Genomic DNA, 72,089 nt, shown 5'->3' on the forward strand with positions numbered 1-72,089 from the left:
ACCTTTGGATAATAAGTGGCAAGTGCAAGATGGAAGGCTGGGACCAGCATGCTCATGCAAGCAGGTTAATGCGTCATGTACTTCTGGCTACGAGTGCTATGGGACAGCATCTTACAATCCATATACAGGGATTCAAAAATGGATTCAAATGATAAAGATATCTCAAAAACTACAGTTACCCGTTGCATTAATATTATATATACCTGTGTCTTACTGTTTCTATTACCATTGGATTAAATTATTACATTTTCCTATTGCCTTGAGCTGAACATGTCTTTGTGTTTCATTGCCATTATGTTATGTATTATTAATCTGACTTATCTGCATTCTGAAATAAAATAAAAATGATAGTCTTATTCAATATAACTGGAACAAGTAGGCTAGCCTAAATTATAATATTTTCAGTACTGTATAAAATTTGTAGTGATAGTATTTGTGACATTTTAGTAGTAGAGTACTGTTTACTAGGTTTTTTTAATTACATTGAGTTGATACATATATGCCAACTTGGAATCCAATATTGTAACCATGACAGAAATGTTACAGCTGATCTCCTTGGTTCAAAAATGTTAGTTTTGTGATTGGAATTTAATTTTCTAACACTGGTAGGGGCTGAAATATTGACCAAAACATGAATACGTGGCCATCATTTTGGATCCCAATATGGTGATTACATGCAGTACTTGCCAGATTGGCAACATGGCTTCTCTGACATGGGTAGACAAACTACCTGAAACACACTGGGAGCTTTTACATGTGATGGGAGTTTAGTCTCCTAAATTGAAATGGTGGGTTTTTAAGCATCACAATTAAAAGCTCACCATTTCAATTTAGGGGCTTCCATCACTGTTACGGTGAGAGGCCTGATCCTTTTTTTCCCAGAGAACCTGCCCCTGTTTCCTGCGGCCTGGGAGTGAGCTACCAGCAGGCCAAGTGGCACCTGAACTGCAGCCCCAGTCCTTCCTTCCATGGTGGCGGTGCCCCTGGGGTTGCCCAGGTGGACTGCTAGCAGGTGGGTGATGCCCCAGCTAGGACTTGGGGAACAGTTGGATCAGGTTGGGTGCTGCCTCCAAGCTGGGGCATCACCCTCCCACTAGCTGCCCACCCTGACAGCCCCAGGGGCCACCACCGCTGTGGAGGGAAGAAGCAGGACCCCTTGCAGCTCAGGGCCCACTGGCAGCTTGCACCCCAGCCATGGGAGAGGTGGGCAGGCCCTAAGGAAAAAAAAAAAAAGGGATCAGGCCCCTTGCTACTTTTTTTTTGTTTTGTTGTTGGTTTTGGTTTTTTTGGTGGAGCCTGCTTGCAAGAGCTGCTGCCAGCCCATGTGGCCCCTGAGCTGTGTGTGGGGCGGGGGGGCAGTCCTTCCTTCCTTCTGAGCTGTCAGCATCCCCTCCAGGGATGCCTGGGCAGGGTGATAGCCACACAGCTGCTGCCCCTGCTTGCAGGCAGCACCTGCTGGATCCAACTCTTCCCTGAGTCCTCCTGGGTCCCTGAGCCCAGTGGGCTTCCAGCATGTGGGCTCGGGGAAGAGTTGGATCTGGTGGGTGCTGCCTGTGACCTGGGCATCCACGCAGTTAGCACCCCACCCTTGTGGCTGCAGAGGGTGCTGCCACTATGGACAGAAAGACCAGGCCCCTCCACAGCTCAGGGGCTGTGTGGCCCAGTGGCAGCTCGTGCAGGCAGACCCTGCTAAAAAACAAAACAAAACAAAACAACCCAAAAACAGTAAGAGGTAAGAGGTCTGAACCTTTTTCTTTTCTCTTTCTGAGGAGACTGCCTGCCTCTCCTATGGCCAGAGAGAGAGCTGCCAGCGGGTGCTGGGCTACGGGGGGCTCTGGTCATTCCCTCTGCAGTGGTGGTGCCCACTGGGGCCACCAGGGTGGGCAACTAGCAGGTGGGTGCTGCCCCAGCTCAGAGGCACCACCTAGCCCAATCCAGCTCTTCCCCAAGCCTGCACACTAGCAACTCACCCGGGTGGCCCCGTCGGGTGCCACTGCTGTGGAAGGGAGGACCATGGTCCCCCACAGCTCAGGGGCCACTTGTCTTGCCTGCAGCTCACCCCTGGCCGCGGGAGAAGCGGCCAGGCTCTGTGGGGACAGAGAAAAAAAGGATCGGGCCCCTCGCCACTTCTGCCTTCAGCCTCTCTCTCCTGTGGCAGGGCAGGGGGGAGCTCTGTCAATGTTACAAATAGCTACGTTGCAAACTAAACTACATGCAGATGTGGTTTAGTTTGCAATGTAACAAACTGATTTAAATCATAGCTGTGTTCCCCCCCATATTGTATACAGCATGATGCAATTAAACTGCAAAAACATCCAATTTTCTTCACCTGTACAAGCGCCCACTGCTGTTGCCACTTGTGGCAATGGGTTGCCTAGGACAGCAAAATCTAGGGACCTTTTTGGTTAATTTATATACCCTACTAAGGTAGTTGGTTGTTATTTAAAAAATACCTAACTACAATGACTGTTACATCTGAAGTTTATACAAACATGGCAGCCTAAGACAAGGAACACTTATAGCAGGGAAGACAGAGAAGAGAGCACCTCTTGAAATTCCCAGTGGATCACTGCAAAGCATCAGGGTAAGCTGCTTGAGCTTCATCACTGCAATAAATCTTAGAGAAGCAATCAGAAGTACAAACCATACTGCAGGAATCATTGTGTCACTCCATTATGTTCCTTCAACCTCAGCTGTTTCTGTGACCCTGGGTTTCTTAGTGGGCCCTCCTTTCACCTTGGCTTCTGGTTCACAAGAATAATTAATGTTTTCTTTGAGGTAGGTTGAATGTTACTCTGTATGTGTGCAGAGGAGGTGGTAGGTGAGACTGAAGCCAAGGTTTCCTGTGGTAACACTGGCCATATTTCAGCCTTTACCCTTATTGCTGGATTTTTTTTCTTGCATTTGCAGAGTTGAAGGAGGAAGAGATGCAAAGAAGAGGTCCCCTTTCCCTCCTGTAGCTTTCCACATGGGCAGTCACAGCTCTGGTTGAGTGCAGGCAATACACTAAACTAGTGCCCCTTATTGTACGATACAGAGAAGGGAATGTCAGAGGGAGAACTGCCTGCTTAGCACCCGCTTTGAAGCAGTGAGCGGAGTTAGCCAGCTGCCAAGGGGAACATGATGGTTTCCTCTATGACACAGGGGTCTTAAAGCTCCTTGCCATTCAAGACCCATTGTACCACTGTAGTCACACAAAAGAGCCTTAGTGTTGGTGAACACTGTCCATAACCTACCCACAAGCTCTCTCTCATAGGAGTTTTGCAAGGCACTGTGGGATTCCAGGAGCCTCACAACACAGGGGAGTTGTACTGAATGCAGATGCATTAACACACTTCCATCAGAGGCAGTGAAGAGTTGAATCACTGTAAAGGCTTTCAGGGAATCAGTGTTCATTCTTGGGGGTCTTCACAATGCTTTCCTGGCTTAGGTCTTCTCTACATGACGCTGCTGCTGCCATGATTGCTATGCCACAAAAGCTGTGGAGGCAGAGCCCTCTTGTGGGAACACACAGTACAGTGACAGGAATTTTTCTGCTACTTCTTGCTCTATTTTTCCTGAATGACAGAAGTTCTAAGACAGCTGTGGGGGTAGAAGAGGGTTTCTATGTCCATGGGGGGTCGGGGGGCGGTGGGGGGCAAGTTCTGCTGGAAGAGCTACCATGGCCCAGGTAGCAGAAGGAGGGTCCTGTCTAATTTATTTTTTTTTCACATTCCCTAGTCTTTCCTGCCCAGAGCAGGGTGGCTGGACCTGATGATCTCACGAGGTTCCTTTCAGCACCAAAACTAAATAGTATAGACCTGACCTCATCAGCAAAGTTAACCCCACTTTATCATGCATCAGCGGATGCATGACAAGTAGAACCAAGGAGATGATACTTCCCATCTATACGGCATTGATCAGACTGCAGTTGGAGTACTGTGTCCAGTTTTGGGCACTGTACTTCATAAAGGATGTTGATAGACTCAAGAGGGTCCAGAGGAGGGCCACTCATATAGTTAGGGGCTTACAGAACAAGCCCTATGAGGAGAGACTGAGGGACCTAGACCTCTTCAGCCTCCACAAGAGATCTCGTGGCTGCCTACAAACTCATTAGGGAAATGCAGCAAGGGATCAGAGATGCTCTGTTCACCAGAGCATCTCTTGGGGTAATGAGGAACAACAGTCACAAACTGACAGAGCCAAAATCTGGAATGGGTTTCCAGTGGAGGTGGTGCTCTCTCCTATCTTGGGGGTCTTTAAGAGAAGGCTGGATAGGCACCTGGCTGGGGTCATCTGACCCCAGCACTCTTTCCTGCCCAGGGCAGGGGGTCAGACTCTGATCTGTTGAGGTCCCTTCTGACCCTAACAACTATGAAACTATGATCTGAAACATCACCTGGCCTGACTAGACATACGTTCTTAACCGCTGTCTGCTTATTTGCAAGTATATAGCTCCTGTGATAAAAAAGACAAGTCTGCACTTTCTCAAAAGAACACCCTGAATTTGCATTGAATGTACATACTGCCTATAGAGAGAAAATAGCACCGAAAGCACTGCTGAGAAAAAAGAGAAGCAGCAAGGCAAAAAGCAAATCATGTTTGCTAAATAGCAAGATTGGAAAGGTTATTAAGGCCAAGCAGAAGTCCTGCAGAATTTGACCCTAGGGAAGCCATGAAACAAAAGTGAAAATTACATTAGACAATGTGCAAGAAGGAAATGAGAAGGGCCATAGCAGATTTTGAAGAGTAAATAGCTAACAGTGAAAAAGCAACCAACTAAAGCAGGCATAGTATCATAGTTTCATAGTAGTTTGGGGTCAGAAGGGACTTGAACAGATCATCTAGTCTGACCCCCCACCACTGGCAGGAGCACACGCTGGGATCACATGACTCCAGACAGGTGTTCGTCCAACCTCTTTTTGAATTTACCCAAGATAGGAGCAAGGACCACTTCCCTAGGAAGTTGGTTCCAGATCCTAGCCACCCTAACAATGAAATAGTGCCTCCTAATTTCTAATCTGAACCTATTCTCCAGCAGCTTCTGGCCCTTGTTCCTTGCCACCTCAGGTGCTGCTGGGGGGAATAGGGCCCTTCCTATTTGCTGTCAATCTCCCCTAACGAGTTTGTAGGCAGCCACCAAATCCCCCCTCAGCCTCCGCTTGCTGTGGCTGAACAGGTTCAGGTCCCTCAGCCTCTCCTCATAGGGCCTTCCCTGTTGCCCTCCAACCAAGAGGGTGGCCCTCCTCTGAACCCTCTCAAGGCAGGCCACGTTCTTTTTAAAGTGTGGCACCAGTACTGGATGCAGTACTCCAATTGGGGCCTGACCAATGTCACGTAGAGGGGAAGTATCACCTCTCTGGACCGGCTTGAGATGCATCTTCGGATGCACGACAAGGTGCAATTGGCTTTGCTGGCTGTGGTCTGGGATTGGCAGCTCATGTTCATCTTGGAGTCAGTAATTACTCCAAGCTCCCTTTCCACCTCTGTGCTCACAAGGGGGGAGCTCCCCAGCCTGTATGTATGCTGTGGACTCCTTCTCCCCAGGTGCAGCACCCTGCATTTATCAACATTGAACCCCATCCTCTTACCATCCGCCCACTTCATAGGCAAGCTTTTCTCACTGTGGGCTGGATTAACCCAACCCGGGTCAGATGTGGGTGGGTGGGCAGGGGCTAGGATCTTATTTGTCTCCATTACAGCATGGGGAAAGCTCCTCCCACCTCCAAAGCTGCCAAATCCCCACACCTGTGGGCAGATCTACTAGTTCTGCAGACCAGGTCTTGTCCATAGGTTGCCAGCCCCTGAACTCAAGAGATTCCTTAAGTGTGTTGGAATCAAGAAGCTGGCTAAAGGATCAGAAAGTCTGCTGGATATTCAGGGGTTAAATGGAGCAATTAAGGAAGAGAAAGACAATACCAAGATCATAAATCATTTCTTTGCACCTGTCTTCATGGTAGAGGATGGTAGGGAGATGAGTTTCCTGGACTTGCTGGTGTCCAGTAATACAGAGTACCATTGTGTATGGTGATGTAAGCATGCCCCAACAGTCCTGAAGGAGGTGAAACATGAAATGACTGAACTGCAAGCAAACTCATGCAATCTCTCATTAAGACCTGTCAGTGTGGAAGAAGGCTGGCAAGTAGCAAAGTGTTGGTCCTATATTTAAAAAAGGGCCTGGGGGCAATCCAGGGAATGACATGCCAGTAAGTCTTTTATCTCTACCTGGTCACTTAGTGGAAATGATAATTAAAAATATCATAGAAGAGATCATAACAGGGCAGCATGTAACCAGCCTAGATTCTGCAAACAAAAAGCATGCCCTGTACAGAAGTCTTTGAACCTGTCACTGAAACAGTGGATAAAAGAAAACGGGTTGACACAATTTATACAGATTTGCAAAGCCTTTGACTAAATCCTCATCAGGAACTACAAAAACTGTTCAGTCAAAATATTGTTATGGATCAAAAACTGGCTAGAAGCCAGAAAATAAAGAGTAGCATTAGGCGATCACTTTTTAGGATGGTAAAAATTGACAGAAAGTGCTTCAAACTTCCATACGTGATTCCATATTGTTTAAAACCTTCATTAATGATCCAGAAAGGGAACATGGACAAAAACAGCAGCTAAACCAGCAGATGTCTTATGGAGGTTAGTCAGGACCAGACAGTACTTTGAAGACCTTCTGAGGGGACTTGACCAAGTTGAGTGAATGGGCAACATTGTGGCAAGTGAAGTTCAATGTAGAAAAGGCAAAGTAACAGATACTGGAAGGGATAACATTAAACTCTCCGTGCCCCTTCCAGGAAGATGTGATGGCTGTGTTTAAGGTAGCTTGCAATGGCTTTGGAAGTGTGCGCTTAAGCCTTCCTCTGTTAAAGGCTGCCTCACATTTGAGCTAGTCCCAGACTCTGATCACACATTATGAACCCTGAATTAAAAGCATTAGTAAGGCCATCTGATATGAATTGGCCTGTACATGCCTTGGGTGTAGGGACTGTGCCTTTGTACTTGTCTGAATGGCGTCTCTCACAAACATGCCTGACTGGGATTTTGAGCATTACTGCAATAAAAATGATAAATAATAATTAGGCAAGGCTGTCTCACATAATATAAGCCAAGAAAAGAATTCTGTCTTTTGGATCAGTTATTGGCTCTTCATGGTTGATTAAAGAGTCTTATTGTGACTTCTGATGAAATCTGGAGGATTGAAATACTTTAAATTGGGGAAATAAAATGCAAGGTGAAATTTTATCTAACATATTTTTCTCTTTCCATTATATTACCCCTTGACAAATCCTGAAATATTACATTGCTCCAAAAAGAACAGTGAGAATTATGAGACACAGCACAGGGCATTATCTTTCTTTCCAAATGCGATTGAATCACATGAGCCGCTTTTATGCATCCTTTCACCTCGCTGCAAGGAAGTAAAAGTGGAAAACAGTGAGAGACCAGAAGGAGGGTTTTAAAAGGCTGTTGCTCTGTCTGCATTGCCAGTGCATTTCACTGCTCAGCCTCTTTGCCAATTCATTCTGCTCGCTTGCACCCTGCTGCCAAGTCAGTCTAACATGACACTTGCGCTTCCCGTTCTGTTTCCATGTCCTCTTCTTCCACCAAACCACTCTATTCTGCCCCACAAGGACTCTTCTTCTCCTTATACCTCTGCAGCTTCTTATACCCTACTGCCTCTTGCTCTGTGCAGGAAGGAAAAAAATCAAAACCAAACAAGGGAGAAGAAGAATGTGACCCCTCCCAGCAAATAAAATTAATCTTTTTATTTTAGAAAACATTTATTTAATAAATAATATTTATGAGAAGAGAGAATGGCTTGCAAGATGTGTTTATATACAGTTAACGAAGTCTGCTTGTGCTTTCCTGCCTCATATTCCTTGTTGCTAGTAGGTTGGGATGGGCACCAGAGTGTTTGGCTTTGAACAAGATGACCTGATGAAAAGTGCCTTGCATTTGGAAGCTTTTCTAACTTTATCCCAAATATGCAGTTGGTGCAATAAAAGGTATCATCCACAAAAATCTTGCCTTTCTTTGAACAGGAGGGTCATTCAAGCCCATCAACATCTGCATAGCTACTGCCTCAACTGAGCAGTGAAATGGCTGCCTTGTGAGGTAAAATAACCTTTTTCCTTTTAAGTACAGCACTGCAGAAACATTTTGCCCCTTCCCCCCTGTTTTTGTCTTGGAAAAAAATGTAATCTTATTGAAATTGAAAAACAAACTTGTGAAGTTCTGTTGGCTTTGAGGACTGGTTTGGGTAACATTTAAAAAACCAGAATCTTTCCATTTACTTTAAATAAAATTGGGTATTGTGTCTAATTTCATTGTGAGGTTTCCATTTCATTGTGAATTTCACATTCCTCATGTTTTGGTTGGCATTTGCCTACGGGCTGTTACACGTGTGTCTCCTTAGGTTGGCAAGGTGCCCATCATTTTGGATTGAGTTGGTTAGAGCGCAGCCTGCCCCTCACCAGCGCCACCTGGTCATCGGAGTGGCACCAGCTGCCTGGGTTAAGCTAATTGCCTACAGGAGGCTGGGCTTAGCATATAAATCAAGGCTCTTCATTTGGGCAGTGGTCTTCAGTGTCTCATATCTGCAGTAGCTCTGCTTGGTTCTGGCTTTGGACAGTCGTGTCTTGTTTGTGCTGTAGTAATGCACCCCCCTTCACCTGCTGGGTGTTCTGGACTTCTGGCCTGGCCTAGACTATAATATTGGTATGGACTAGGAACATGACTCAGACTCCCTGGTTTTGCTCCTTTATGCAGCCTTGACCCCTGATCTGGATTCTCTCCAGGCTCAGGTACTTGCTCAACCTTGCACTCTTCAAAGCTACTTATGCCACAGTCCTTATGGGTTCAGTTTAACCCCTTACCTGTCCTCCCTCTTGAGGGTGGAGTTGATTGTGTCAGCTCGATATCTGCCTGAAAGAAGAGGAATCAGGCTGCTTCTTGTAGCACCAGGAGATTGCCCCAGCAGAACAGCTGAGATGCACTTTGCTGCACATCTGTTTTGTGCTGCACTGCTTGCAGTTCTTCATAGCAAAGCCACTGGCCAAAGATGGTCAGCTCCATCCAAATCCTTGCTTTGCTATTTCACTTGTAGGAATGACATGACAGTAGGACACACAGCAGCCAGGTTTGGGGAAAAGCCGTTGTTTCCATCCCTGCTGGATCGGGTTTTGCTGAGGGCTTTACAGGCCTGATTTCCAATCCACCTTTCAGGAACGTGAGTAGACTTAAGATCCTTGGTGCAATTCTCTTTCGCCCTGCTTGAGTCCCTGACAACCTGTTAGCACAGGAGATGGGTGGGTCCTCCTAGCTTCTGCTTCCTACAACTTTGTCAGCCAAGTCATCAGTATCACTCACCTGTGAAGCATGTTTAAGAGAGGCAAGAAATATAAACGCACTTTTTTCCTCATGTGGAAGGTGAGGCCTTCAGAGGCTTTGTGGTGGCTGTGGGTCTGGCAGTTCATTTTACATCTACCACAGTAAGAGGGTGGACACTGTGGACCCCATCTGCTTTTACTTCATGAGAGCTTGTTTGTCCAAAAACACCCTTGGGGGATTTTAGTATATGAGATTTCCCCCATGGGCATGGGGTGAGAGTTGGGGAGGTATATGAAGAATTACCTTTTTATCCCCATTTATTTAACCTGGATTCCTCCCCACCCAACAAACTCTCTGAAAACAGCCAACTCTTTCATACCACATTTACTCACCAGGTATTGCTGCTGTATCTACTTCCCTGGGGCTGGCAAGGAGGTACCGTTTCCCTAATGATTCCCCAACTCCCCAAAAGCACTCAAAGGGAGTGAGGACACTAAGAGGAGGAGTAGATGTTCCTTGTTTGTCTCGCTCTGTACACCTTGTGCTGCGTGAAGTAAAGAGATGCTCTCAGGCTTAGGCACTGAGATCTTTGAGGCATGAACTGTCTTTTCCCCCCTATGTTTGTACAGTGTTCAGCATTGCTGCTTCCTAGTTTTTGAATAAGTCCCCAAGGTGGTACCACAATATAAATAAATAAATATGCTGCAATGAATAGTGCAAATAATCAAGCCTCTAACCCTGGATTCATCAAGGGCCAGGGTTTACAAAGCTGAGCAGCTGCACGGTCCTATGTTATCTCTATCCTCCCTTTGCTCAGTTCAGCTGGTTCTCTGTTGGTCTCATTTGGCATGTCCAAACTTAATCTGTCACCCTGCAAACCTACATGCGTCCAATTAGTTCCCCTTACTCCACTGGAACCGCTTATATGATCAGAGCCAATCCCATACAGGAGTGTTTGCAGGCTTGGGTCATAAATTGTAATGCCTTCTAGGCAGGGACCACAAGCAAGCAACAGCAATCCCATTTAGCAGGATACTGCCTGCGGGAGCCAAGAGGAGATCGTGTCTGCAGGAGCCCTAACATATGCCATTACTCAGGAAGGGGGTGACAAGGAGCCTGTTCTTCCCCTTCTGTAAAAGAACAGAGGGATTAGACAAGCACTTAGCAAAATCTACCCTTATAACTATTCTAAATGACAATTCCTGTGGTTTATTTGAAGTCTTCTTGCAATTAATTGTATCTTGATGCTGTCACATTTTACCACAGCTCACTTAACTGCAATTATATTAAAAGACAAGTTTCCCCTTTCATATTTTAATCCTTAGATTTCACACACTTTTTTTTCCTTGAATACTAACAAAGTGACTTGTACAAAATGAAAAGTGGGCTCACACCTCACTGGCATTTCCAATTACATAGCTGGGAAAGACGCATTCACACAGCTCTGGCTAACAAGACATTCCCAACCTCCCCTGAGAGATTACCCAAGTAATCACTAATCCGTAAGCATCTTATGTTGGACAAGAACGTGCACACACCCTGCACACATCAAATTGCCTGCCTGCTTAGATGACCGCCCTTTGACATAGCTTCTGTAACCAGGACATGGGGCAAAATATTCAAAAGCACCAATGTTCAGCTGGAAGTTGCTGTGACTTGGGCTTTTGAAGTCCTAAATCAGTAGAAGCTTTAGCTCCTTAATCACAGAGGTGTTTGTTAGTGCTGTGCGAGACTTTGGACAGAGCTTCGGATCCGGAGAAGCTTTGGACTCTTCAGGGTCTGAAGCAGCACATCCCGGGTGAAGTGCTGCCTCATTCAGCTTCCCAAAGTGATTCGGAGCCACCTTGGCAATCTGGCTGTAGGGTATAATGGGGAACAATAAAATATAAAATACATATAACTTCGTTGTTTTTTGTCCTAGTTGGATGAAATTTTCAGGGCTGGTAGACTCGCCAGAGAGCATGAAGCCTACCAAACTTCAAGAAGATTGGTGCAAGGGTTTGGGGCAACTGTACCCCAAATTCTTGAAAACCAAACTCATGTCACCACTGTGTTACAAGACAAGGGGGGTCAAAACTGCAGGAGTGGTAGCTCTTACTGAGGCCATAAAGCCTGCCAAGTTTCAAGAAGATAAGTGCAGGGGTTTGGGGGAAGCTGCCCCTCAAGCTAAGGACAAGCAAAACTCATGCCATGGGTGCTTGTGGGACTGAGTGTCTTTGGCTTGGGGCCTGGAGGGGAGACACTGCTGCAGGCCTGGCTGCTAAGCTGCTGTGTTACCAGTTACCAATCAATCAATCATGATTCACTCACGGACCAGGGACCAATCAATACTCAGGACCTAGCTACTATATAACGACTTAATGAGCATCAATTAACACCTACAGAACCAGGCTAAGGAGAAGAAAGAATCGAGACAGACAATCAACTGCCCCAAGACAGACACAGTCAGTCCCACAAGCAGCCAAGTCACAAGTTTTGTCTGTCAGCAGTGAGGGGTGTAGGGCCCCAGAACCCCCTGCATCAAACTCCTCGACAGCTGGCAGGCGTCACAGCAGGGGCCACCATCCCTGCAGCTGTCATCCTGCTGTGCCTTAACATACACTGTGTCACCCATGGCATGAGTTTTACTTGTCTGCAGCTCGAGGGGCAGTTCCCCCCAAGCCCCTGCATCAATCTCCTTGAAACTTGGCAGGCTTTGTCACCTCAATAAGAGCTACCACCCCTGCAGTTTTGACCCCCCTGTCTTGCAACACACAGCCATGACATGAGTTTGGCTTTCAAGAATTTGGGGTACAGTTGCCCCCAAACCCCTGCACCAATCTTTTTTAAACTTGGCAGGTTTCATGCTCTCACAGAAGCTACCACCCCTGCAAGTTTCATCCAAATCAGACAAAAACCAACAAAGTTATAGATATTTCATTGATTCCCCATTATACCCTATGGCCAGATCTCTGAGGTGGCTCCAAAGCTTCGGAAACGCTTTAGCCAGATGGAGGTGGAAACCGGTCTGGAGCTCTGGATTGGATCACGGCCATCTGAAGTGGCCAGATTGGATCGCTACCAATTTGCACAGGCCTAGTGTTTGTGACACCTTTACCCAAGTTCTGTCATCTATTGCCTTGTTCTGGTATCATGGAAGAAAGAAATGAGAATCTGGTCACAGTAAAGCCAGAATCCTTGTCTCTAATGGAGACTTCATCCAACAAATGCAAGGACAGAAATTAATAATTTAAGCTCTGGATGGGATTTTGGAAAGTACACGAGCATTGGCCTAACCCGGCCTCCACTGAAAGTTTCTGAACATCCCATGCTCTTTCTTCAAGTTCATTCAAAACACATAATAAACATTTTGACTGGGATCTGGCCCCTCTCTGATTTGCTGTAGTGGGTACGCTGTTTTCCTAGCCATGGAATTATGATTAGAATCAACTGACAACAAAAAGGTCAAATTTTTAAAGAACAAGTTTGAGAAAAAAGAAGCATCCCATTTTCATTGTACTAACAGAGGGGTCGAAAATACAAATGTAGAACATTTTTGATGAGAGAAGATATCTGCTCTATGGGAAAAAAATTGCATACTGTATGTCCCAGTTTCCAAGCAGCTCTAATTAGAGCTTCACCATAGGGTCAGATGGAGCACAGGATGGAGCACATGGTTGTAGCTTTTGGAGGCATGCAAGAAAACCTTCTTTTCCTGTCACTCTTTCTGTAGGCCATACACTGGCTAGCTCTGGAATGGAGGGTACATTGACATAGTACCTTTCTTCACCACTGTCACCTCCTTCCTTCCAACATTTGAACATCTCTGCCCCTGGTGGGACTGGACTCTTGATGGGGGAGGGAGGGGAAGGAAGTAGAGTTCTTCTTTCAGGGGAAAGAAGACTGAAGAAAGTCACCCTCCTGTAGAAGATTGTCATCTGTTTGCCCCTTGTTTACACTGATGTAAATTCAATTACACGGATGTAAATATGTCACATGCCTGAGACTTGAAACAAAAGCCAGATCCAGCACTCACATTAGGAGAATCCCACAGAGATGGCTGTTGCATGGTCTTCTAGCTGCAAAGGGGTTTTAAGAGGGGACTAAGAAAGACATCTCCTAAAGTCAGGTTCTTTCAACGTACATGATTTTGCAAGACAGGATTTTGTAGACTTGTAAATAAGCAAAATGCCTGACTTTATCCTCAATCTCCCCTCCAAAGGGGAACCAATGTATAAGCCCCTCAATTCTGACTGTCCACTCTGGCCAAAAAGATCATCTTATAAATGTGGCTGCCAGCACCAGTATTCTTAGGCCCAGTCCCTGCCATAAAAAATGTGCTGACAGTTCCTGACAGCTGTGCCCCAGGAGAGGGCTTTTGCCAATTTAGCTACTGTCACTCAAGGTGTGTAGCCTGAGGGATCATCTGAGAAGTCCTTCCTGCTGGCATACTCTGTGGCTCCACTAGGGGGCACTGAAGACATAGCCTTTAGGGCTGTGCAAAATTTCGCCACCAGTTTTGTTTCAATGCTGTTTCAACCTGTTTTGAGGTTGAAACAGCAAAATCAAAATGAAACAGCTATGGTCGAAACAGCCTCAAAACAAAATGAGGCACGTCAAAACGTTTCGCCGTTTAGACGCTGTTTCGATGTTTCGCCCATAGGCTATAATGGGGAAGGTCAAAACAGCCTATAACTTTGTCATTTATGGCCTGAAAATGGATAAAACTTGCAGAAATGGTAGCTCCTTCTGAGAGCATAATGCTTGCCATGTTTCAAGGAGATAGGTTCAGGGATTCAGAGAAACTGCACCCCAAACTCCTGAAAGCAAAACTCATGTCACGTGTATGTGTTAAGCCACAGTGGGGTCCAAACTGCAGGCATGGTGGCCCCTGCTGAGGCCACGAAGCCTGCCAAGTTTCAAGGAGATAAGTGCAGGGGTTTGGGAGGAACTGCCCCTCAAGCTGAGGACAAGCAAAACTCGTGCCATGGGTGATCCTGCGTATGTTAAGGCGCAGTGGGGTGACAGCTGCAGGGATGGTAGCCCCTGCTGCAGCCACGACACCTGCCAGCTGTCAAGGAAATCGGTGCGGGGGGGTCTGGGGCCCTACACCCCTAGCTGCTGACAGACAAAACTCGTGACATGGGTGCTTGTGCAACTGACTGTCTGTCTTCGGGCAGTTGATTGTATTATTTCCTCTCCTTAGTCCTGGTTTTGAAGGTGTTAATCCATGCTCATTAAGTCATTATGTAGTAGCTAGGTCCTGTGTATTGAGCTGGTCCCTGAGTGAATCATAATTAATTGGTAACTGGTAACACAGTAGCTTATGAGCAGAGGATGCCATGGATCTCACCCTGTGCTAAGTGGGGTCTGTGGCTTCCCACTGAATACAGAGAGCAAGCCCAAGCATGTGGTGACAAGCTGCCAGGTGATCACCACTGCCAGCCATGAGGCCAAAAGAGTTTTCCTGAAGTAGTGGTTTGTAGGACATCTGGAAAGAGCAGATGGGAATAGCAGGGCACCAGAAACAAAGGGCAATGGCTGCAGCAGCTAGGTACCTTGACTCAAGACAGTGGTACAAAGGCATATTAGCCTGAGGGCAGGTCTACCATGCCAGCTGCCAGTGGCTAATTCAAGTGGTGTGTTTTGGTTGCACTGTCGAGAGGTATGAATGCAGTGTAGACATGCTCAACAGATACCTGCAGAGAGGGAAAGAACCTAGCGCTCAGAGGTGTTCTGCTATTTGATGCCATTGTTATTGTGTCATCTTGTCCTTCAAAGATTAAGGACCCTGTTGCCCAGAACACCCCCTGGGAGTTCTGCATCACACAGTGTCCTTCCCATTCTTCCTGGAAACTGCACAGTAAAAATTTCCAACTTCATGGGGGGAACAGGACAGCATGGGAAAGTCCACTGAACTCTGTGGAAAAACAAGAGTTACTTCTCCCCGCCCCCCCATAATCTCATCCCCTTGTCTACTTTAAGGCAATTTGCACTATTGTCACTATCTCGAGGTACCTACTGCATGGGAGCAAAACCTTAGTGTAGACATGAAGCACCAGCGCTGAATGGGGATCCTACCAGTGCCTTTTGGCCTGCAATTAGATTACTGTGAACTGCCCTGGTGAAAGTCCCACTTACATTGATGCAACACATCTCCAGCATGTGTTTGCAAGAAAGAAACCACATTCTTGTATTGATAACAGTTTGGTTCTCTTTAGCATAGGCAGAATGCCAGTGCTGGAGCATGGAGATCACTGACTTCCATATGAAGGAGGAAGAAACCATAGGCATTAGTTCATGCTTCTTGGAGCAGCATCAACCTCAAGGTAGATTTTCTGTTGGAAATTCTCTAACCAGAGAACACAGAATACCGCACATATATGGTACTGTTCAATTGCAATCCCTTCCTTTCTCCACAATATGAACTCCACCATAAGCCAAACGAGGGTTTTTGCCACCTCTGAAGAAGGGAATACATATATTAAAACTGCTCCTTACTTTCCTTGTTCTCTCTCCCTGCCCTACCAGCTTCATCTATCAGTACAAGGGAAGGAAAAATGCTCTTTAATGTCCCTGCATGTAAAGTTTGCATGCATACTTCACTTTTAGACTCAGCTCTGCCTTTGATTAAGGGTGACATTTTAATTTTTCCCCCAAAATAACATCTATTGTACTATGAAAAAGCTGCTTTCATCTGTTTCAGTGATTTCATGCAGATGTACAAAAAACACAATAGTTTAACATAATGAAGGTAACTTCTTTTAAAGGAGGCAGAGGTTGCATAATTATTATCTACATGAACCAGTTCATTGGAGCTGAATATATAACGACAAACATAATTTTGATAATTCAAGTCGTTACCCCAGATACTTTTAATTGCAGAAGTGATTTCTCAGAACTGCATGACTCTAACATATATGCAGAAATTGTTTCTACTATTTTTATGTATAATTCACATTAATTCCCAAAGAAATGTGGGATTGCATTATACCACTCTCCCATTCTTCTTTTACTTGTGAGCACTGAATCCACAGTTTTAGTTGTGTTAAAAAATTTCCAATGGGGAGTCTTAGGTAAACAAGTCTACAAATCTTTTTAGTGCAAATGGCAGCTGAAGGAAAAGTCTTCTAAATCACATAGACACTTAATTAGATTTGGTTCAGTTACATTTCATTGATTTTTATAGAGAATACCCATGACATACTTCAAAGACTTCATTTAGCAAACCACGAATCATTTAAAACACAAAAATCATAGAGTTTAAAAAAATGGGAGCATAGTTGACAACAGAAGATAATGAGCATTAAAGTGGACTGGCAAGCTGAGTTGAAATGAAGTAGGACATTTTTTAGAGTACTGAGACATTCCTGAATTCTCCCTTGGTGAAATATACCTGCTATGAATATGTTCTTTCCTATATTAAAATGTACTTGACACCTCTGCTAATAGCATTTCAGGTACCTTTCTGGTTCCCTGGAATTCCTTCAATGACTTCTAGTAACATAAACTGAAGATATCACCATGAATAAATAAACAGATAGATCCCAGCTGCTGGCCATAATAGCACTAGTGCTTTTTCATCCTTCTGCTGCTATTATCGTGCTACATTTTTAAGTGAATTGCATCAAAAGATGAAGCAAGCAGAGTTAAAAAAACAACAAGCAGCCTCCCTAAATGATACCGTTTCTCATTTTGCATTGCTAACTGCGTCATCAGCCAGTTGCCCAAGGCTCCACGTGTGACGAAGCACCAGTGCTTTCCCAGAGCGTGACATCACTTGAGCACAGTGGGAAGAAAATTCAGGCTTGTAAAAAAAAGTGTGTGTAAACGTCAAGCTGCAAAGGTCTTTTAGAAAATTAGCTTACAACTCAGGGGATCAAGTTCAGAGGAGATCAACCTGGAGGCTTATCAATTTATCCATGGGTACAAGTGGAAATTGGTGTAAACTGGGGCAAACTGGTGTAATTGGAATGCCAAGGGGATCATGTAACACCCCTCTGGAGGTGCCCCGGTTGGTGCTCTCAAGCTGCCTGGGACAAGCATGAGAATGGCACTGGGGTTTCCCTCAGGGTAGCTTCAGTGCCTCATTTCTAGGATTGGTGCATGTGGAGTGGGAGACGATAGTGCTACACTAAGGAGTCTTAGCAGCATAGACAAGCCTTCGCGTTCCACCTTTTTGCCCTGAGAGCAGCTTGAAAACCAGTCCAGTTTGCAACATAAGCAGGCTTCCAAACATGTCCTTGAACCTCACAGGGCAGGAATACATTTAGTATCCCATCTATGCTGCAAAATGGAACCTGGGTCTGGCACTTTTATTTGTTATCAGAACCACTGGATTCAACGGAGAGCAGATATTTGCAGGCTTGGATTGGAAGATTGACAGACATGAGACAGACTGCTCTGGGAAATGCAGAGCGTGCACAGGCGAGATCTCTATCTTGAGTGCCAGCTCTTTCTATAATATTACATCTCTGTGGAGCCAGCTGAACAAAAAGAGATTCCTTTTTTATAATATATTCCAAGCTTTTATGGAATGAATACACACAAGGCTGTCTACTTGATGTGTACTGATAACCAAAGAGTTATTTGGCTACTGCTGGCCTTTGCATGTTTTACTGCTAGTGCAGCATTCTGAAATCAAACCTTTCACACAGGCACATCACATGGATTTGTACCAGGAAGGATTCAGGGTCCCACTCCAGCATATCCCTTTTTATGCAAGTAGCCCTGCTGTAGGTGCTGTAGCTTTGGGCTGATATAGACCTGGGGACTGAGTCAATACTTTAAGAACGTGCCCTGACTTTGAATGAGACAATATTTTAACATACCCTTTTTTCCTTATCCAAAGAAAGAAGCTCACCTCTTCTGCTTTTTGAAGGTATCTGAAGTAGCTTATAGGAGCAGTTTCCTGTCTGTCCGGAAGAAATTTTATATATTGCTTTTTATACTAATCTTCAGACAGCATGAACTTTAAAAAGCAGAACTGAAAATTGTAACTGCAGACATAGCTTATTTATGAAATTTTGCTTAGAGTCAGTAAAAACTAATGAATGTAATCACAAGGTATAATTAACATAGTGGACTGAACTTAGGTGGGGACATGTTAATCTCAGACTCCAAAGTGATGTGGTGTGATTTGCTTATTGGGTAAACCTAAGCTTGGGCAGTTTCATAGTTTCATAGTTTCATAGTAGCTAGAGTCAGAAGGGACCTAGGTAGATCATCTAGTCCGACCCCCTGCCTTGGCAGGAAAGAGCACCGGGGTCAGATGACCCCGGCAAGGTGCTCATCTAACTTCCTTTTAAAAATCCCCAGGCTAGGAGCCTGCACCACTTCCCCTGGAAGCCGGTTACAGGCCCTAGCCGCCCTGACTGTGAAGTAGCGCCTCCTAATATCTAATCTAAACTTACCCTCCGCCAGCTTGTGACCGTTATTCCTGGTCACTCCTGGCAGCGCACAGGGGAACAGGGACTCCCCCAATACCTACAGTAACTTACTGTAATGATTTCTAACACCTTTTAACCCCATAGGATAACAGCTATAAAGTAACACTATGAATGGCTATATAACTAAAAAATTAGCATAAATAGGATATAAAAGAACATGCATGTTAAGTAACCTTCAGGGAAGGACAGAACAGAAGGGTCCTTGCTGTCCCATACCCCCACGGATCTCTCTTACTCCCTGGGACAGCGAGGACCAGATCCTGACTGAGGGGCCTCCCCCAGTTTTCCCTCTGGCAGCCCAGTTCAGAGACGTTTGACTTCACTGAATCAACTTGACGTGTATCTTAAGTGAGGGACTATTGATAAGTTGCTAACCAAGTGGAAACTCCTGGTTAATTTCTTTATGTTTTATTATCACTGTCAATTTTAACTTGTATTGTTGTCTGTTTATTAGCTTAACCTTTTTACTGTCATATGTGCAAACTATATCTTTTGTTGTTATAAGTAAAATTTATTCTTTTTTATAAGTAAAACTTGTCATTGCTTTCCTTCCCAACATCACCTCCTTGATCCCGAACCAAAAAGCTCAGTGGCTAGTAAAGTTGCAGTGCTCAGTCAGTCTGCAACTAAATTGATATACTCACAGTGCCCAGCTGGCCTGTAACATTGGACTTCTCAGCAGAAGATCTTCTCTGTATACCTGGAGCTTTGCACCTGGGAACTTTCTGAACAGAAATGTCCTTTCTGGGCTGGAAAATGAGACATACTCTTAGAGCCCTTAAGCCAAGGAGGCATGTATATAGCTAGATTTACAGTGCTCAAGAATAGGATGGCTTCTCTGCATGAGTAACAAGCTATTCAACCTGAGGATTCTTCAGTTAGACATACAGGATTATGCTGGGAGACATCCCTACTCATCTTATGCAATCCTTGTCCAATGCTCACACCCTTGTGTATCATGAGACAGGGTGTCAATCTGAGCGAGAACCCCCTCTTACAGTTTTCATCTTCCTCAGAAGATGGTTTCTGCTGTAGGGAAAGCTAATGGAAAATATCATTCCTGAACAGGCTGATCTTCCTCCTTACCCCAGGTAGTTCATTGATTTGGAGCTCTTAGGGTGAAGTAGTGAGGATAAAGGTTTTGAATTCCCCACTGTGTTGAAGAATCCTTTTATCATATGGATGGCTGGGAGCTCAGACAGAAAGGAGGACAGCCAGTCCTATTTGTGGGCCAGCTTAGGACCTGTGGCTGACACATGCCTCCTTTTATAAAATTGGGTGGATAGCCTGCATCAATTCCAGTTGCATAGATTCAACATTTTAATACCGCTCTCTGTCAAGTGCTTTGGCTGTCTCCTTTGCCAAAATAGTGCAGGACAGATTAGTCATGTGTTTCCAGAAAAAAAAGAAAGAAAATTGATCTTTTAGCTCATTGTTTGTTATCAACCTCCTTCTCTGTAGTACTGCTGTGCAATGGACCATATCATAGGTCACCATCTCTCACAATGATTTCTCTGGCCAGGCCATGCCACAGCCTTTTCTTATCTTTTGACCATTTTTTCTCACACATGTACCATTTCCTCTTTTTTTTCTCCTTCTTGGTTCATTTCTAGTTTTTCCTTATAATATCTTCCCTAGCTTTTGCTGTCTAGTTTTGTTCTCGCTTTTTCTCCATAACATTCTTTTCCTGGTTTTTTCTACCTCCATCTTTCTCTACCATGTTCCTCTTCCTGTTTTCTCCTCCCTTTCTGTCATTTGCTGTCCTTGATAATAGTAGGAAAATTAGAACCTGTTCTTCATCAACAGTATGGACACATCACCACATCCTTACAAGTAGTTTAAATATTAATGCAGGTAGGACCAGATTCTGTTCCACCTACCAAGTGTCTTAAGTCAATGGTTCTCAACCTTTTTGAACTCAAGGCACCTCTCTGTAAGTTTTGCAAATTGAGTGGCACCCAATTTCAAAAACGATTTTATATATTACAGTGCTTATTCCTTGCAGAGTGGCCAGGCAGTAGGAATCTGGGATTGGCCAGACAGACAAGCTTGAGCTTCTGCTTACTCACTTAATCTCCTTGCATGTCATGGCACCCTTCAAATGAGCTTGCAACATCCTGCTTGAGAATCACTGGCCAAAATGAACTTAGGTACCCAAGTACAATTCTATTCCCCTCTGCTTAATTCTTTAAAATCCATGAATGTCTCTATTTTTATAATAACCCTCAGACTAAGTTACAAAAAAGCAGCAAGGAGGAAGAAAACTCACCTACTTTTTGCTTTAACTAGTTTTCAGGGACTCAAGCAGAATTGTACTTACATGCCCAAGTCCACTTATGTGCCTAAGAGGTGAAACAGAATCAGGCCCATAGTGCTTTGGCATGTTATTGTCTTGTCATGATCCTGCTATCATTGAGAATGCTTTCTAATTTTCCTGGGGTAGGAATGCTGTCTTTCTAGTTCTCTTAGTTCTCTCCCATCATCACCACAGTGATTTCCTTCCTTCCGTCTGTGTTCCCCAATTGGCCCACTGGCCATACCACCCAGTACAATGCTCTCCTGCTGTGTGATGTTTCCTGACTAGGGCTGCTGAAGCGTCTACATTCTTGCCTGGTTTGGAGCTATGTCTTTCCCACAGGGGTTCCTCCTAAGGGATGTCATAACCCACCCCTATTCTGGGGCTGCTGCCATACAGCACTGTTCTCTCCAGGCCTCTCACTGATTTAGTATTGTGTGATATGTATCAGATATTCTCCCTGCTTCACACTTCTGACAGATGTGAAGGAGCTCCCAGAGCTGAAAGGCAACCATACTTTTTTCAACCACCCTACCCTTGTTTTGCAAGCTGCTAACAATAACATTTCAAACTATATTGTAAAAAAAATACATGACAAACAGGCATGAAGAAAGTGGCAAAAGACAGCAATCCACCCACCATGCTGTTTTCTTTCACAGAGCTCTTTAATTAGGCATTAAAGACACAACTCTCAGGGAGAACAATTGCCATTTATCATATTTAAAATAATCACAGCAGACAGGAGAAAAGGACAGGGAAAGCATCACAGAGAAAATAACATTCCCCAGCGGACTTACCTCAGCCTCACGTTGCTTCTCATGGCATTCTGAAATACAATGTGAATTCAGTGCTTTTGAGGAAGGAAGGGAACCCTTTCAGTCCTTTTAGTGCTCGCTGGTTCTAGGAACCCTTAATAATTGCACCAGATGTGGCAAATTATCTGATGCCTATATAAAACAGGCCTGTTCCTTTCTTCATAAATATTAATGATTATACATTAATTAGACAACAATATTAATATTTAAATAAATAATCAGGTGACTGAGCGTTATGGTCAAGCATTGGAACCAACTGGCTAGAGATGCTGTGGAATCTCCCACCCTGGATTTTTCAGGAGCAGGTTAGACAAACACTTGACTGTCATGGTATGGTCCTAAAGTGGTCCTGTCTTGAGCCAGGGTCTGGATTAGATGACCCTCTGAGTTCCCTTCCAGCCCTACTTTCCTATGATCCTATTGATTCTGAAAGTCAACATTTTCGTGTTGGATTCATGCATGCCATTCATACTGAATTATGGTACTGCCTTATGGCACAAATCCCAATCAGATATTATTATGATGGGTTCTGCACAGATAAAAGCCAGACCCTGCCATAATGGCACTCTCATTAGGGCAAGACATAGTGAGTGAGTGTAAGAAGTGGGCAGAAGGGACAAAAAACGATTAAGAGGCTAGTTAGATCCTCATATAGGTGGCCTTGAGCTGGTTACTTTGTTAAAGTTTACATGATAAAAAAAGATAGGTATACAAAGTCCCTAGATACTTTCTACTGAAGACATGCAACCATCAGTTCCCCATAAGCACCGGGATACCAGTGGGCCCTGCAGAGGAGTTTGGAGAACAGGGTGATGACTGTGCAACAGTTCAGGGAGCATAACCCAGTTGGAAGGTGCAGGACACCAAAAATCATGCAGAGGGTCATAAGACATGTGGATACTGGAGGCCAGCAGTATTGATGTACTGTGGAGAGAGGTTGAGAGGGGAAATTAAAATTATTTTTTTAGATGTTCACTCACTTTTAAGGCTCAATAATGAAGTTTTATGTCTCCAGTTAATAATGCAAACATGGGCTGTATCCGTTTTGGAAGGGGTAGTCAGTCTACTTGTCTTGATAAACCCTGGAGATAGTTTACACCAGAAAAAAAGGGTGCTTTGGCTGGTACAGTCAATGTTCCAAACAGAACAGGCTAGATGGGCAAAAGAACTTTCTTGCTTTTATAAATGTACCAGCAGCTTTAAGTATCTGGCAGCAGAGCTGCCTTGGCTAGGAGTGTGATTTTTCACTCTTTAAACCAACATAACTATGTTGGCAAAATTTTTAAGCATAGACTAGGCCATCCTCCTGTGGGATGCTGGCATTAAACTGGCCCTAAAACACTCCCGTTTCAGTTCATTTACTTTGCTTGTTCTTCACTATTCTGGGCAGCTTTACAATAAACTAAAACCCCATGAAGTCCCATACGCAGTTAGAAAATGACATTTTCCCAATGCTGCTGAAGAGCAACCAGAAACTGTTCAGCAATTTTTAAAAGTAACAGTGGTCTAATCTTACTTATGTTAGGCACATAAAGGAATGCTTTTTCAAAGACACTATACTTTTTTTTACTGGACTGCATTTTACAATTAATGATTTCCTACTTTCAATTGTAAATGCTACCACAGCAAGCATAATATACCTATACGATTTCTAGTATATCACAGTGATGAAACTTACTTGGAATAAAATAAAAAAAAAAAAACCAGCCTAAAATGATTGAATTCTTGAGGCAGTGGAATGGTACCGGTGATTTTATTCAGAATGTGTCCAACACGATTTTCCATTTGGATTCCACATTTTTAAACTCTTTCCTTATGATATTATAAACATTATCTCCAGATTTTATGGAGTGTCTTAGAAAGTTTTTAAAATCATTTAACAGAAGAGAAAACTTAAATCTTAATGATTAAATAGCAGGACATTTATATACATCAGTGGGTTTTTTCAGATCCTGGGCTCAAAGTACATACAATGTCTATTTAGTTAAAATAAAAAAAATCCAGTCATGCAAATCATCTTACAAACCACTTGTTTCACTTTCTTTGAAAATCTAACTTTTTACCTTGTCACTGGCACATCATTTTCAAATGACTTGGATAACTTTTAAGATTGATTTGTGCATTGTTTTGTGTTTGTTTTGCCACTGAAGAGTTGACAGGCAACATGCTATTGTAAGAGTACTGCATTTTGCTGGGAAGTTAAAAACTATTCTACTATTAACCACTTTGAGACCCGCAAGTGGGTGTATCTGGTATCTGAAGCTTCACCTGACTTTCATCTAATCGCATTGGTTTATCTCAGAACAACAGCACACCACAATATCAGCATAGATAGCATGTTTTGACCAACTGGGTGATTTCATTGAACAGTTTTTCAACACTAGAACCTCTTGTTGTTATAATTCTGTTCTTTTTATGAATCAAAGGTCATATATAGAGCACAAATGAGGTCTAAATTTAGTCACAGCAGACCACAGCTCCACATAAAGACAAATCGTCAAGTTATGTTGACCTGCTAGGAAACAAAGATAAACAACACAGCAAACATGTACCTGCAATGCACTGCTTCCCTATTAAATATTAACTTTTTTCATTTACATTTAAATGAACTGAGCAGCAATGGATAGAATTCCACTCCTGCTACTTGGTGCTGCTGCTGTCATGGAAAGAAGCTGAAGACAATGTGGCCTGTATGGGGGCAAATGACACAATCTGAACATCCGCTCTAAAGTGACTTAATGATGACCATTCAGCAGTCCTGGAACATAACCCAACACAGCATGTGTTTTCTCTCCCTCTGTAAACATATCTGTTCATAAATAACTTAAATGTCTCCTTGACATTCATGGTATCTAACAGAAGCTGAAGTAGAAAAGGACGGGCGGTGTATAGCACTGAGGAGATGTCAGAGTACTTGGTTCTGTTTAGCGGCTGAGGTGAGGCTTGCAAATGTCAGCCATCAGAGACAGGAGGAGTGACCCACCCATATTTTTCATGGGTCTTCACCAAACTCTTAAATGTTGCTTCAGCTTCCTTACGGCTGAATGACTTTTTTGATTTGCCAGCTTTTCTGCAGATACGGCCCTGTACCAAACAGAAGAGAAAGCCTTCATTAAAAAACATGAACACAACACTTCGTTCCAATGTGAGTGACGAACAAATAAAAACAATGGAGTGGTCCCATGCAGTTTACCCTAAGATCCTTCTATCCCCTCTAGGATTGCAAATTCAAGTCTGACAAACCACTCAATAGTTGGGCCCACATAAGCAGCAGCTTAGTGTATGTGAACAGGGAGGAAGATGGCTGGTTTTCGAGAAATCTTTTGCTGCTGTATAAAATATGAAACCACATTTACAAAGGAGATGGGTGTTCACTGTTTGGAGTCCTTACAGTTTCCTCCCCAACACTGATGCTCGCATTGGTATAAGATCACCATCAAGACGAGAAAAAATTTCAAGGAACTCAGTGGCACAGGATTCTAATCTTTCATCCCTGTTCCTTTTAAACTAAGACTATATAGATACAGTTGATCAAACTTCCATTTATTTGCCCACAAATCAAGGGGTAAACATTAATAATGTTATCAAAAGATTACTAATGCCTTCATTTACTTTTCCAAACAGGAAAATGTTATTTTTCATGTATCACTAAATGATTCTGCCTGTGTAAAACATACTTTTCAATATGAGTGTGCTTTAAAGTGCGCCTGGGTGCATCTACATGTACTATTAAGGTGACATGATAAACTCCAGCATAGTTTGCCTCCGAGTTCGTCATGGCACCTTAATGGCACTTGTAGATGCACAAACTGCTACGGTCCAAGGCACACGTGCAGATGCTGCACCTCGGATTATAGCAGTTTGGGCTGGGGTGAAGCAGTTCTGGGCTGGCAGGGGTCCCTGGGGGTCAGTACTGGGCTCTGAGAGTTGACATTGGACAGCAGAGTGGCTGTCTGGGGCACAAGAGTACCCCAGCATGCAAAGCCCTGTGGCTAGGCAGCAGGTAGGGGTCTGACCCCCTGCTGCCTGGGCTGACCCTACGCAATGTACACACAGCTTAGCATTTACAAGCACGTTTAGGTGTAGTTACTTTCACTGCCGTACTGTCCCCTACAGTACTGTCTTATGGAGGTGAATATTTAGTTTGCTGCAATCTAATAGCATTGCATGTGTAGATTGTAACACTTTACACTTCAGCAAATTAGTCTACTGCATAGTTAAGCACATGTGTAGATGTACCCCGTGTTGTATTCAACCAATACCAAGCCCAAATAACTTTTTGCTATCTTCTGATATTTTTTAATTAGCCAATTTCCATATATATTCAATTTCAAAGTAAACCTGCAACTTTACTCACAAAGCCTGTATTTTGAAATGTTATAGGTTGTTGCCATGTATTGTAAAATAATTAGAACATACCAACACTATTCTGCATCATGGGAGCCTGGAAGAGACTGGAACCCAACTACACAGACTTGAGAAATATTCTTAGTGCCTATATGCCCAAAAGCAGATGTTCCAACATATATCCCCTTGAAGTCAATGGGACTCTTCAATGGGCTTTTGATTAGGCCCTAAACTTATTAGCTCAGGTTAAAAATAATCTCTAGAGATTATATTTAAAATGCAGCTTACTACATCTCTTGCTTTGGTCAGACTGTCTTTCCTATCTGCTCTCTCTCTTTTCTGGGGATCCTTATTAAGCAGGAATCTAAGCAGACAGGGTTAGAGCAGAAGATGGTAGAAAGCATATTTCTGGTCACGGGTGTCTGGTGCCTCTTGAGTCAGGGGGGCCATGTGCCCCTCCTGACATGAGTCAGTGATCAGGGTGGTAAGGTCCCCCAGCGGCTCATCCTGCTGGACAGGACGGGATGGGATGGGGGGCGGGGGGGGGAGGTGTTCCCTGGCAGCCAATCCCGCTGGCCACGGGGGTGCCAAGCTCACTCATCATAAAAGCAACCAGACCACTTCTGGAGCTCCACAGCTGCTTTTGCTAGATGCCCTGCTCCCTGGCTGGTGCTCACAACAGGGGCACTGGTGCTCCCACCTGCCTCCCTGCCTGCCCACTACACAGGGAGTATGGCTTGACAGGGGTGCACCGGCACTCTCAGCGGGTGCACGTGCACCCCCATGCAGCCCCTACACATCGCCCCTATTTCTGGTGAAGGAAATTAGAACTGTCACTTGAAGACATTTGTATTCCTAAACCAGCTGGTTCAGTGTCTTTATAGAACAGAAAAAACAGAATTGAACATTTGCAAATACCTAAAAAAGTATTATACTACTTGTAGCAGGAAAAGCTAATATAGGCAGTCCTCGACTTACAACTTTTCACACTTACAATGTTTATAAATTGACACCCTGTTTCAACTTCATGACATCAGTTTCTACTTTACAATGCTTGACCCAATGTGACACCACACTGGCGAACAAGTTCGCTGTGTTGCTCATCTCCCTGGAGAACATCTATCTAAACTTCCATGGACACTGTCTTTAAGAAAGTAGACAAGCCTCCAGAAAAACCTGCAGCCAAGACTCCTGAGAAGACTCCAGCCAAGAACCTTTCAAAAAGGCCAACCAAGAGCCTTTCAAAAAGTCCAGCAAAGTCACCTCAAAGAACTTCTTCCAAATCAATATGATTGCTATTTACAATATAAATATATTCATGTAGCTATATTACTTATCTATAATTGATCGAGTACAAAATTCTGGGGTATTTTTGGTGAGAATAGGGTATGGGCCTTGGTTCAGAAACTGATTCCCATTTATAACATAGTTTCTTATGAGAAAATTCGTTCCGAGTTACATTTCGACTTAAGCTGCAGTTTTCAGGAACCAATTGTGTTGTAAGTCCGAGAACTGCCTGTACTTCAAAATTTTAAAAGACGTAAGAACAAAGCTCTTTCTTCTTCCTTCTTAATAATTTTGAAACCAGAAACATTATGATCATGAATCTGATCTAAAACAGACTTAAATCATGACTATAAAGTCTATGATGTGGAGCCTATTCCAATGGTCATATATTATTGCATCTACTCCAAACTGCTTCCGCATTCTCATCCTTTTGATGAGGTACAATTTTTTTCACACACTTCTTTTGACTCCTGGCTTGATACTCAAAAACATGGAAGAACCAGTTTCTGTTAACTTCAGCTCAGTACATTCAAAAATCACTTTTTGCATCTTCTGCTCTGCTAGTCACATAAATCACTTCTCTTTCATCACCAATAAAATGTCATAAATTTGCTCTTCTGCTTCATTACTGTGATCACTATGTAACTTACATTAGTGATCAAGTAAAATCTATCTGATACAGAAATAATTAAATCAGCTGTTGCCATTGATCAGTTCACAAAACCACAGGCCATTGTAGAAATTTCAGCCTTTGCTTATTATAGTATCATTGGTAATCAGTCTTTTGGAATGTAGAAGTTTCTTATGGCATGAATGCTCAGTATCCATGAACAAGCTGAAGATGTCTCAAATTAGAAAATGAAAATGGAAACATCAAAAGCAACTTCTGGAAATGTCAAACTAAACCTTCTGGAAGACATTTTGATTCCAACTGTCTAACAAATGCACACTCCTTTTTCTAGGACATTTCTGTTATTTTACACTTATTGGTATCTATTATACAGAATAGTTAATTATACATTCTAGTCAGTCAACCTCACCCCAACAAAAAATTCCAGCCATGCCAAGAAACAAAAAATTAATAACACCATAGAAAATAGCCAAGGCAAGGCTGTCAAAAGAAACCTCAAAAGGACTAGAAGAGACAAAAGATGTCAACAGTTCACATGGCAGGAGTAAAAGCTGGGAAATTAGTCTGTCAGAAGCAGAGGAGAGCAGCAGGCATGCACCTTTTTTCCTCCTGCCTATCATTATCTCTTGTGTGTAAGAGCAGGATAAACACAAACTTGTTTGGGTTGGTGGAAGAAAATCAAAGGTTAAAAAAAACTGAAAACTCTAATAAGCCACAGGCATCACATTTGCCTGTAACATCAAATTTGTGGGCCTAACTATTCCTGGCAACACATCTACAGTCCTAACACTACACAAATTCTGGTTTCTTAAATGAAGTTGCTCTGGATTGGTACCTGTGTGTAGGACAGCAGAACTATGTGTTACATGTTTACAAACCAAACATTTACTATTTGAAACTCAGTGGAACTCTGCATATAAATGGACTATTCATAATTTTTTGTCATCACAGTGTTATGATGGTAATAGCAAGGGACTGATTCTTGCTAGAGAGAGAAAGAGAGAGAGAGAGAGAGAGAAAGAATTAACATTTGCAAAGTATGGAGCTGGAATATTGTGCATCAGAAAAATCAGTGTTCAGGAGTAAGCAATACCATCTTGGAGTTTAAAAAAGGCAGATATGCAAACACTGATATGGCCAAGGAAGAATGTGGACTATTATCAAACAGGGTTTTAGATATCTGGTCATGTAGTCTTATTTCAAGAAGTCTTAAAAGAAGACGATACATTATTGGTATTTCTTCTAGAATTCAAAGTTTCATGAATAGTTTGTTTGTGACGTAGGGTTTTAGGGAAGACAAGCAGAAAAGTGGCTGAGTGGGAGGAATAAGAATAAATGTCAACGGGTAAAAACATCACAAATAATAGTCTGGAACAAAAATTTTGTAGGGTTCAATGGGTTAATCTGCACATGCAGAAAATGACATTATCCAGGAAGATTTTAATTGTGGCTGACTGATAGGATGAGTTCAGTATGTCCTACTTGCCACTGCCCAATAAACTGTGATTATGTCAGATCATTTGACTGTTTACCAATAGATTCAAACATGAGGATATTTTGAAACCCAACCCTAGAAGCAGCTAAGGGAAAGAAAAGCCTGGGTGGGGCTTTCTACTGCCATGAGGATTTTCAGTTGTGATACTGGCCAGTGGGCATAGTTACTCTCTAAAACAACTTCTCAGGATGCTACAAGTCATACTGAGGCACCTGTTCAGAACTGGGGTAAGGGAAACATAGCTTAAACCCATGTTTGGGCACCATTCCCACCTCAGTTGTGCTGTGCTTTCCTCAGTGACAAGGGCCACTATATTATCCAAACCAAAGATTTTTAAAAGCAGCAAAAATGGGTGGCATAGAATCCTGTGTATCATCAGAAAACTTATACATTGTCTTTTAGCAAGGGCCTGAATCAGTCAGTCCTCCATGGCTAAGTCATGACGAAATACACAGTCTTTAAAGGAAACTCTTACGTCAGTAAACTGTCCTATTGATAAGTTATGATAACACCCAGCATCACAAAAGGAGCATTTCTCCTGTTGTTTCCTGACGTTTTTTGGCTCTTAAATTGAACTGTGAAAAAAATACAGTGACATCCAGGCTTAACCTTTCGTAAAGTTAAGAAACACCATAGTGTATCACTTTCAGTCGGGTTACAAAGACCAACCTGCCTATTTCTGCTTTTGTGACAAATGCAAATCATGATTTTATCATAAATAAAAATACACATTTAAAATTAGGTTATAATTAAATAGGGGTATCAAATGCTTTACAGAACCAATTTCAAGTCTATGTTTGGTAAGATATGTTGAATAGGAGTTTATATTACACATTAATTATGGAAGAATCCTGATAGTATTAGAGTGATATTGTGGCCATGGTGGTCCAGGAATTATGTGCAAGAGGTGAGGATTTCTTTCTGAAGAGGGATAATCTTGTACATTTCGTTTGTGTCCAAGTTAAAAAATTTGTTAAATCTACAGGTAGCACAAACATCAGACAAAAATGTAGCTGCAGATTTATTCTACTATCTGCTAAGAATACTCTTAAAATAATAATTTGCACTGGATATGCACTTAACACAAAGTAGAGACCTATTTAGATTATTAAACTAAAATTTTATCTTGTTTGACATACTGCCTTTGAAACATTTTGTTAGAATTAGAAAGACCTGATCAGCAGTTATTTTGCAACATTGTTACAATTATAAATAGCCAAGATATGTGCTCTATTTTGTTACATTATTTCCTGAAATCTCAGATATAGTTTCTTTTGTTTCATTTTTCCATTTTCTCTATTTCATAGTTTCGTAGTTTCTAGGGTCGGAAAGGACCTGAGCAGATCATCTAGTCCGACCCTCTGCCATGGCAGGAAAGAATACTGGGGTCAGACGACCCCAGCAAGATGTGCATCTAACCTCCTCTTAAAAACCCCCAGGGTTTCAGTACCCCCAGAGCCTGCACTACTTCTCTTGGAAGCTGGTTCCAGACCCTAGCCGCCCTGACTGTGAAGTAGCGCCTCCTGATATCTAACCTAAACCTACCCTCTGCCAGCTTGTGACTGTTATTCCTGGTCACTCCTGGTGGTGCTTGGGGGAACAGTGACTCCCCCAATGCCTGCTGATCCCCCCTGACTAGTTTATAACAGGCCACTAGATCCCCCCTCAGCCTTCTCTTTTGGAGGCTGAAAAGGTTCAGGTCCCATAGCCTCTCCTCATAGGGCCTGCCCTGTTGTCCCCTGATCATAGGAGTGGCCCTCCTCTGGACCCTCTCCATGCTGTCCACATCCCTCTTGAAGTGTGGCGCCCAGAACTGGGCACAGTACTCCAGCTGTGGCCTGACCAGTGCCGCATAGAGGGGGAGGATCACCTCGTTGGACCTGCTCGAGATGCATCTGTGGATGCATGACAAGGTGTGGTTGGCCTTCCTGACTGCCTCCCCACACTGCCGGCCCATGTTCATCTTGGAGTCAATGATGACCCCCAGATCCTTTTCCACCTCCGTGCTGACAAGAGGGGAGTTCCCTAACCTGTAGGTATGGTGCTGGTTGTTCCTCCCGAGGTGCATCACCTTGCACTTGTCTGCGTTGAAACCCATCCTAGTCTCATCCGCCCACCCTTGTAACCTGTCTAGGTCTGATTGTAGCCTGTTGCATCCTTCCAGTGTGCCCACGTCCCCCCACATCTTAGTGTCATCAGCAAATTTGAACAGGGTGCTTTTTACCCCCTCATCCAAATCACTGATGAAGATGCTGAACAGTGCGGGCCCAATGACCGAGCCCTGGGGGACCCCACTGCCCACGTCCTTCCAGGTTGAGAAGGACCCCTCCACTACCACCCTCTGGGTGCGGCCCACCAGCCAGTTGGCGACCCATTTGACTGTGTGGGTGTCTACACCACAGCTCCCCAGTTTCTTAATGAGAATGGGGTGAGAGATAGTGTCAAAAGCCTCCTGGAAGTCCAGGAAGACTATATCCACTGCTACCCCTGCATCTAATGATCTGGTGATCTGATCGTAAAAGGCCACCAGGTTGGTCTGACGGGACCTGCCACTGATGAACCCCTGTTGGTTGCCCCTAAGCATGCAGTGCCCTGCTGGCCCCTCCTGGATGTGTGCCAGCATAATTTTCTCGAACAGCTTGCCTAGGATCGAGGTAAGACTAACCGGCCTATAGTTTCCCGGGTCCTCCTTCCTGCCTTTTTTGAAGATGGGGACCACATTGGCCCTCTTCCAGTCCTCTGGTACCTCACCAGAGCACCACGAGTGCTTGTAAAGTTGTGCCGGGGGACTTGCAATGACCTCGGCCAGTTCCTTTAGAACTCTAGGGTGGAGATCATCCAGGCCAGCTGACTTGAATACATCCAACCCCTCCAGAAGCTCCCTAACTAAATCCTCGCTAACCCGTGGCCCAGGTGTGCTTCCCCCGGGGCCCGAGGGGGGCCCAGCAGGGAGGTGGCTGTTTTGGTCCCTACTTAGGAAGACGGAGGCAAAGAAATCATTAAACATGTTAGCTTTGCCGTCTGGTGTGACGACCAAGTTTCCCATCACGTCCTGCAAGGGCCCAGGACCTTCTTTTTACCCCCTATGTATTTAAAAAAGGACTTCTTATTGTCCTTAATCTGGGAAGCTAGTCCCAGTTCCATCTCTGCCTTGGCCTTCCTAACTACCCCACTACATCCCCGAGCAACTACAGAATAGTCCTCCCCGGTGATGACCCCTTCTTTCCATTGGGTATAAGCCTCCTTTTTAGCAAGGAGACATTCCCGGATGCTTTTGGTGAGCCACGGAGGCTTGTGTGCTCTCCTGCTCCCTTTGATCCTCACTGGGATTACCTTCCTTTGGGCTTGGAGGATCGTCTCCTTAAGGAGCAACCACTCTCCTTGGACACCTGGCTCCCCTCCCCTCCAGGACCTCAGCGCTTCTCCAACTATCCTCCTTAGCTCGTTGAAGTCTGCCCTCCTAAAATCTAGGGCCGCTGCCTTACTGCATGCCTTTGCTACCTTGCGCTGGATGGTGAATTCCAGCAGGCGATGATCACTGTCACCCAGGTGGTTGAGCACCCGCAGCCCTCTCACCAGGTCATCACCCGTGGCCAGCACTAGGTCCAACAAGGCATCTCCCGGGTGGGGCTGTGCATCTCCTGGGTTAGATGGAGGTCCTGCACTCTGGCCAAGAACCTACGTGAGCGTTCAGACCTGGCTGACTTTTCTTCCCAGCAGATGTCCAGGAAGTTCAGGTCCCCCATGACAAGCACATCCTTAGCCTTCACTACCTCTGTGAGCTGACTCAAGAATTCCTGGTCAAGCTCTTCTCCCTGGCTGGGAGGTCTGTAGTAGACTCCCACCGTTAAGTCTCTTTCCCCTCGACTGCCTTGTACTCTAACCGAAAGCACTTCAGAGTGCCCGCTCCCCATTTGTCAATCCTATGATATTCACTTTCACTTGACTGACAGAACATGAAAATTGATAGCAAAGAAATAATTTTTAGTGGGGGAGAAAAAAATTGAAGTGTTGTGTATCATAACATCTAATGTTTATTGGTAATCTGTACTTCTTGCTGCCTTTCTCAATAACTAGTAATTTAAATTGAGAATTGACATCTTCATTTAAATGCAACTGATAACTACAAACAAGTCCTTGCCTTCAGAGGGGTGAAAAAGTGCATAAAAGTAGAAGATTCACAAACAATCCCTCTCCCCCCAGGTGAACTTCTCAAAAATGACTAAACTCATTTTAATAGCCACAGACCAGCAGTTCTCAAATTATGATTGTTGACCACTGGGGGGAAAAAGACCATAATATTCTCTTAGTAATAATTTTATCTTAAATCTTTGCTGTAGATGCAGGGATGCCTAGGAGAACAAACAGGGAGTTGATCTTGTATTAAAATATGATCCATATTACAAATATATTCAGGAATGTGTAACATAGACAAAATTAAACAAATCAGGGAATAAGTAGTGGGCTTGAACCTGCTTCCACTGAAATCATCAGGAGATTGTCTATTTGAACAGGAACTGGATTGAATCTGACTTCCTATTTTATGCTTATTATACATTATTTGCACTGAGCTAGCACCTAGGAACCCCAGGCTCCATTGTACTAGGAATTATATGAAAATTAACTGAAAACTCCTTTTAAATGTGGTTGCATGTCCATGTAAGTTTATTTTATTAATGTACTTCAGCCTTTAAAAAACTGTTGGATAATCTATTCTTCTCGGAGCTGTGATGTTTTGTCTGAAAAGTCTTTAAATTACTTGAGACTAATTTTTGGCACTTAATTTCTAATGTTCTATGTACAAATGATGCATATAGTTGACAAATTCAGGAGTGCACCATTCAAGTTGCATCTCAGTCAGTTTCATTATAGTATCAGAAATATTAAAGCAATGTGACCAGAGCAGAAACAAATCCAATCACCAGGATTATATATTGAAAAAAATGAGGCTAGGATGGAGAGTTATTTGAAGAGTCAGGTCAGGCCAACCCTTTCTTGAAAGGGTTCACAATAAAATTCAGGGAGGTTTCTGACACAGCTTTGCTATTAAATTTTACATTAAATTAATTAAATAAAACCAGGAAAAGCTCTTTTTAGATGATCATTCACACTTCCTTATCAATGCATGTTTTTCTGTTATATATCATTGTTTCCAGTGCTTAGTCTGGTGTATGTTATGCATTTCAAATGATGGAGCTTTTGTTACAGCTGACATGGCAAAACTGAGAATTGCAATGTTTACATTGTAAAATTGTATTATTTAGCAAAAATCTGCATGGGTGTATTTTCCAGCATATGTTAGTTTTCATTTTGAGAAAAGGTAGTATTTAAGCATTTGGTGATGACTGGGCGACTTGATAAGCCTCTTGGTGGGAACTCAACATATTATACAGAGTATCTGGTAAACTGAAAGCATTGCTTTATGTGCATTTTCCCAAATGCTCATAAATAAAAGGCATCAAGGCAGGAGTATGGAGGATAGGATGGATTGTTTTTGAATGCTAGTGTATTTGGGGTGGAGGGAATGTTTTCTTACACTATCTTATTTGGATATTTTGATTTGTTTTTTTTCTTTTATTGTAAGCCAGCCTTTTTTTCAGAAAGGTATCATGTAAATCTAATAAATACATTTAAATAAATACATTCTAATTGGTTGATTAGGCAGAGGTAACATTCAGGATGCTGTTTTTATAAATCATTTTTTCCTAATTCTTTTCCCTGCAATTGGAGCCCATCTAGGAAAAGTGCTTGATTTAGAGAAACTAAGGAAGCTAGGAAAATCCAGAGTCTAGCACAAAATGAGTCCAACAGCTTTTACTCTTCTCCCACAGGAACTGATCTAATTTGACATCACTCTGCTCTACAAATTTTACCAATTGAGTATTTTTTTAAGGAAACATACCTCAATAAGTCTGCTCCACTTTTTAACTTCCAGAAATGCCCCGAGGAATTAGATTCCCCTGTCGATTGTCTTATATTTAGATGGTAAGCAATATGGGGCAAAGACTTTTTTTTCCTGTTTTTGTGCAGCACCTAGTACAAATGGGGTCCTAGTTCATGATTAGAGCACCTGATCACCACGGTAACACAAATAATAATCAATAATAACAAAAGGTGACTAGAAATGGTTATTTTATAGTTGGAAAATGTGCCAGCTTTATCTTTCAGCAACTATTTTCTGCTGTGAAATGATGAAAAGAACAATGTATTATTTAGTACTGATTATTGAAGAACCCTCTAAAATGATGCTGGCAGTTGTAGTTAGCATTGTTTAGATTCTGGTGCATATATTACCCTACAAGACAAACTGCTATGAAATTAGGTAGGAAAACACATGGATATCCTTAGATTTTGAAAATGTGCCAACAAGAATAGATAGATAAACATATTCTTAAAATGCCTTCTGTCAGCCATACTGGACTTGCGCAGCTTACATTGTACCCTACAGAGTACATTCATATCAGGCACCTACTGAAATCCTTTCTGCTAATTTGATGACATTGTCTCAAAGGAAGATTTATATAACAGCGACAAGGGTGCTGACAAATTGCCTACTATTAAGGTTGCCCAGCTACATGTAACTTTGCAATCTTCAGCCAGTGATACTTTCCATGTGGGTGTGCTGCAGGTTGAATATTCTTTGCAAAATCCCAGCTAAAAGAGTTCATATATTTCTGAGAATGAAATGAGAAGAAAAAACACACACACAGTTTTGCCTACTTTTTGAGGCCTTTCCTTTGAAAATTTCTACCACACTCACACTTTGGAACAGGGGCTTAGAATTTGGAAGAGGAGTGGTCTTTGTGTCAGGAATATTACCATCCTTGTGAAAATCTGCCTGAATATCTGTTTTTGAACATTCAAACTCATATCATGAGGAGACTGGATAGGCACCTGGCTGGGGTCTTATGACCCCTGCCACCCCCAGTGCTTCTTCCTGCCCGTGGCAGGGGGTCGGACTCGATGATCTGTCTAGGTCCCTTCCGACTCATTGATTCTATGATTCTATGATCTTTGAAAAATGGCAGTATCCACATGCTCATAATGAGAAGATAAAGGCATCCTGAATACCAGCCCCGTTGCTTTCTTGGAGCTACTAAAACAAAACATTGTAACAACTGAAATAACTTTTTGGCAATAGCACATTGTAAACAGCACAGGCCATGTCTCTTGATGCATACACCTATGATTTGTCTATACTAGAGGGCTGTCCTTCAAACCTCAAATTGTGTGAGTAATTATAACCCTTGTGTGTAAGGATTGAGGACTATTGGCACAACTAAAGTTTTCATGCATTATGTCCTAATGAAAGATGCTGACTTTGTATTACATGCAATCAAAATGTTCTATGAAAGTTAAAAGCACAAAAAACAAGGAAGATTTTTATAAAGTCATTTAAAGCAACTTTAGCTTCTAGAAATTACATCAGCTGCTTGCCTGTGATATTAAAATATGAATGCATTCCTTTCAGGCATTTATGAGGTTCATAAACATCTAATTGACAAGCTAATTAAATAAACACATAGAATAACAAGCATTCCATTTTTTTATCACCTTTTATTTCTCTAACCAGAAGTTTAAGTGATTAACTGTCCCTCTGGGAGACACTTAATTTACTATATGTAAATTTACCAGCCTGGGTCCTACCCCAACCTCTTAGATGTCTAAAAGCGTCTTAGAAACATCCAAGACTCTAAGGTCAGATTCTATTTTACCTTTATGTACCTAAGTGGTACTTGCATAGCAGTGTAGGTGCTATCTTTGGCACTTATTCACAGTTTAGATTCTACTTGGCCTTGAGCAGCAGCACTTTTCCTGCCCTTGCCTTCTGAAAATGCTCAGAAGGCTTCATCATGGCCATAGCACTGTGGCAGAACAGTATCCTCTGGGCACATGCTTAAACCTGTATAAAACTCCAAAAGTTTAATGAGAGGAAAAGTACAGGAGGAGTAGGACCCATGGGTGTAGGAATTTTTAGCCAAGAGGTAAGGGCACTTGCTCAGGTAGCAGGATACCTTCTGGGCTCTCTTCACCCAGATGGGGTTTGAACCCGACACTTCTGTATCCATCAAAGTACTCTAACCACCAGCGAGATAGTAGCAGGGGCCAGAACCAGAATCCCCTTTCATGCACATAATAAAAATGCTTTCAGTACACCAGATACTCTGTATAATATGATGATTTCCCACCAAGGGGCTTATCAAGTTGCCCAGCAGCCACCCTGTTGCAAAACACAGCAAGAGTAACAAATAAAGAAGCCTCAGCTCATGTTACAGAATTCACCGCAACTGTGCAACCAAAACCTGTCATCATAGGTAACCAAAGTCAATGCGGCAGTTTGTTCAGCTCCTCTGTCAAACATCTGCTGTAAACTTTTTAAAAAGAAGACATGAAATTTTATCGTGCACAGCCGGATTTCAACATGGCTTGGGAGACGCTTTCATTCTGATCTTAATGTTAAGGTGTTGTAGCATGTAATAGGCTTTGATACCAGCAGCTCAATCCCGCATTCCTTGTATTGAAGTGAATCAGAGTTTTGGACATGGAAGGAATCCAGCACTGAGTTTCCAAAGCCAAATGCTGAAAACCTTAACTCTAGCCCTAACGTAAGTAGGACCAATGGCATCATACTCCCATCTCAGAGTAGCAGGGAGATCAGCTGGGACACTCAGGTCACCATCTCCATCCCATGCTTATCCCTGGGTGGTATGAAAATATATAACCCCTTACTCTGGGCTAGACTACAAGCACAGAACAAGCTACATGAGTCCAGATAGCAGATCTGCGCCTCCAGCATTATATACCATATACTATATACCTTTGCACAAATGACCTTAGATAGCCAGGCTTTTCTAGATAATATGGTGAAACAAATGAAGATGTAAAATGCTTATGGACTTGAAAGAGATGTTCCATGTAGTCTCCATGGTATGAAACATTAAAGCATGTGCTTGGATTCACAGCCCCACAGCACTGGCCCAGTAGCTGATTTTTGTCAGCTATACCACAATTTTAAAAGTTTAATACACAAATATTTTTCCTGCCTAAACGCAGGTTTTATAATTAACTACCTGCTTATGAAGTGTTATAAACTTTCCATGTATGTATATGTACCAGGAGGCTTGGTGCTCCTGTTATGTTAAGAGCAGGCTGGCTGCAGATGAAGCAGGCAGTGGGTATGGTGGGGGGACAATCAGGAGCCACATGACCCAGGAGGGAGCTTTGCTTGCAATACATAAGCCCAGTCCTGAGCTGGGCAGGCAGTCTGGCCATGGAAGCTGCTGGGAAAACATCTCCTGGGTAGGATGGCTACAGCTCCTTAAGAATATCTAGGAGATTACAGCTTGTGGTAACATCCGGAGGTTTGGGAGGGACTAAGCAAGGGAAGAGGTCCCAACAGGCCCGGGAGCAGGGCCAGAGCCTGGGTGAAAGGGGGAGAAGGGACCAGTATGGGTCCAAGTACTTGAGAGTAGAACAGAGCTGAGATCAAAGAAGGTTCAGTGCCTGGGAGGGACCAGAGGGGTCTGGTGCCCAGGAGAGACTAGATGCACAGGAGAATAACAGGACCAGAGCAGGTCAGATGCCTGCAGGGGATCAGGAGGGTCCAGTGCCCTGGAAGGACTATGTACCTGGGAATGGTGTAGAGGTGGGAGCCAGAGCTCAAGGCCAGAACCAAAACAAACTTAGACCTGGGAGTAGGACAGGAGCGGATAAGAACTTGTTTGGGAATCCCTGGGGCAGCCTCCCTTTCGTTAAAGGTGTAAGTACATCAAGGTGTGGCAAGTGGACAGAAGGGGAGGATCAGTGTAAACCAAAGGCCAAGTAGCCAACAGAGGATGTCATGGCCATCCCTGGGAGGCCTTTGTTATAGTATATACACAATAAAGTAAAAGAACAAATATGTTTTCTTTGGCACAGGCACAGATGGATTCTGAACAATATAGGAAGTGGTTATTTGCAACTGTACAACTCCTACAGTAAGTTTTCCATGGATCCTATATCTTCCTACCTGGAAATAGCCCAGAAAAGCAAGTGAAACTCAGTAAGTTCATCTTGTGAAAAACCATTTGAATTGGTTTGCAGAGGAGAGAAATGTCAGGTACAGTTGTTTTTTTCCCTAGCAAATGACCAAAGTACAGCTCAAAAATAACTGAATTAACCATACAAAGTGTAGGGCTGATTCTGTTACCCCTTCTGGGTGCATATGTGCTCTCATTATAGGAAAAGGATCACTTTCCAGAAATGCGCAGATGTCTTCCTAGTCCTATAAAAGTGTGGGGGGGTGCAATTTCACACCCAAAGGGGGCAACAGAATCATTCCTATGCAACAGTTAGGTAACAGAGTTTATCACAAGCTGCACTTTATCCACTAGGCCAAATAGGATTCTGCCCTCAGAGTTTCAATAGGATAGTTGTTAATGGTCAGCTGTTTATGTGCAGTACCCTTTGTCAACACAAATACACAGGAAGACCTGCTCAACCACAAGTCAAAAGCAGCTGAATGTGGTTCTGGAGACCCTGATTTCTCTTAATCCTTCTGACAGCTACACAGCAATCCACAGGTTTCTATCCCACTCCCTTCCACCATCATAAGTATTGAGCCAATGGCATTGCCAAGACTGATTTTAGTACAGCTGAAGGCATTCAGGGTAATTCCTGAGCTGGCCATCTTATAGAAGTCCCTCTTATGGGCTTTAGCGTGAGATCAATTTTGCCCCAAAAGAGAAACAAGCACTGAGGCTGTCCTGGAGAAGTGCCCCCAAATCCTCTGAATCCCCAGTAAACCAAAGGTACAGTTTCTGAATTGCTGGCTCTTCTGTTTGTGAAGCCAGATGACAATGTAGTTTAGTCAGGTGGAGGTTTTACAGCAAAAAGCAGCATCTGAGGCAGAACTTCAAAATATGCAAATATTTAAACATTCTTTTGAACTTCTCATTTTTTCTAGGCTGCCCAGCCTTTTTAAAAAAATGAAGCCTTTGAAAAATAGGGCAGCTGCCTGTGCTTCTAAACTGTAGCTGTGCAGAGAAACTAGAAGTGCAACCAACAAAAAGACAGTAACTTTAATGACTCTGCATTTGGGTGGTAAATATCAGGTATCATTGACCCATGGAAGGTTCCATGAGCCTGGTGGGGAGGTGTGGGGTGAGATCCTTTATGCACATGCTCCATCTTCTCTAAGTCTGTGATTAAAAAAGGTAAACTATAAAAAGCAAAGTTCCTTTGGGAACAACCAGTTGAACTGGGACCCAGTCATTCCTGAAAGCCAGTCCTCCTGGCTGCAATCCTATTGACTTCTGCAATACTTCCTGTATGATCTGTTTTAAGGCATCAAGGTGTAGAACAGACTCTTCTCTCCTTTGGAGAATCAAGAATTCCCACACCACTCCTACTTTTTACAGGAAACAAGGTCTCAATAATCTCATATACCACCAGCGAGTGGAAAAATCACTTTGTAGAATCATTCACTGGATATTATGTTATTAGTCATGTGGCTTTACACATCACATTTGTTCAAGTATCTAAGAAAAGTACTTTCTCTGATGTCAGTATTCATCATTAATTCATTATTCTATTATGGAAAATGTTTACTTTACACTTCATCATTTGAATTTTTTTATGAGCATTGAAAATGGGGAAGGAGAGGTCCTCAGAGACACCAGCAGTAATGCTTCATTGGTACAAGCTGGAACTGAGGGGTCAGGGCAGGGTTAACTGTTGAAAAGTGTTCATATCACCTACATAGCCCATGTTTTGCTAAACCCTATTAGTTCTTCACTTAAAAAAATACTTAAGTACCGTGAATATAAACTTTAAAAATACAAGGTAAGTATAATAAAATGGGACCAGTATCCTCTCATTCAAAATGTTAACTATAGACTCATGTATGTGCCCTCATGGTATTTTTTTATTATTATTCCTCACTGGCTGCTAGTGTCAGGTCAGCGAAATGAAACAGAAAATATCTTTCACCCAAAGACTGAAGATACAATTAAGCATAAATATGTTGCAACAGAGTAATCCTTTTATCAATTCTCTTTGCCTATTACATTTATTTCTTGTCAGTGATTTACAGCCTGTGGGATTACGATTTTGGACTTGTTCCTGCAGTCCTAATCCATGAAAATCTCCCACTAATGTCAGTGATAGATTTGCTTGCAGATGGATGGCCAGATCAGGTCCACAGACTGGCTGTTTGTTTGTTTTTTTCTTTCGTTTACCTCATAGCTGTTTTCACAAATTTGTGTCCATCTAGTCAGAGATTCACTTTGAAAATAAACAATTTTATGCAATCACTCTTTCCAATTTCTCGTACAGCCTTCATTTCTGTAGTAACACAGCACTAAGCAAATATTCATGAATTTGTCCTCCAATCCTCTAAGGAAGGAAATACGATCCTTACTTTATCGGTGAGAAGTGGGGACACTGAAAGATTACATGACTTGAAAACTTGTGGCAGACCTGGGAACTGAACCTAGCTCTCCTGACCTCAGGTTAGCACTAGATCCAAAACAACATCCTTGGTACCATTCTAATAATTAATTATATCTGCAGTCATTTTTCTAAAAATGCTCAAAATTGGTGCTTAAATATCATTATCTAGCTGGATATCATTATCTTCTTCTTCACAATTATTCAAATCTTTATATTTATGACCACAAATAAGGGTGACAATGCTTCATTCTTGAATAGAATTAAGGTTTGCTGTAAATACACCAAGCACTATAAAATCTGGTCCTATGCCACACCTAACCTCATGAAGACTGACAGTGGAAAGGGTGCAGGCTCTAAGGAGTCTGGTGAATTAGGGCAGATGCTTGCTCATTCTCCCTCTTGTGTATTTTCACCTATGCCCAGACTTAGCTTTTGGACTTAGCTTACCAATTTCCTATTCCATCAGCAAGTGGTTGCATGTGTGCCAGGGACACTGGAAAACTCATGCAGAATAGGATTCCTTGCTTGAGGCTGAAGCCCACAACGTTCTTAGTGTAGTCAAAAGGAAGGCACAGATAGTGTAAAGGTTTTTGAGGGAAGAAATGTATCTGTGTACTCACTGATTGTCTGTATGTGCTGTTCCTTGCTGCCTGGCTGTCAAAGGGATGGCTGTATGCTGAGCACAGGCCTCAGCCCTGCTTTGGAACAATCATAACTGTGACATCAAAAATATGCTGCTCATTTGTTTGTGCAGACAGTGTGTAGTGCACATTTATTTCCACCAAGATATGCCCTTCTTTCCTTCCAACACAAGTCTTTTTCCATGCTATTGTCATGGTAACAAGACAGAAAAGTAGATTCCTGGCAAGCTGACCTGAACAGGGTGCAGATTTTACCTGCTTGTTCAGTCAGGCCAGTTTACCTTCACAGTATGAGGGGGGTTGATTTTGCAAGGAGCTGAGTGTCCTCAGCTTCCACAAAAGTCAGTGGGGCATCCTGCTAGGATGTGCACAATTCATGGAGGACAATGATCTACCCCACTTTAGGGCTGATTTGAGCTGGCCCCAAGATGACAGACTGCACAATATCACAAGGCCATTCGCCAACAAGCTGGCTTTCAAATTAGGATAGTTTGATCCTTTGTACACTCTACACATTATGTGTTTGGGGTCATGCTATTAGGCCCTGCTCAATTTCCACTGAGCTCTTACCTAGATAAACCACTTACTGCAATCAACAGTAGCTTTGCCAGAGTGAAGACAGAGGTGCAATTCTATGTCTGTGACCCTCTGTACTTGGTTACCCACTTCCATAAGGAAAGGGGACTCGGTTGCCTAATGGCAGTGCTCCCACTTTCAACAGCCCCAACACAAGATGCTCTGTGGACTGCTTTGGAAGAGGAGGTGGGCTGGGGGAGGACTGATTGGGTCTGGCAGGTGGGTGGTATCATCCCCCACTTAGCACAGCAAAGGTGAGATTGTATGGCCAATTAAACCCTGATTGAGAACCTCTCCTGAATATGTGACAAAGAAGCCAAGTTTCTCCATGTGTCACTCAAATAAATAGCCCCACTGAAGTGAATGGCAGGAAGGATTTAGCTCATATTGACTCCATTGAATGTTATTACCCAAAGCAGATGTTTCTAGAAAATAAATAATCTATTCAGGAGATCAGCTAAGTGCCACAAGGAAATATTGCCTCTATTTGCTAGAAAAAATATGTTTTAAAAGTAGTAATTCTTCCCCTCCAATTTTAGTGATTTTACTAATTTGATAATTGTTTTTAACAATATGGTGCTACCAGAGACTGTTTCATAATTTTTAAGAACATTTTGTCTTTTGTGTGCTTTGAAGGGCTAAAGCAAAGGAAATGATTTTCTCCCTGCTGTTTAAAAGAATTAAAACATCCTCCTAGCTCAGTGAGTTGGAATCCCTGTGTCTTCACTCCCCTTTCTAAAATATATTTGCATAATAATACCTTCTATATTCAGGACAACACCATATCGGAGTGCACATGAACAATGTTGTTTTTTCAGACCATACATCATTTCCCAACATCTCAATGGTGCAAATAAAGCTCACATAACATTCAGGTTTAAAATGCGAGTATCAAATTGTGGGGGGAAAAATACAGCTCAGATGGCTAACAGATTTTCTTCATGTAGCTAAGTCATATTATTTAATACCCTGACTGCCTAGAGATCACATCCCTTCATGTGACATGTGCACACTGCCTTTGTAACTTTTTATTGTCTTGTGGCTACCAGCCACAAATAAGCGCTCCTGTCCAATACATGGATTCATTCACTTAGGTCACCCCAGGATATAAAGACAATTGATAAAAAGCAAACACGAACTAGATTTAATTGAGAAAACCCACTATGACTTGACCTTGGAGTTGGTAAACATTGCCATGCTCCCCATGCACCACTGGGGCAGTTGGCCGATGTGTCCATGCCAACCTCTTGGAAGTTGGTGAAGTCCCACAGACTTAGAATTCACTTCTGCTGTTCAGAACAGCAAGAGCTGGAGTCTCTCAACCTTTGGGACGCAGCATAAAGCCCATCTGTTCCCTCAAGTTTTTTTCTTGTGGGGGTGAAGTTAGAAGATATTTTGGGTATGTGTAATAAAATTTATGACCAGATGTATTTAATTTTAATAAGACAAAATTCATGAATGTGTTGTTTTAAATTTCACACGCATACACAGTCAGATGTGATGGGTACTATTTTAAAAACAGAAACAATTAATAATGATTTTCTACTAACCTGTATTAGAAATCTATACATTGTTGAAATCAACTATATTTTGCTGATTACATCATAATCTTAATTGTAAATATGAATCATTTGTATCTTAAGCCTGAATTTAAGACACTACCGTAAAGGAAATGAAGTCTCAAGTAGGGAAAAACAACCAAAACACACATCCTGATTTTATCAGATTAAATCAACTGAGCCTTAACAGAGACTTACAAACATGAGAAGACTCTCAGCTAAGTTTTCTTCCTATTTTTAGGATATTGAGTACCAACAGCAAACTCATGCTTGTCCTACTTGATATACAAACAAGTTCAGATTTTTTCCCAGTATGGCTAGACTTAAAGATGCTAAGCTTGCAGAGTCATCAGTTAGATGGTTATTCTACTTAACAGTTTTGTCCTTAACAGTTTTGTCCTCAATACTCAGGAAGAGAACACACTGACTCACAAAAAGGCAGGACAAAGCACCAGTATTACTCATCTAGTCCAGGAGACCTGCAGCAATCAGATACAACTACTTCAGCAATTCTTCCAAAAGATGGCCAGTTCCTGATTTATCATTTCTATAGTTACATTCATACTCTTGCCTTCTTTCACCCTTTTACCAAAAGAAAATAAAGTACTTCCTCTATATTGGGAAATAGTATGGGTTCATTTCACCTTTTCTGGAGAAACATTTTTGTATCTGCAGCATATAGAAAAAAAGAGGGAAAGGGAGGGGAAACAACTTTTCAACTCTCTGTTAGTTCCCTATAAAAAGCTATGCTCATTTTCTTCTAAATATAAAATACAGGTGTTTAGTTCAGTAGATTTAAGGGTTTATAATCCTTTTGCTGAGCCTTAGCAATGTTCTTCATTTTATCTGATTATCCACTAGGAAATTCATGGTGCTTCCAAAAATGGCAAATTCAGTACACTACTGGCGTTTACAGTAATAAGCACTGCTTTTAGATACATTTTGAAGAATAATTATTTTTAGATGATTGTTTTCAAGTTCCAAGGAAGTGCGTATCCTCTCAAATGTTGATGCTGATCTCAGTCATGGCTTGTATTATGAACTAAATGTGAGCTATAGTAGATCTACTCTTTCCTTACTAACTGGCACTGTTCAAATTTGTTTATTCAGTGAATACTGGAAATTAATATTGTGAAGACAACAGTTATTCTAGAATAATTTTTAATTTCTATTTTAAAAGTCAGACAATTAGGAAGCATTTTAAAGAGACTTCTATTCACCTACTAATATGTACTGATACTCCATGTTCAACTTCCAGAAGTGAGACCTTGAGATGTAGACAGAAACACTTCTGTTTGTTCAAGGAAGACCACTGCCATCAAGAAAACAAAGATTCTGTTCAGGACTAGGAGTGCCATACCAACAGATGCACCAAGAACCAAGGGTAGTGTCACTGTTGTCATCTTAAGACCTATGCTGAAGTTTCATTAAGGACTTCATAATCTTTTAGAAGTGAGAATCAGAGTTAAGACAGAGAATACAGCCCCAGCCCTGAGAGATGCCAAGAATTTTTTGTGAGGTGCTAAGTAGAAATGAGTAAATAGTTGATGTTATAGTTTTGTGGGCAAATACCCCCCAAAAGATCCACTTAATTTGAAACACAACATTTGTTTTCTATCATAGATTATTATTAGTAGTATTTATTACTGCTACTACTACTACTATTATTATTATCATGCAAAGGAAATGTAGCGAGGAAAGACCAGATTCACCAAGGGACTTCGGGCATTTCAGCACTGTAACAGGATCATGTTCCATCTGGGATGTCTGCAAGCACATGGAGTCACTTGCTTCCATTCATAGGATCAGTCTCTCAGATGCTTCAGATCAGCCATTGAGAATGACCCCAGAGCAATCATAGGCATGCTATTGGGATTAATGCCATTTAGAACACTAGGGGAAGGTAGGGGATGCATGTCTCAGTCTTTCATGTTCCACTTTGTTAAAAATCATTCAATAGTCCCTGGGCTAGCATGAAAGTGAGTTAGTAACTCACAGGTCAGGACAGACATTTGGTACTAGCCCCTGCTATGATAGATATGGAGAAAGACCCACCCTAATACACCCTACAACCCAGTAGTTAGGGCATATTCCTGAGAGGTGGAAGACCCAGGCCCAATTCCCTCCTCTGATCCAGGCAGAGAAGGGATTCAGACTAGGTCTTCTCCACTGCTAAGGTAAGTGTTTTAAACATTGAGTTGCAGGGTTCAAGCACAGGGCACAGGGGAAGGCTCTTCTTTCTCCTCAGGGATTTGAATGGCACCTGTGTCCCCTTGCGAATCCAGCTCCAAAATCAAAATGCTTCTTTTCTGAAGTACCAAGATGAACTGTTTTGACATTCTTTTTTTAATTCATGGATACTTTGGGTTACCACAAAACTACATTTTCAGTGAGTAAAATATTTGCCACCCCCCCCCCGTCACTACCAAATAATGTCTAACTCTAGCACTGAGCGCATTTTCTTCCATATGAGTCAGTGGCAATTAACTCCCCACAACAGTGTGTTTAGCAAAAGGTTCAAGCTGACTCCTATTCAAGTTAATGGAATTTGGCCATCAGCATCCCTTGAAGGAAGACTGGGCCCTATATTTTATATATCATATATACTGTTATCACAGAACAAAAATTCCTGGAGTTAAGAAAAGGTCAGAGTCAATAGATCTAAATTTCTTTTTCTGTGGAATTTATAACTTTAATGTGAAGGGTCTGGTCAATCTCCAACAAATGTATTACACAAACATCCCTCTCTTTTTAACAATTTTTTTAAAATGAAAGACCTCATTGTAAATGTATGAGATTCTCTGATAGTCTTTGGATAATAACATGATTCATTTTAATAACCCCTTTCATGTCAATATTAATGTGTATGCTAAAAAGGCCATCATGGTATAATCTCAATACTATGCTGTACATGTGGAGTAAGAGCCCAATACGACAGCTCCTGCAGCATGTCTTAAATATGCATGCCTCAACTACTAAAATCCTTTTGAATGCAGCACAGTAAGTGCCGTTAAATCTCTCTCACAGCAACGTTTTAATATTTGGCAAAAAAAATAAATGGTAATCTGGTTGAGGCAGTAAAATATAAATTCTTTGAACTGCAGGATGATACCTGTTCTCAAAATCTGTTCACTGCATTTCCCTAGCCGGTCCAAAAAATATATATATATTTATTAGCTTGGAAAATCTTGCATGCTTTTTTCTGAAACAAAGCAAAATGATAACCAAAAGTGGTCTTAAAGTTTAAGTTTCCAGTCCTTCAATGGGTTTACTTCTATGCTTAAATAAAAGGGAAGATCGGGGCCAATGAGGCAAAGGCCTGTTCTTAAATCCATCAATCATTGGCAAAGCTCCCACTGGCTTCACTGCAGTAGCTGAGCCTATGCATGCTTAACATTAGGCAGTACTAAGAGTGGCCGAAACGATTTACACAGATATAATCAAAACAAACAAAAATGGGCTTCTTAGCTCAGATACTGTATGTTAAATTCTAACCTGGGGCAACTTCTCAGAGTAAGTTTCATAAACTCTGGACCTTGACAGTAGTACTAGGACTATGTCATGTATGATGGATTTAGCTGAACATTTTGGGCTCTTTGGTTTAGTTGCTGCCGTGACAAAGCCTAATGTAAGAAATATATTAATATATTTTAAAATTCAACAAAAGCATGTTAAGGGAGTCCCTGGTGCTTCAGAGAAAGGAACATAGAGCAACATTAGAACAATGGATAAGTATCAGAAAGTGAGATTTACTAGAAAGGGGATGAAGGAAGCCATTCAGGTGCAGAGTTCAAATTAGTGAAAGTGAAAAAAGTAAGATAACATCATAAAAAGGTGAAATGTTCTTTAAGGGCTTAATCCTGCCCCCACACAGTTGAGTAGCTTTACAGCCAGAAGCAGCCATTGTAAAAATGTGCATCTGCATAAGTATTTGTGAGATCAAACTATGCCTGTTTCTTCTGAACAATAAATGAGTGTAAACTGGAATCAATAACAACTTTTAAAATATATATATATTCTTATAGTAAAAAGTTTCATTTAACACTGACAACACTGCTTAAGAATCTGAGTCTGTAGATGCTGTGTAGGCCAGATCCAACTCTTAAAGGTCAAAAGAAAGGTTCCCACTCAATTCACTGCAGTTCCTCTGAAGGCAAGAATAAGGCCTAAGATGAGCTAATGCATGAGCAAAGAGTCACTCCAACGCTAATGAATCCTGATGAAGAATTCTGATGCTATCATACTGTGACATGGATGATGACAGTTTTGTAATCCCTCAGTGGAACTATAGACTAGAAACTGCCATTTCAACATACACTGTCATTTCTAGTCCAGAGAAAGGGTCCCAAGCTTCAAAGCCTTACTTCTTAACAATTACATTTAGCATTTAAACATTGTAGGGACATCAACTGATTAATCGGACATGAGTCATTTGTACCTATAGTCACACTGAAGTCAATGAGACTAATGGCTAAGAAGAATTACCCCTGTTCAGGTTTGCAAGATCAGTGGTTAGTTTTTCAGTGTGCCTTACTGTTACATAATCTGCTATTAAGATAATAGACAAGAGAAGATAACACTTTATATATAAACATTGGAATACGGTTCTAAAATCGGTATTGCACTTTCAGCTGTCCTGCAGCCTGCCTTTTGCAACAGAATCAAAATGATATAATACAAGTCTAATTACAAAAAATGTGACTCATTACGCAGTGTCTGGGTACAATTACAAAATAGTAATCCATCACAGATTACAAAACTATGCTTGACAAATATATTAATGTTAACATTATCTATTTGTAATGCATATTACATGACTTTCAAATGTAAGAATTACAACTGCTTTCCTATTGTATTGGTAATCATTCAATACATCATTTATTTTATACCAGAAATATTTCCAATTTTACTCAAATGATTTTTTCATATTAAATATCTGAATTCAAATTGCCTGCAGAACTCCTAAGAAACTCTTACAGCTCAAATAAATGTATTTGTGACAGAAATGAAAGGAATTCACTTTGAAGAGATCATATTTCCTTTACAAACAGAAAAAAAATGAAAATTTTACATAGAGATCTTCTAAGGGAGAAGATAATGGAGATTTAGAGCATGTTCAAGATTAAAGTTTAACTGATTATTAAGCTATGCATTTTATTTAAAATGTTATATGAAGTGTTGTATTCATACCCTTAAAACTATACCCTTAAATCTTTTCTTTCCCTTTCATTTGAAAGAAGGAACATATCATAGGAAAATGTATATTTCTTGATCCTTATTCAAACACAATGAGAAACATGATCATTGTAAAAATGAACAGAACAAAAAAAGACAGACATAACGAGGCAGAATCTACTTAAATTTAATATAATCTGAATCTAATATACATTAAGCCTCTCCTTCTGTTCATAGGCACCTATTTAAAGCCCAGGGTGACCTGCAGAACTTGACCTCAAGTGAAATAAAGACTACAGTACTAGCTGATTAAAGTAAAGGAGTCTCCAACCCAGAGTCAAAGAGTGTCAGAGAAGGTAAGGTCTGTGGAAATGTCATTTCCAAAAGGGTCAGGCAGGGGTCAGATAAAATCATCTGAATAAGCATCTCCTTTCAGCAGCAGATTATGAAGCGCTTACTCCTCATGCAAGCAGTCCCACTGCTTTGAATGTTGAGTGCCGCTGTAGCAATAATGTAATAATTAAACTTAAGACCCTCCCTCACCTCAAAAATGTACCCAGTCTATTTATTTCCCTCTGATCTAGTGACAGGATGGTATGCATCCTTTACCGGTATAAGACATAGACCTGTGTGAGTGTGTGCGCCGCCTGAGAAAGAAGATAGCGTTTCAAGGACACCTTAGCATATGATCAGAAAAATCACCTTCCCTGGCCAATGGGCAAAGTGCCCACGGTGAGGAACGCAGAGGAGGCCTGGCCATGCATATCTCACAAGCATTACCTTTTCAGTTATTTATTAGGACTTGTATGAAGCATCTCAGTACCAAGGATGCTTGGGGAGGGGGGAGACACACATTAAGCAAGGCTGCTGCTTCTTGCCTAAAAGTAAGTAGGCTGCTATTGCGCCAGTTCATACATCCTCCAGCTCCTCATCTCTACCACCCTACTGCAGAATTAAAAAAAACAAACAAAAAAAGCAGCGATTCCTTATTAGTCTGGAGCAGGATGTCTGAGAGAGCCGTTCAGCATTCAGGCCATGGGCAGGTACTGTGGGTTGACTGGACAAGGCACTGGAGCTCTCCAAGCCCAGGTGCTACAGGGATCCCTCACCAATGCCCCAGCTGGTGGCTGCTGGATGGCTCGATATGTGCGGCTCTGGAGGGGGCAGGCCTATTGGACACAGATTGATAATGCGGGCCTTCTGCCCACAGAGCAATGGTCATCCCCTGCTGTTAACAGAGGGGTCTATTGGGTACGTGCCAGCTGAATTTGTGGGGCAAATAAGAAAGGAAACCCAGGAAAAGGAACAAGGGTCAGAGGTTCAAAACAAGTGCATGGGGGGCAAGACAGAACAGAGTACACCTTGGGAGGCCTTTTGGCTATGCCATTCTGCAATGTGGGCCAAAGCCCACTGAGCAGAGCTGTAAGGGGGCAGATGGAAGCTGCATGCTGAGCGACAAGACCAGACGGTAGCTCACAGATTTGGGTGTCGATATCTGTTGGCGACAGGGACCACACTGAGGGCACATCACTGAGGGCTTGGGACAACATGGAGACACAACAGGGCCGGGAGTGAGGGGCATAGGTTTCAAAGGGGGAGATGAGGGCAGAGCCAGGTGAAGGGGAAGGGACTGAGCCCAGGAGGGGGCACAGGGGCAGGGACTGAGCCCGAGAGGGGGCACAGGGGCAGGGACTGGAGCCTGGGTAGGGATACAGGGGCAGGCACTGAGTTGGGTGGGGGGAATACAGGGGCAGGCACTGAGCCCCAGCAAAGAGAGAGAGAGAGAGAGAGTGTGTGGCGGTATGCTTGTGTGGGTGTGGGGGGGGTGCCTGGCTGCCAGGTGGAGCTCCCTGCCCCCTAGCACTGCCTGCCTGCCCCAAGGTCACCCCACCCGCCTGCCCGCCACCCCCGCTTACCTGCCCCTTGACCAGGCTGGCGGCGAACTGCCTCATGACGGCCTCCACCGTGTAGGCGCTGGACCAGCCGCGGGGGGTGAGCAGCTCCATGCAGATGGCCCCGCCGTCCAGCACGTAGCCGTTCTCCAGGCGGGGGCTGAGCACCCGCATGAAGGGCGGCGAGAAGGGGAAGTTGTCGGGGAAGGTGAGGTTGAGCAGGATGAACTCCGTGTTGGTCTCCTTCATGTCCTGCCACAGCACCGAGTCCTTGTCCACCTGGTGCAGCTTCACGTTCCAGTCGAAGAGGCTCTCGTCCACCAGCTCCACGGAGATGAAGCGGTCGCTCAGGCGCGCGATGTCCTGCAGCTCCTTCATGAGGCGCCGCGTGCGGACCTGCGTGCAGTGCTGCGGCCGGCCCGGCCCCGCGCCCGCGCCCGCGCCCGCCCGCGCGGTGCTGCCCGCCGGCTCCGGCCCCGGCCCCGGTCCCGGCCCCGGCCCCTTCCTGCCCGGCCCCCCGCCGCCCTCCTCCCGGCTCGGGCTGCCGACGCTGCCCCCGCCGCCCGGCGCCGCCTGCGGCTGCGGCTTGCCGCCGTGCTTGGCGCCGCTGCCCTTGGCGCGCAGCGACGAGCCCTGGTGCAGGTGGTGGTGGTGATGGTGGTGGTGGTGGTGCTTGGGGTCCTCCGTGTCCCGGTTGTGCAGCCGGATGAGGCCGATCTTGCGCAGCAGCGTGGCCATGGCGCGGCGGCCGGCCGCCCGGCCGGGAGGGAGGCAGGGACGGAGGCAGGCGGGGAGCCCGCGAGGCGCTGCTCAGGGCTGGCGGCCGCTCGGCATCCCCCCGCCGCGCCCGGATGCGGCTCCCCCGGCCCGGAGACGCGGCGGAGCGGGCAGTGCGGAGGCGCCCGCGCCGCTGCCGCTGCTGCTGCCGGGGGAGGGGGCGGCGCCGGCGGGAGGGGAGGGGACGGGACGGGAGAGGAGGAGGGGGAGGGCGGCGCGGGGGCAGCAGGCGGCAGCCGCGGGGCCCTGCTGCTGCTGCTGCTGCTGCGGGGGGAGGGAGGCGGGAAGGATCCCCCGAGCCGCCGCCCAGGGGACAGGCCTCGGCGCCCGGGGAGCGGGCAGGGCGGGGGCACTGCGGTGTGTCAGTGTGTGTGTGAGGGCGCTGCAGCGGGTGTGTGTCAGCGCTGGGGGTGGGTGAGCACACTACAGTGTGTCAGCACTGGGGGATGAGTGCGCTTCAGTGTCAGTGTGTGTCAATGCTGGGATGCGTGCGTGTGCGTGTCAGCACTGGGGAGGTGAGTGCACTGCAGTGTCAGGGTGTGTGTGTATCAGCATGGGGGCTCTGTGTGTGTGTGTGTGTGTGTGAGCAGCATGTGTCTATCAGCACTGGGGGGGTAAGCATACTACAGTGTGAGTGTGCAAGTGTGAGTGTGCCTCAGCGTATGTCAGCACTGGGGTGCCTGTGTGCACATGCATGTCAGCACTGGGTGGGTTTGTGCATCACCACTTGGTGGGTGTGAGTGTGAGCACCGGGGAGGGGATGAGTGCACTGCACTGTGTCCGGTGCATGTGTGTGTGTGTCAACACTGCGGGGTGTGCATGCATGTGTATGTGTGTATGTTTGTGTATGTCAGCACTGGGGTGTACATGTGTGTGTATGCATATGTGTGTGTGTGGCACACTACACTGCTTATGTACACACGCACACAACTACAGTGCTCATGCACACACACCGGTGCTGGTAGCTGGCCCTGCCGTGCCCATGGTAGGCAGCTGTTCAAAAGCAGGGGGGTTGGAGGACATTTGTCTACACCTGCAAGCAGGCTGATTCCTTCATCAGGTAATGCCTTGAGAGGAATTGTATGGAGTGTGTGTCAGCACTGCAGTGTGTGTGTGCATGTGAGCACTGTAGTGCATGTTTGTATGTGTGCATTGTAGTGTGTGTTTGTGTGTCAGCGCCATAGTCCATACAACCCCTCTCAAGGTATTACTTGATGAAGGAATCAGCCTGCTCACAGGTATAGACAGACGCCCTCCAGCCCCCATGCTTTTGAACAGGTGCCTACCATGGGGCAGGGAAGAGAAGGCTAGACTCTTGCAAGTGTTTCAGGGGCTCTATGCTAAGCAGCTTCCTTAAATGCTAGGCGCCATGCATCAGTGACTGCCTGCGGGTAACTGCCTCTGGCCACAGCTCCCTGGAGTTCTGGAGGCACCCTGCTCCTTTAGTCCCTGCTTCTTTTTTTCTCCTCCTACTCACTGAAATCATTGGGATTTTCAAGGGGATGCTGCTTGTACCCATCCAGCAGGTTACAATAAAGTGACCTAACCATCCCCACACCTCAAGCTGCATAGTGTAAGATACAGATTTTTTCTGGGTAGCAATAACAGAAGAACCATGCTCATGCAATCCATTCTGATCTACTAGACATTTTAATGACCTGCCTTTTGCATTTCAACCCTAAACGGAATTCACCAGTATCATATATATATATTCACCAGCATATATATGTGTGCATATATATATACACAAAATGAAGTTTATTTGCTACCTATGGAGACTTTTACCATCTTTAATTTTCCCTCAGCCTGAAGAAGGGTGCATGTGCCAGAAAGCTTGCAAAGAAAGATACTTTTTTTGCAATTTCTTAGTTGGTCTAATAAAAGGTCTCATCTCTGAACCAAGAGTTCTAGAATTTTGCATTTCTACACACACACACACAGATATATGCATATATATATATATATATGTGTGTGTGTGTATTCAGCCTATATGCATGCATGTGTGTGTGTCTCAATCACTGTATTATTAAAGGCCTGGCCCTGCCCCAGTAAAGTCAGTGAGAGATTTTACCTTTAGAGGAAGGAGGATCATAGGATCATAAGAAAGTAGGGCTGGAAGGGACCTCACAAGGTCACCTAGTCCAGCTCCCTGCGCAAGGCAAGTAGGAGCCATCCAGAGGCTCTGGTTAACTTGAAAATCATTTAGAATGGAACCAAGGAAACAAAAAAACCTGACCAAAGTTCCTTTCCTGTGTTACAAACAACACCTTGATGATCAAACTATAAGATCTATACCTGTAGATCTATACTTAAGATCTATAAAGATCTATGCTTATAAAGATCTATATTCAAGCTACAAGATCTATACTTATAGATCTATGCCTATAGATCTTATATCTGTATTGATCAAACTATAAGATCTGTACTGTATCTTATAGGAAACTATAAGATGATCAAACCTCCCATTCGCTTTTGCAGTATGCCTGCTGTTTGTTTACGCTCTCTGGATGTCTTGAAGCGGGAGCAAGAGGAATCCGTTTCACATTTTAAAATTATTTTAATTTGTAGGCTCTCAGGCAGTAGTACAATACTGCAATGTTTGGCATGCAGACCCGGTGAGGGAATGTTTGTTTAATTTTTTTTAAGTCATTTCTACTGGAATTTGAATAACAAGTATTCAGTTTATAGAAACGATATTAACAGCTAGCTTGAGTATAGCAATGTGTCCTGAACAGATTTATGGTATCAGATTTAGAGAAAAAGCTTATACTGAGGAGGCCAGATCCTGCCATGAGAGATCCAGACTCTGTGTGTCACTGTCCATCTAGGGCCTGATGCTGTGAGCCTTTCTTCAGGCAAAATGCCCAGGAAAACACTGGGTGTTTTGTTGTCTGAATAAGAGCTGAACTCTGACAGCATGGCTGAACTTGAACCTCAGCCTGCACCTGAACCTCTGTATCTGTTTTGAGTGACCAACAACTCTAATCCCAGCTGCAAACCACACCACATAGCTATTCTGTGATCAGGGTTGTTTTGCCCTGTATCATTGTGGCCCCACAGCACACCAAAGTTTCAAAAGAAGTGTCCTACCTTGCACCCTGGTGCCCCATGGTGCACTGTTCTGTCACGCTGCTGTTAATATACTCAGATTTTTCACACCGCGCACAGCGGGACACCTACCAGAAGGTAGGGGAGTTCTGGTGCTTGGGGTCAGACCAAGTAATCCCGGATTCTTCTCATTTCATCTTATCATCCATCTGTTCCTATGATGCTGTCGCTCTGTTTACCAGCCAACCACTGGCATTTTCAAAGTGCTGTCAGGCATCACAGAGGAAACCCTGGCAAGTGCTGTCATCCTCCTGGCAGCGATCCTAAATGGGCTGCAAGTGTATCTCACATGCCATGCCATGACTTCAGAATGAGCATCTGAGAAAGACAAATAGGCTGACATCCAGCAGACCCTTCTCCAACATCTTTTCTTGAAACAGATTCACTCATGGGAGCACAGTTCTTAGTCACTGTTAGCTAGCACTATATTCTGACAAGGCTGGACACTTAGAAATCAAGCCTGCACCAAACTTGCTGTGGAGCTGGTGTGGCATACCAGCTCCATAGGAGGCCCTCAGAACATGGAGAAGCACGTAGCCATCACTATCTGGAAATTCACTGTCCCTGGTTGCCGCTAGGCAGTTGCTCACCAATTCGGCACTGGTAGATCCTAGCTATTGTAACAGGTATGTAGTGCTATACTCCCAAGAAAGCGCTGTTGCCCTGGGTCATAAGACCGAGCAGTGTACTTCTAGTTATTAATTGGGTTTTCATGATTGCATCATTAGGTTGCTCTAATTGCATTAGACAGGGCAGCTAATAGGACCAGACTATGGATCACTGATCATTAAGAGAAAAAGTATTTCTTCATGAGGCTGTAAGGCTTGGTTGATCACTGTAGAAAGATCTTCAGCATTTAAACATAGGTTAGTTTGGAAAAGCCCAGGAAGCCAGGATTTTCAGAAGGTCTGCAATGACAAATAAAGCTCTTGTACCCCTGTCTCTCTGGATATGGATCATGTTGCTGTTCCTCTGCTTAGCCTGCTTACCTCTTCAGCAGGTTACTGTAACAGACGCTTGTCACAAGGGTGGCCACTCTGTCCCTGCTTCACCCTTACTCCTCAGGCTTGCTCCTCTTCATCTCACCTACCACACCTTGTTGTTCTTAGCTCTCTAGAAAGGAAGGCTGCCTCAGGAACCCCAGATCTCATGTGGGCAGTCAGATGTCTCTACTTCACATTAAGGGCTTATAACATGGTTCCGGCTGCCCCTTACCCCAAGCCCATGCCTCGCAGATGGTGTCAGTCATATTGATTATCAGCCCTCGGGGGCCATGGCCTCAGTCCCTACGACTGGGTCTCTCTGCCCAGACACTTCACCTAGCTTGGCTATTCTCAAGGGTAGCTTCCAGGCTTGGTCTCTTGTGGACACTTCACCTTTTATGGCTTTGCAGCACCCTGCCTGTACTCCCCACCCAGGTACTTTGGCGTTGCGGACTATTCCCAGGCACTGGGTCCTGCCCTATCAGGCTCCTCCTTTTGCCTTCTCTTGGGCTTTGCGCCCCTGGCCCTGTTTTTTGGGCTTCTTTGCTGTACCTATGCCCCTCTCCAGGCTTTGGGCCCCTGGCCCAAATCTCTGGCCCTACTCCAGGGCCTCTGACCCCCTTTGCCCTGTTCCTGGGCTCTGGCTTTGCTCCCAGGCATCTGGCCCTACTCCTGGGCCTGTTGAGATCTCCTCCACTCCTAAGTCCCATCCACAAACCTCCAGTGCTGCTTACCCCAGCTCAGCTGTTGCCTGGGAGTCCTGCTGCAGCCTTGTCGCCCAGGAGCTCCTCTCTCTGTGGCTCTCAGAGCTATACTACCCGACCAGTTCAGGCTCTGGGTTTAGATTCTGACAACACAGCCTCTTGCTGGTCAGAGGCCCCCCCTGATTGCCACCTAAGCCTCACTGCAGTCTCATCTCCTGGAGGGCTGCAATGTCTAGGTTAGAAGCTGATGCAGAACTTCTTCCTGTGATAACAGCATCTCCTTTTGTTTTTCATAAGCCCAAGAAAAAGCCTTTTATGCATTGGGTATGAAAAGGAGGTGGGCACACTGTGCATATTTTAAACAGCCTGAGCAAAGGCCTGTGCAGAATGATGAACTGTGGTGATAGGCACAGAGTGAAGGGATGTGTTGTGCACCTACACTGAGTCCAGGGGCAATTTGTTAACAGCTTCTGTGCTTTGAGGGTAGGCTTTTCAGAACATGTCTTCTTGAGCGTATGTACTAGTGCTAGGATTTAATCATACTGGATGTGTGCAAGTTATTGCATTTTATGTAATTTATTTTTGTGGACTTTATAATACAGGGGATGCCAACCTGTGATACCCATCTCACAAATGGTACAAGCAGCCTCTGTAGCAAACGGCTGGTTTTGATGTTATAATTGTGCTTATGTGGTACTGAGAGCAATACTGCACAATATGAAAGAGTTTCTAAGACTCAGAACTCATGAATGCAAAGACATTTGAAAATCCTTCTCAGTTAGTAGATAGTAGTAAACTGAGATGGACTCCAGGAATATTAAACTATTTTGCTGACCATTTCAGTGCTGTGCAGGCTTGGAAGGGCAAATGGTCACATGCTTCAAAAATATTGTTTGCCTCCCCCTTCTTCCCAGTGGTCATGGCTGTGACAGGGTGTGGCAGAGCCAAGCAGCCAACAGGTGCTTGATTGCAGCAGCCATGTTAGATCCCTGGCTGCCTATATATAAGCAGGGCAGTTTGCTGCTGGTGGACCAGGCAGTAACATTGCCTGGTGGCTAGACTGAATACAACATCTTAGAGGTAAGGGCAGGAGCTGTAGGGGATGGTTTGGAGGCTCCTGGTCCTTGGCATGACCTAAAACTGCACCCTGATGGGTATACTAGGGCTCCCAATGGCACGGGAGCCTCCAGGAAATGTCAGGCCAGTTACCACCCCTGTGAAAGGTGAGTAGGGGCACCTAAACCCCAGCCCTCACCTTTGGGTGGGTCATTTGCCATCAGAGCAGGGTAGGCCAGGTAAGCTTCAGAAAGTGCCTGAGCCTGCTGGGGGAGTGACCCCGCAGGGCTAGACATACTTCCAGAAGCACCTGATCTGGGAGTGGGGGACCCCAATCCCTAAGTGCAGGCAGGAGGCATAAAGCCAACCAAGGAACTCGACTGATCAATGCTGGAGCCAAGACCGGAAGGGTCAAAAGGGCCAGCCGCCCACCACAGGGGATGCCCATGATGAGCAAAGAAACTCGGGGTCCCAACTGGCCTGAGATGGGGCCAGGGCTTATACGGAAGACAAAGGTCCCATGAATGGGGCCATAGCTAATGGACGAGGGGGACGGTTGAGCCAGGTGCCTGAGATGCCATCTGCAAGGTTTGGGCCACGGTGTAGGGATGGAATGGAGCCGCAGATAGCCCCCCCCAATATTGGGGTGTACAATGGTCAGCCTCCCGCCTAATTAACACTCAATTATATTCCATCAAGGCATGGCAGGAGAGACAGGTGGGCAGCATGCCCAGAGGCAGGTGGGGAAACTGGCCCTGTGGCTAGTCAGCGACCCCACTTTGCCACACAGCGTCACCATCCCCTACCTATTTGTGTAATAGGACTTGGTTCTCTCCGCAGTTTGACCATCCACTTTTTCCACGTGATCCTTTGTCTGTGACTGGGGGTGATCCAGGGTTTTTACAGCTGTGTCTGGCTTACGAATTACTGAGCTTACTGGGTCAATAAGAGGCTAGATTTGTGGATCAGAAAGGGAGTTCAGAACATGTGGTGGTGGAGTTACAGAACATCTTTCCAAGATACAGTCCAGGTCCTCATGGGGAATAGTGACCATGCAAGCATTCCCTGAGGCTGTATTTTGCTTCGCGTCCTACAAGCCCAGCCAAATCTCCTTTGCTTTGCTGGAGCATCTGAGAGTGCCCCAGTTATGTCCTTTACCTTGTGTTTGCTGTGGTATCCCTTGTGTAGTTGTGCTAAGTTACTGCTGCACTGACAAGGTTTATAAATCTCCTCTCTTCAGAGGGCAATGAAATGCTTGATCTCAGTACAGGATCCGAATGCAGACCAAGGCATGACTGGAGAATAATCAGGAGTATGACAAAAATGTGTGACACACCCATCTCTTCCCCAAAACTATAATAACAAGAACACTAGGCTGCATATCCACATTTAAATAGCGACATACACTCAGGATGATGCTGGAGCAGTACAGAGCACATGGGTAAACAGCCAGAGGAGCCAGGCAGCCAGCAAAGCAGATGACCCAGGTAGAGATCTTGATATATAACTGTTTGGGTGGAGAGAGAATTATTTATCCATTCATTCTCTTTATTGTTGTAGGTGAGCTGATTTCTTATGCACCATACTTGCTTCCGAAGTGGATTTAAAAATGTATATTAAAATGCCACATAATTCAAATTTGTGTGTTTAAGTATGCAGGAAATTTTTCTGTGTGACAATGGAAGTGAACTCGCAACCAACTCCAAATGTAGTCGGTCTCTACAGTAAATCTCCAGTCTTATTAGGACTTGTGCATAGGTGTTCTTGGCATGCCAAAAGAAATTGCACTTAATACTGTGAGGATAAGATATAGATTTTCCTTAAAAACATTGCTACTTTGGTGATAGTAAGTTACAAAAGACCCTTATCAGGATTAATTGAAAATCTGCAGTTTCTTCTAAGAGAAGAGGAGTACATTCCTAGCCTATCATCTTAGGCTAGGTACAGACATTCAAAAAGCCCAAGGCAGAATGATCTAAGTTTATGCAGTTTTTTTGTAAGCAACATAATTTAGATTGGCAAAGTTCAAGTAATGTATATGCTAAATGTATCCAAATACTATATCTGAGATTTAAATTCTTTCTGTAAAATATTATCTTTGGTTCCATCTTGCAAACTAACTTTAAAAAGAGCATATATGTCATATATACACATACAAATTAAGTTTCAGCAAATCTTCCAAGTCAAAGCAGAGACTGTAACCATCTTTTTAATTCCTTATTCAGACTTTTTGTAATTTTCCCTTTCTACTGTAATTATTGCATTCATTATAATGAATTCTATAGTTAAGGTTATATATATGAAGTCCTATTTTTGTTCCTTGTTTTCACTAACTTATAATGTTTCCTTTGAGAATGAAATATTCTATGCTTGGTCACAGCTAGCTAGTATTTTTAAGGCAAATTTTGCTATTTGCCTATGTTGTACCTATCTCTGCATTGTAGAGTGATTATCTCAATGTCATTTAAATGTTAAAAACAATGCAAGGAATCATATTAAACTTTCCACAAGGCCTCCCTACTCTTTAGCACTGCTGTTTTCAGCTGTGTTATTAATCTGGGTATTTTTTTGCCCATGTGAAGCATTGCCTACTGTTAATTTTCTATGAAGACTGTGGAAAGAGCTATAGATATAAAAAAGATGATTTTGAAATTATGTCCTAGATAGGTGTAAATAATTTTGATGTGTGCTTTATGCAACATTTAATTGTAAAGGGTTTGTCATGACAGAACCCTTCTCTCCATTTCCTGTAACTTCATTCTTGGGTTGGTCAACCTGCAACACCCCTACTGAGTGCAGGTGTCTCAGAAGACTAGACAAAGAGGCAGTCCCCAAAACCTTGTCTATATGAGGAAACTCTCTGCCAAATTCTTTGCTGTTATCAGTGCTAGCTCAACTCCCTGCCTTTAGCAATGTCGGGAGTCCTCGGGCATATTCTCAGCTGCACCCACTTCCAGCCAGAAGCAGTGAAGAGGCAGGCCAGCAGGGAGCTCATTATGGGTCTTGCAGCCATGCTGCCCTGACTGTATGGGAGTTCTGCTGAGAAGTCGTTATAGCTTGGACCACTGATGTAAGCTTTCCAGGACATTTTATGGTACTGGAGGATCATGCAAGTCAGATATCTGCTTCTTCCCACCCCTCACTTCTAACATGCCTTCTCCTTCCATTGACCTGAAAGGAAAGGGGATGTATATGGTAGAGAGTTCCCTTGTGGGGGATTGTGAGGAGAGGGTAAGTTATGTAGGGGCAGCTGTCAAGGAGGAGTATACCTCCTTGGCTTGCACTTGCAGGGAAGTAGTTAGGAAGGCCAAAGCAGGATTAGAACTTAGGCTGGCAACAAAAATTAAGGACAACAAAAAGTTCTTCAAGTATTTAGGGAGCAAAAAGAAGGTCCAGGGTAGCATAGGACCCCTACAGGACAAACTAGGGCAATTAGTGACAGAGATGGGGGGGGGGCAAGGCTGAGCTCTTCAATGAGTTCTTTGCATCTGAAGAAGGAGGATCTACAGAACTACAGACCAGTCAGCCTCACCTCAGTCCTGGAAAAATCATAGGGCGGGTCCTCAAGGAATCCACTTCTAAGCACTTAGGGGAGGAGAAGAAGCTAATCAGGAACAGTCAGCATGGATTCACTGAGGGCAAGTCATGCCTGACTAACCTGATTGCCTTCTTTGATGAGATGACTGTGGATGCAAAGAAAGCAGTAGACATGATATACCTTGACTTTAACAAGGCTTTTGATACAATCTCCAACAGCATTCTTACAAGTAAGGTAAGGAAGTACCTGTATGGGTTGGAAGAATGGACTGTAAGGTGGATAGAAAGCTGCCTGCATTGTCAGGCTCAATGGTTAGCAATCAATGGCTCGATGTCTAGTTGGCTGTAAAGCTGGTATCAAGTAGAGTGGGGCCAGTTTTGTTCAGCATCTTTATCAATGACCTGAAAGATGGGATGGAGTGAACCCTCAGCAAGTTTGTGGATGACACCAAGCTGGGGGGAATAGTAGATACACTGGAGGGTAGGGTTAGGATTCAGAGTGACCTAGACAATTTGGAGGATTGGGCCCAAATAAACCTCATGAGATTCAACAAGGACAAGTGCAAAGTCCTGCACTTAGGACTGAACAATCCCATACACTGGTACAGGCTGGGAACTGACTGGCAGCAGCTCTGCAGAAAAGGACCTAGGGATTACAGTGGATGATAAACTGGATAAGTCAACAGTGTGCCCTTGCTGCCACGAAGGCTAACAGCATACTGTGCTGCATTAGTACTTCGTATAGCTGACACTGGGCTTAGAGACTGGGTAGAATTTTAAGAAAAATCAATATGGTGCAAGCCAAGCAGCTGAAGACAGCCATGGCCCAGCCCAGTAAGAGCTTCACATATGATAAATAAGATCTTGAAGTGAGTCCAGAATTGAATAGGGAAGCAATGGAGTCCACCAGACACTATAATATAAATGTCAACACAGTGCATTCTGAATCCTGCCAACACATTTGCCTACTTTGATTCCTGTCAATTTCCACATCTTCCTTCTCACAGAGCTAACTATTCTTTCTGCCCGTGCCTCTGGCACAGCCATGAGAAAAGTCAGTTGCAAGACCCAGTGCAGTCTTTTTCAGCTCCTGTAAGATCTTCTATCACCATCCTAAAAGACGATGCATCTCAAGCTTACATTATTGGGCTTGCTTCTGGGTTAGTTTCTATGGCAAGTTCAAACAAAGTTATTGCAACGATCCTTTTAAATCTAAAAGTCTATAACTCTTTGAAACAAGGTCATAATTTTGAACCTGCAGCTCCTTCTCAGTTTCTTCTAAGACAAGTATCTTTGGGGAGGAGCTCATCTGCTCAGTATCAGCAATAAATATTGAAGGGCTCAGTGAGAATAGCTTCAGCATGCACTGGACATTTCAGAACAGCTCAACACTTCCAGGTTTTGCCGGGAACATTGCCCATGGTTGGCACAAAATAAGCAGAAAGCTGAGAAGCCCCAGTTCCAGTGTGGGTCTTAGAGTACCTAATGCAATGCCCTTTGAAATTTCTAAAGGAGACTGTGGCAACGGTGTGCATCCCTGCTAGCTGCAGCTAGCCCCCCACCTGCCTCTGGGCATGCTGCCTGCCTGTCTCGCCTGCCACAACTTGTTGGAATAATAATATGCTGTTAAATAAGGTGGGAGGCTGCCCATTACTGCACCCCCATATTTGGGGGGGTGTCCGCGGCTCTGTACCTCCCCTACACCACGGCCCAAGCCTCACAGATAGCATCCAGATGTTCCAGTGCCCCCGGCTTACAGCTGGAGCATGCTTAGGCCACACCGTCAGGCCTCAGTGACACACAGAGTCGTACCGCCTGCCTCTCACTCAGGCCTCACTCACTCCACCCTCTCTCACAGGGTCTCTTTCTCGTGTCAACAACTTATGCCGCCTTGCTCCCTCTTGGAGCGGGCACCCTTTGGCCATAAGTTTAGCTAGTCCATTCCTTGGGTGACAGATGTACAATCTGTTGGGCCTCTCCTGTGACCCTCACCAGGATAGTGGCCAGCCAATTACCCTACCGGGTCTAAGCACACTCAGGCCCCATTCGGGGTAACACTCAGGGTCTGTATGTGTACTGGTCCCTCAGCCATCTAGTTCTTCTCCCCCTCTACTTGGGGCTCCACACTACCCCTCTACTTGGGGTCTCGGGGCTTCCCTCCTCAGGTGGGCTCAGGTGGCCGTAGCTGTGCCTGGCCCCCTCTACCTCCATTGTCACCTGACCCACCTGAAGATGGGAGCTGGGGTTAAGGCACTCTGACCCACCTTTCACTAGGGTGGTAACTGGCCTGGCATTTCCTGGGGGCTCCCGCACCACTGAGAGCCCCACCGGGCCACCCACTCCTGGCAGGGTGCAGTTTCAGGTCATGCCCAGGACCAGGAGCCTCCTAAACCATCCCCTACAGCTCCTGCCTTATCTCCAGATAATACCAGCAGCCCTACAGCCAGGCGGTGTTGTTGCCTGGATTTCCCGCAGCAGAATGCCCTGTTTCCATGGACAGCCCTGAATCCAAAATGGCTGCCCTCATCAGGCACCTGCTGGCTGCTGTCTTCAGGCCCTTAAAGTGTCAGACACAAACAGTGCCCTGCCACAGAGACCTGAGAAATATATCTAGAATACCTGGTTAGATTTAGTTATCCTGACACTTATACAGTGAATGACTCACACCACAAGCTGGTCTGTACCAGGGCAATTAGGCTGCTGCCCTGCTCAGCAGCAAGATCAACAAGTAGTACACCTATATGATTAAGAATTAACACCTGGATTTCCACAGGTATGTAGGTGCCCAATGGGATCAATGACACCTATGCGGAAGTTAGATACTCTTGAGGATCCATACCCTAGCCTGATGCATCCTCTTAATTGAAGAGAACTTCAATACATGACATCCACCATGTGGAAATCTGGTCACATAGTTGGTTAAATTGGGTTATACATTTGGAACCTAAATGAACACCGTACATTTTGGATTCTCATTTTTTCATGCATTTACATCATCAGTAAGCACTCCTTTTGCCTTTACGATACAACATTTTTTCTTAAGCCTCTTTACCACATGTTAGAAATGAAACGTAATACATTTTAAAACTGAAATGAGAAAATATCCTGCTAAACCAAATGAGAAAATTTACAACATGAAACTCAAAGGGACAAGAGAATGTCATCTCAGCTAAATGAACCTACCAAGAACTGATGCAGAGCCATTTCAGGTATCGTGAATCAACTTGCTTACAGGAGAGCTTTCCACATGAGATATTTAATATGGCATTGGGGTGGTTGGTAGGTAGGAATTTTCTCTGCCCCAAGCATAGATTTTCAAAGCTTGGAACTTGAACAAGTTTACAATAACACCATACAGCCATGTGTAGACAAAACGAGGGGGGGGCGGGGTGTGCACGGCACTTTAAAGTGAGCTAAATGCTTTTGCACTACTTTAATGGTGTCGGTGTTTGCACGCCTCATGGGCATATTGCGCATTAATTCCAGTCGCTGTAGGAAATATGGTGGCGTAATGTGCCTTAAATAACTTGAGGTGCTGTGGAGCGAAGCATCAGGCTCTGTGCAGCTCTGTGGTTCTGCAGGAAGCCTTGCAGACAGATTGGCAGCAGCTTGGGAAAGCAGCTCTGCCCAAGAAAAGCGGTGAGCCTGATTCCACCCCCCGTCGAGCCTGCCTGCATTTCTGAGCTGCGCAGGGGCCCAGTGTTTCTCTCTGTGGCTGTAGGATGTTTCCACCTAGGGAGCCCACCACTTCCATAGAGGAAACCATCAGCTCCTCCTGCAGCCCACGGCTGCTCTGCCTGTTGTCAGCTCACCCTCCCCTCTGCCCCAGAGAGGCAGGTAAGTTAGCAGGTTGTGTGCATGACATAGGGATTTAATTGGCCCTAAATTGAAGCGGTGTTTTTTAAAACTTGTCGCTTCAATTTAGGGCCCTCATTTCATCTACACATGCTTCCAATACCCACACTATCCTTTTGACAACTGACAAAGCCAAAATAAATTACTTATACAAAGTAAACTCTCAAAAAATTATGGAAAATCCCAATAGATATATGAAACAGGTGGTCTGTCCCCTTAAGAAGGGGCAGACAGCTCTGTTAAGGCACTTCAACTGTGGGGCATTTAACTAATGACTGAGGAGTGCCCTCCCGGAGCTTTACAAGAGCTCTCAGGAGAGAAGGAAGCAAGCTGGGAGGAAAAATGAGGCCGTTGTGCTGGGGAGAAACTAGGGCAGAAAATGGCTCTTGCCCTTATTTCTGGAGAGGATTGAGAATTTTGTTTTGTTTGTTAGAGACTGAAGTTTGTTTTGTGGACTTAACAGTGAAGCTAACTCTCCTACAAACGGCAGCAAGAGAAGTGACCCATGTAATATCCACCTGTATAAAACAACTTGCTGAAAACTATATGTACACATGTTCTTCTACACAAAATATAACTGTCATAGAATAAACTCAAGGCACAGATATCTTATTCTGAAGGCACACAAATGTGGTTTACAGTACATATTATAGCATAAAAATTATGAAGACATAAAATACTCACACAACACAGTTCTTCAGAGAAGTCATTGTGAAATATAAAGCACACTATCTTAGGGAATTGTTTTCTCAAAGAGAAAGTATTTTGCACTCCTTGTAGATAAGTTAGCTTTAGAGGGAAAATCCAAGCCACTGAGCCAACAGAAGCTTCAGATGTTTGGTTGTATTTGAAGGTATCTCAGCCTTCTAAACACAGATTTTTCTCCAATATCTAGCTCCCTACAGTGCACTGTTCCCACAGAGAAAGAGTACCAGATTTGATGGATGAATGCTCTAAAGCAGGGGTGTCCAACATTTTTGAATGTGGGGCTAGATCATGAACTTTTTATCACCCAGTGGGCTGGCGAGCCATATTCAAGGACCTCACAGGAGGCACTATCATATCACCCCCCTGAAACGAACATACAGTGTTTACTTTTGTTTCCTGTTGCAGCACCTTAGGCCTCAGAAAATGGCTTGGAGGACCGCATGGCGGCCCGCGAGCCATATGTTGGACAAGCCTTCTCTAAAGAATGACAAATCTCATGTTTCTAGAATATCATTGTTGCATGATCTCAAACCATGTGTTCCAATACTGTTACATACAGAACTCCCAAAAGTTATAGAACTTGTGTGATGGCAGCAGCAGTAGATGCTCTGTCAAGTCATGATGACTGTCACCTATTGATTGTTTTCTGAACAGAGAAGTAAGGACTGCAACAGCAGGTGAGAAGCATGGTAGTCAGGTAACAGGTGTGTGGCATCTCCCTTTTGTGCCTTTTGCTGTGCTGATGCTAGCCTGGGGCCACGTTGGAGACCTCTTATGGTACCTGGAAATATATGTACAATAAAGACAGCTTTAAGACCAGTATTTGAACACAGACCCAGGATGTGGCAAGCAAGAGAAAGCAAGGAATAAGCTAGTGTTGGCACAAGCTATAAACCAGATCAGGGGTCTTTCCAGAACAAAAATCATACACAGCCTTACTACTTGGATACACATTCTGATTTGTTGAATAGTTTAAATTAATTATTCACTCAGTTCTACTCTATTGAGTACAAAGCTCCCTTTGTGGATAGTACTGTATGCACGACACCAGGTCATGCATAAAGAAAGTTCCATTCTGGTTACAGCATGGTGCAATACAACCACGCAAGCTGCTTGACACAGACGCTACTGTCTGTCCCATAGCCACCCCGAGCAAGCAATTTTTTATTTTTATGCCCAAACAAACTATCTGGATAGGCTGAGAAGTGAACCGAGGACTTCTGCCTATACACAGAAAGTCTCTGACTGAGTCACCAATCTTACACAAAATGGGTGGAGTGTCCTCTTTGCCTCTTGTAAAAAAATCAGTAAGATTGTGCCCGTTGCTCCAAAAGCTTCAGCTCATCACCATGGCATGGACTTCATAAATAAAACATAAACTTCCTTTATCTTCTGTTCTGCCTCTGCTTCTTAAGAGTGCAATATATAAATAACAATGTTTGATGAATACAGTTTTGAAAAATGGGGAAAAGGGGAAGTAAATGGCAATCAGTATAAATTAAAAGTTATCAGGTGCAGAGAATTAATAAGATAAATTGAGGGTATCTGGGAAAACACCATAACTGACAAAGCTAAGGGCAATAAAGGTGTAAATTAGACATCACATTTGTCTTGGGAGAAAGCCTTATGTCCCAGGATCCCACAGTACAGTTCTACTGTCTTGCTTCAAGTTCCTCAGAAGTGTGTGGGATAAAATGTATCAACACTTTTACTGGGACACAGCTGTGTGCATTTATAAGGTTACTGTGCTTTTCCCTGAGATAATCCTACCAAGCTTTGTGCTCCTCACTGGTGGAGGAGCAGCAATGTAATTTATACGGATGACATGTAAATGACTGTGCCATGCATGCTTTGATCCAGGCCCAAACCTGGGACAATCAGGCCCATGTCAAATGAAATGTCTATTTACAGCCTTCGAAGAAAAGTGTTTTTTTCTAATACATGAGGAACAAAAAAAACCTTGCAATAGTGTAGGTCCATTATTTAATGGAGTGTTACAGAAAAATAAATTTGATAAAGAAAAAGCAGAGTGATTCTATAAATATTCCTGATTCATTTTTGGGAAGAAACAGGATGCTGTACTTGTAACAGATGAAGATGATGACATATTTTCCAACCCATACTGTCTGAGAAAGATGTTGAACAGCATCTAAGAAGTGAACATATTAAGTTAGCTGACAATGATAACTGTACCCCAGAGTCCTAAAAATGTTGACTGGGGAGATCTCTTGGTGGTGTTATTTAGTAGATCTGTAAATATTGGGAATATTCCAGAAGACAGGAACTGTGCTAATATGGTGTCAATGTTCAAAAGAGGCAAGCTGAGTCACTCAGATATAGTGCTTTTTGGATAGTCTAATGTCAGTCCTGGCTAAAATAATAGAAATGCTGATACACAAGTTAGTCAATATTGAATCAAAAGACAGGAATATAATTAAATCCTGTCAACACAGGATTATGGAAAATAGGTCTGGTCAAACAAACCTTATTTAATTTTTTTGATGAGATTACAAATCTGGTAACAGCATAGACATAATAGGCTTTTATAAGACATTTGACAGACTGATTAAAAATGAGCTCTATGCAATATCAAAAAAGCACATATTAAATGGGTGAAATCAAGCTGACAGAACACAATAAATGCTGTAAATGTGGAATCATCATTTACTGGACAGGTTTTTAGTGGAGTTTCCCCACAGGGACCAATAATAGACACATTACAATACAATGTTTTTACTAATGATATGGATACAAATATAAAACCACTGGCCATGCCTACCTGTGTGCTTTACTGCACAGTAGACTAATTTACTGTGCAGTAAAGCATCACCATTTACATATGCACAATTAGGCCGATGTAGACTAATTTACTGCATCATTGGATAGTCCTGTCAGACACAAGTACTATCTGATGGTGCAATAAATTACTGTGCTTAAACTCATGTGTAGATAGTAATGGGGATGGCTGGGGCATGAGGGTGCTTCAGCATAGTGCTATCCGGCAGGCAGCCCCCACACTGAAGCACCCTCATGCATGGGCGACTGGTCTGTCTTAGTCGGGGGGCACAGTCCCCCTGCAGCTGATCCTGCTGACCAGGGGGGAGTCCCCTGTGTCCAAACTCACTGCCCAGGGGGACCCCGCGATGGACAATTGCTGTGGTTGATGGCTGCAGCTGCTTCTGGGAGCGGCTGCACTAACCGGCCAGCACTTGCAGGGGGGCACAGGTGTTCCCACCTGCCCTCCCTGCCCATTGCCTAAGTGGTGAGCACGGCCAGTCAGGAGGTACACATGCACCCCTGCGTACCCCTTGCACATCGCCACTGCCCTCATGCTCCAGCCAGCCAACTGGGCAGCACATGGAGCCCCAGAGCTGCAGGGCTCCACATGCTGTGGAGGGACTGACTGAGACAAAAGGTTGCTTTAGCATGGGGCTATCTGGAAGACTGCCTCCTCACTGAAGCACCACTGTGCCTCAGCCAGCTGCTCCATAGTATGTGGAGGCCTGTTACAACAGCCTTGGGCTGGCTGCTCCAGCAAGGCTCCATGCGCTGTGTAGCGGCTGGCTGGGGCATGAGCAGCTCTCATGTTAAAGCACCCTCGTGCCTCAGCCAGCACCCCTGCTGCACATATGTGCCCAGGACCAAAAAAATGCAGGGCAATTAGCTTCAGAGTTTGTTCATGCACAGCACATGGAGGGAACCTAAAAGGTCAGTCTGCCAGCCCAGTGCTGCTCTGACCAGGCTCCATGTGCTGCAGAGGGGCGGGCTTGAGACACGAGGGTGCTTCAGTGCAGGGCTAGCTGGAAGGCAGGCCTATACTGAAGCACCCTTGTGCCTCAGCTAGCCCTCCCGCTGCACCTGCCAGCCCAGAGCTGCTCTGGCAGGGCTTCACATGCCATGGAGCACCTGGCTGGGCCTCAAGGGCACTTCATTGTGGGGGCAGCCTGCTAGCTAGCCCTGTACTGAAGCACCCATGTCTCAGCCAGCCACTCTGCAGCACATGGAGCCTGGTCAGAGCATCCCTGGGCTAGCAGACTGACCCTCTGGGTCTCCTGCTAGCCTGGGCTGCTCCTATCAGGCTCCATGTGATGATCATTAATAAACTCTGAAGCTAATTGCCCCAGAATTTTTTGCTCCTGGGCACACATTCAAATAGTGCATCTAGGAGCAAAAACTCTGGAGCAATAAGCTCCGGAGTTTATCTGTACACATTAATTGCATGCATAGATGCGCCCACTGTAGATAAAATAAAAGAATGATTCACAAACTAGTGCAGTGGAAAGTCCTAATGAGGACAGGGGAGTCACACAGAGCAAACTGACTCACTTGGTTACTGGACTCATTCAAACAAACTACGTTTTACTATGGTCAACTGCAAGGTCATATATCTAATAACAAGTAGTGCAGGCCATACCTACATAATGGGGGACTATAACCTTGACCGCAGTGACTCAAAAGCAATTATGGTTGACAATAAACAACCAACTCAACATGCCATTTCAGTGCAATGCTATCAGTATATAAGAGGACATTAGGGAGTAGAAGTAGGAGATGTCTTTGTTGCCACACACAGTAGTGGAGAGATCAATACTAGAATCAGTTCAGTTTTGGTACTGTTTTTACAAGGATGTTGGAAAATTAGACAGAATGGGGAAAAGAGCCAAAATCATTCAAGGACTGAAAAAAATGTCTTGCAGTGAAAGACTTCAATCTGTCCAATTTATTGAAAGGAAGATTGAGAGGCACCTTGATTACAATGTTCCTTCGTGAGGAGAACATATATGTTTTTAAGAGGCTCCTAATCTAAAGAAGAAAGGTGTGGCCAAACCCAAGTGACTGGGCCCAAAAGAGGTAATTATGCCCTGTGTTATATAAGAGGTCAGTTTAGGGGAGTGCAGACGTGTTTAGGCAGCCTGTCAGAGATGTGTCCTAACTATGGCGCTTTACACAAAAGCACCATAGTTAGAGCGCCATGAGCCCAACAGGCATTCACTAATATTGTGTCAATGTTCAAAAGGGGCAAGCCGATACACAGACTGGATAGTCTAAGGTCAGTCCTGGGCAAAATAATGGAAATGCTGATACACAAGTAAGTCAATATTGAATAAACGATAATAATTTAATATTATAATATAATCAACAAATATGATAATGTAATACTATAATCAAATAAATAACCAACTGGTGTTTGCCTGTTGGGTGGGGGGAGCTGGGACCCAACCTGCACTGAACCTGGCCAATAGGCAGGGGTGCTCCAGAAGCCTCCCAGGAGGCTGTTGGACTGACCTTCTCCCCAACCGCCCACTCCCGCTCCTCCCAGCCCCCTGACCAGCTGTCAAGTGTCAGCAGCAGCTGGGGGAAAGGGGGGCAGAATGGAGCCTGCCAAATACCTCTGCTGGAGTCTCAGGGCCTGCATGGTGGGGGAGGAGGCTTCCTTTTTCCACGCCCCCATGCGAGCCCCTTGAT

General features: G+C 43.9%; 1 protein-coding gene across 1 annotated transcript; it reads right to left on the bottom strand.

The window, feature by feature from the left end:
* Window positions 1-23,597: 23,597 nt before the first annotated feature.
* UBE2QL1 (ubiquitin conjugating enzyme E2 QL1) lies at window positions 23,598-52,869 on the bottom strand. The gene is made up of 2 exons (XM_090039158.1): window positions 51,920-52,869; window positions 23,598-24,944 (listed from the first exon to the last, which is right to left on the bottom strand). Exons 1-2 carry the CDS (start codon window positions 52,631-52,633, stop codon window positions 24,813-24,815), a joined length of 846 nt encoding a protein of 281 aa, XP_089895284.1. The 5' UTR covers window positions 52,634-52,869; the 3' UTR covers window positions 23,598-24,812.
* Between the last annotated feature and the right edge of the window lie 19,220 nt (window positions 52,870-72,089).

This window comes from Crocodylus siamensis, chromosome 3 (genome assembly GCF_052110815.1).
Source record: "Crocodylus siamensis isolate JL-2025a chromosome 3, ASM5211081v1, whole genome shotgun sequence".
NCBI lineage: Eukaryota > Metazoa > Chordata > Crocodylia > Crocodylidae > Crocodylus > Crocodylus siamensis.

Excerpts from the sequence above, each read along its gene's own strand:
- UBE2QL1 (XM_090039158.1), bottom strand. The coding sequence starts at position 52,633 with ATGGCCACGCTGCTGCGCAAGATCGGCCTCATCCGGCTGCACAACCGG. Across the intron at positions 24,945-51,919 it reads CCAGCCTGGTCAAGGGGCAG|GGCCGTATCTGCAGAAAAGC; the intron begins GTAAGCGGGGGT and ends TGTTTGGTACAG.